Here is a 72,089-nt window from a genome sequence, read left to right as displayed (position 1 = left end):
GTGATCGAGCGCGTTCGAACGCGATCGACAAGATTGCACTAGGATTAGGGTTACTTATTATTATTAGGGCTTTTGGCTAGCCTCTATAAATGTATAGATGGCAGCCAAAATCATTATGCAATTAGATTATTGATTTCTGGCCACCTATCTTCTCTCTATTCTCTCTCCCTCCTCCCTCTTCACCAACCTTCCACCTCAATCGTTGGCATGGTCTCTCCTAACTTCTAATCTCCCTTGTCTATCGAGTCATCCCTCTTCTTTGGGATCTCAACCACTTCTTCCCCTTCGTCTATATCCCTTAACCACATCCATCCTCCATCTTTATCTCCATAATCATCCATAACCATAACTTCCACTCCACGCGTCACCACCACCATCACTCGCGTTATTTTATGTTTTCGTCCCAGTTGTAGTTTAAAATATGCGTAGGGCATAAATTCAAAATTTGTAGATCAGGGAGTTACAAATCTAATCCACTTAGTTTCATAATTTTCTGACTACAGGAGAATATTTGACGAATATTTTCCCACGAATGCACGGACTGATTCCTATAATAAATCCAGATCTTGAAGAAATCGTTCCGTAGCCGACCTTTTGGTACCGTAACCCATCAATCAACAAAATAAACCTATTAACATATGAATGTCTAAGTCCACAACAACCATACTAGACAACTACATAATCTAGTAGGGTTTTCATAGGCCACGACAAACCATCAAGATACAATTAAAATCACTAATACATTATAATCTAACCAGTATTATTTACAAATTATCATTTATACAATGGAGTACAAATATAACAAATAATGATACAACTCAATTTCTATACAAATTATCGTCTATACTATCTCGCACCTATAACTCACCTCATCATTCTGGAAATATTTTCTCATGATACCTCAAGTTGCTATTACGCACCACATATTTAACGGGATTAGAAAACAAAAATAAAGAGAATCATGAGCAAAAGGCTCAGTGAATAAACCTTACCCCGAATCAGTGATGCCAAATAAGGAGTAAATCATGTATTGGATAATATGAATCAGAAAGAGTATTATGTCATGATTGAGTATATGAATGTGCCCTCAATAATACATAAATGAAATATAGATAACATGTCATAATTGATAAAAGTATATAATCTTCGACAATAAATAAACAGATCACCATATCATATTATTATCATCACTCTCTCTCAAATATGACACATGATGCATGCCCACTATGACCATGCTATCGTATCAAATGCAACCATATATGATGTATATTAACCACTCGATAATCAGGTAATCCAATGATAATGAAATCATATGCAGTTCTCAACATCTTAGTCATCAATGTCATCTCTATACGTTATCATACTAGATCACTGTGCACAGTCAATACCTAATACCCGATCTCAATATCATGCCCGAAGGCTCAGATACTCTGCCACCTGCAAGGAGTATCTCAAATATAACCATACCCTGCCACCCGCTAGGGTATCAACATCCATCCAAACCGGGCACCCTTCTAGCTAATAGAAACCTCGTGAAGATAACTCGCCACATATGCCCTAACGAATGGTATGTGTCTGAATGTCTGCTGCACACACAAACTAACGACCATAGACGTAAGGCCAACAGGATTGCGACTATGTCGAGCAATCAATCATCTCCAAGCATATCCTAACCCTCGCGCCAACTCAGGTATCCTCACACTTTCTATCAACTATCCTACCAATCGTATTTCATATTTTCCTTCTAAATGACAGATCATATCTAGTACGATAAAAAGCCTATGCATAACAGGAATTTAAGTAGAACGGTATAGTCATATCTAATCATCTCTATTTATCATCATCATACTCATATCCAAGATCAGCCTAGTTACATGCATGATAAAATATGCTCGACTGTAATCATCTCTAAATAAAATCATATAATTATGCTGGAGGTCAAACCATGTATATACATAAATATATAATATATCCTAATTTGAGAAAGACATCTAGTGGATAAGACTACTCACCTCAGATCAAAAGACCTAACACATACATCCCTACGTCCATCACTCATCATTAATAAAGTCCATGGGGTCTCACATAAAGGGTTCGTGATCTAAAAATATTTAAGTAATATGATGTTAGTCGTGTATCACATTTAGAATTCATTAGTGTAAAATATAATAAATTATTAGATTTTATTAAATAACTAATGTGGGCATCATCTTCAATTTAACCAAAATAGAATTACTTGAGTCCAATTTTGGTCTAATTGTTGATTTTTAATTCAAATAATCAATTAAATTAGTCAATTGATAGATATGGTAACCTATATACGGAGGATGTCCACAGTGAATTATTACCTAAATTGGGTTACTCAATTTAGGTAAGACTTAATCAATTAGGATCCCATTAAGAAATAAATTCCTATTAGAATCTCAATTGATAGTTATGTAAGCTTATATGTGGGGGATGTTCACATTGATTTATTACCTAAATTGGGTTAGTTAATTTAGATAAGATGATCAATTAGAGTCCTATTAGGAAATAAGTTCCTATTAGAATTAGCTAAAATTAAAGTTGTTAACCTATTTAAGGGTTATTGCATCAGAAACAAGGATAAGTTGGAATAAGAATTATTTAAAATCTCTAATTTTCTCTCTTGCGTTCTTCTCTCTCTCTCTCTTTCTTTCTCTCTCCCTTTCTCCTAGTCTATCTTAAAATTCTTCTCTAATCTCTTCTACTTCCTCTCTAAACCTCTCTTTTTCTTTAATCTCTACTTTTTCGTTGGTTACTGCTGCTGTCCAGAAGATTCCAATAGTGAAAGAGAATTTTTGGGTGCTCGGACGTGAAGAGGACTTGGTTTCAAAGTAAACGCACTACTATTCCATTTATTGGTAAATCGAAACTCTAAAGTCTTTCCTTACATCATATTTTAGGGCTTTCTACTATCAATATGCCTATTTGAGAGTTGAGGAAGCTACTGCCTTATATGAGTGGTTTTCTCTCCTTCCATCTAGTAGTGATCCTTTTAATCAATTAACTTCTTATCAGTTATTGCTTACTATATTTTACTTTAGTTACTTGTTTGGGTCGATTGTTCTCCAAAACATTGCATTCATACTAGATTTGCATCAACTGGTATCAAAGCAAGTTTTCTTTTTCTTGGGTCTTGCATATAGATATAGTTCAGCATCTTTTTTTAAAAAAAAATGTTCTTTATCTGTCTAGCTTATTTTGGAATCCCGTCAAATTCTACAACTACAACAAAGAATGGATCAAATTTTACAACACTTAAGTAACATCCAAGTCAATCCACAACCAGAGAATATTCCTAGAGTATCTAGACAAGGCAACACTTCTATCCAAGATATAGGAAGTGATGATGATAGGAATTATTATGCACATCACATGAGACATAGGTCTGTTGATAGGTGGGATCAGGGAATTAAGATTGACGTTAGCAAATTTGAAGGGCGATTATTACGTGATGAATTTTTGGATTGGATCGACCATATAGACCAACTTTTTGAATGGAAAGAAATCCCAAAAGACAAAAAAGTAAAATTTGTTAGCCTCAAATTGAAAGGTCATGCATTAATTTGGTGGAAACAAATCCAAAATGATCGAATCAAAAAAGGAAAAGATAAAATCAATTCCTGGACCCATATGAAAGAAAAGTTTAAGGGGAAGTTTTTGCCTATTGATTATAGACAAACACTTTTTCAAGAACTTCAAAATTTGCGACAAGGATCCAAAACTGTACAAAAATACACTGAAGAATTTTATTCTTTACTTGCACGAAATGAACTACAAGAAAGTGAAGAGCAAAAGGTTGCCCGTTACACTAATGGGTTGCGACCTAAAATCCAACATGAATTAACCATGTGTGATACCTTACACATTGACATAGCCTATAGCAAGCCACAAAGGCTGAAGCTTAACTTAGAACACAAGGGTTTCGTAGAATTGATTTAGATAAAGGCACCACTAGGATGCAAGTTGTTGGGAAGGAACCACCAAATTAACACAAACAGTCCTTCCTCAGTCTAATTCTAATGTATTTGCTAAGAGTAAAGGTATATTAGGATCTACACCCTTAACTTGTTTCAAATGTAGGCAATCTGGTCATCATTCATCTAATGGTCCTCTAAAAAGTTCACACACCAATCTAATTTGATTGAACAAGAAGATGAGTTAACTAATGATGAAGGTCAAAATGAACATGAGAATGAATTAGAAGATAACATATCTAAAGATGAAGCAATTGGTGATACTGAAGGCCAATTACTTGTCATGCATCATGTAATGCTAACGCCAAGGGCTCCACATGAGGATGCGTGGCTCAGGCGAAGTCTCTTTCGCACTACTTGCACATCGAATGAAAAATTATGTTCAATCATAATAGACAGTGGAAGTACAAAAAATTTTGTTGCTCAGGAAATGGTTGATAAGCTTAATCTGAAAACTAATAAGTTACATAAACCTTATAAGATTGCTTGGTTTAAAGGTGGGGGTGAAGTTCCTGTTACAACTAGATGCCTAATTAAATTTTCAATTGGTAAATCATATAAGAATAAAGTTTGGTGTGACGTAGTACCTATGGATGTATGTCATGTCTTGTTAGGTCGACCTTGGCAATATGATAAAAAGATAATGCATAATGGGGAGAAAAATACATACACTTTTATTAAGGACAATGTACAAGTAACTTTACATCCACAAAGGAATGCACCATATCCTAGGAAACAAGAGACAAAAAGCCATGTAAGCCTTGACAATAAATCCATGATGATTCTTAAAAAGAATAAATTCCAGCATGACATGATTGAATCACCTGTAGTGTATGCTTTGATGAGTAAAGAGATCAAAGAAACATCTGACATCCCTCTTAAAATCCAACCACTACTCTCTGAATTTTCAGATCTCACACCTGATGAACTTCCTAATGGCCTACCCCCATTAAGTGAAATTCAACACCGCATAGACTTAATTCGTGGAGCTAGTCTCACTACCGAATGAGTCCTTTTGAACATGAAGAGTTGTATAGGCAAGTTAGTGATCTTTTAAAGAAAGGGTACATTAAGGAAAGTTTGAGTCCTGTACCCACACTTTTGACACCAAAGAAAGATGGCTCTTGGAGAATGTGTGTTGATAGTTGTGCTATCAACAAAATTACAATAAAATATAGGTTTCCGATCCCTAGACTTGATGATATGTTGGACATGTTGAGTGGTGCAAAAGTCTTCTCTAAAATAGACCTTAGGAGTGGGTATCATCAAATACGAGTACATCTTGGAGAAGAATGGAAAACTGCTTTTAAGACTAAAGAAGGATTATATGAATGGCTTGTCATGCCCTTTGGATTGTCAAATGCTCCAAGCACATTTATGTGTACCATGAATCATGTTCTTCGTCCATTCATTGGTAAATTCGTTGTGGTGTATTTTGATGACATTCTTATATATAGTATTTGTCCTGAAACACATTTAAACCATCTTAGGAAAGTGCTTGAAACATTGCGTGAACATCAATTGTATATCAACCTTAAGAAATGTACCTTCCTAACTGATAGTTTGATTTTTCTTGGCTATATTGTGTCAGTTGAAGGAATAAAAGTTGATCCTGATAAAGTAGAAGCCATAAAGAGTTGGCCAACACCTAGGACGATTAGTGACATACAAAGTTTTCATGGGCTTGCTTCATTCTATTGATGATTCATTCGCAATTTCAGTTCTATAATAGCTCCAATTACTAATTGTCTCAAGGCAGGAAAGTTTCAATGGAATGCAGTAGCCGAGGAAAGTTTTGAACTTGTGAAGAATAAGATGATTAGTGCTCCTTTGCTAGCTCTTCCTAATTTTGATAAAGTATTTGAGGTTGATTGTGATGCTTCTCACATAGGTATTGGTGCAGTCCTTAGTCAAGAGGGACGTCTTGTCGCATACTTCAGTGAAAAACTAAATGATACATGTTCTCGTTACTCTACATATGACCTAGAGTTTTATGCAATTGTTCAGGCATTGAAACATTGGAGACATTATCTGATTCAAAGAGAATTTATTCTAAATTCAGACCATGAAGCATTACACTACTTAAATTCACAAAAAAATCTTAGTACGCGACATGCTAAGTAGTCATCATTTTTACAAGAATATACTTTTCATCTGAGACATAAAGCCGGAGTGAGCAATCGAGTAGCTGATGCCTTGAGTAGGAGATCAAATTTACTGGTTACTATGTCAATACAAGTTGTAGGCATTGAATCAATTAAAGGTCAGTATAGTGACGATCCATACTTTGGACCTATCCTACAGTCATGCCAAGAAAATGGTATTGATTCAACATCAGATTTTCTACTGCATGAAGGATATTTATTTCGTGGGACATAACTATGTATTCCTGTTGGTTCTCTAAGAGAAAGTTTAATTCACGATTTGCATAGTGGTGGGCTAGGTGGACATTTTGGTCAGCATAAAACCCTTTCTTTAGCACAAGAGCGATATTTCTGGCCTAAAATGCGTAGTGATGTTGAGAGGTATGTGAAAAACTGTCGTATATGTAACACCCCCGCCTGGCACGGGCACGTGCACGCACACGCGCCCACACGGCACGCGCGGCGCACGCGACAGGTCAGGCGGGGCCCGTCACGCACAGATACACTCCTGTGCACATACGTTCATGACATCATCAAATAACACCTGCTAACATATCCATGATCACATAATCCATCACCAAATAAATCATACTCTTAACCAAATAAACCTGTTAACATATGAATATCAAAGTCCACAATAATATACACTAGACCGCTACATAATCTGGCAGGACCCACACAGGCCACAACAAACCATCAAGATACAACTAAAATAACTAATACAAGGGTACACTATGATTCGACCTATATTATACAAATCATTGTCTAATACAAAAGAGTACAAATATCAAATATTGGTACAACTCGATTTCTATATAAACTATCATCTATACCATCTCGTATCTATAGCTCACCTCATCTTCGCTCTAAAATATCTTCTCAAGTCGCTATCACGTACCACATATCTGAGGGAGGTTAGAAAAGAAATAAAGAGAGTCATAAGCAAAAGGCTCAGTGAATAGACCTTACCCCGAATCAGTGATGCCAAACAGAGAGTAAATCATGTACTGGATAATATGAATCAGAAAGAGTATCATGTCATGAATGAGTATATGAATATATCCTCAATAATATATGAATGAAAAGTAGATAACACGTCATAACTGATAAAAGTATATAATCCTCGACCATGAGTAAACAAATCTCCATGTCATCTATCATCATAACTCTCTCTCAAATATGACACATGATGCATGCCGATCATGACTATGCTATGATATCAAATGCAACCATATATGATGCATATTGACCACTCGATAATCAGGTAACCGAATGATAATGAAATCATATGCATTTCTCAACATCACGATCATCACCGACATCTCGGTATAATATCATCATACTAGACCACTGTGCACAGTCAACACCCGGTACCCGGTCTCAACATCATGCCCAAAGGCTCCGAGCATACTCTGCCATCCGCAAGGAGTATCTCAAATATAACCATACCCTGCCATCCGCTAAGGGTATCAACATCCATCCAGACCGGGCACCCCACATAGTTGATAGAAACCTCGTGAGGATAACTCGCCACATATGCCCTGGCGAACGGCATGTGTCCGATTGTCTGTGCGCACAGACTCAACTGACCTCGGACATGGGTCACGAGATATCGCATATCAGCGACCATAATCATCAATCCAGGCACCCCTAACCCTGGCGCCTACTCGGGTATCCCCACGCTTTCTATCAACTATCCTATCAATCATATTTCATGCTTTCTTTTTAAATGACAAATCATATGCATATATCCAGTACAATAACGAGTCAATGCATAATAGGAATTTAGGTGGAACAGAAATCAAGAGAAAAATGCTGCAATGTAGTCTCCAACCATGTATCTAACACATGCATACTCTCGCTAGTCTATCACATGCACACTCATACTAGAAATCATCTCGACATAAAATCATAACAGCATAATCATCTCCAATCATCTCTATATATCACCAATGTACTCATATCCCAGATCAGTCTAATCAAATGCATGATAAAATATATGCTCGACTGAAATCATCTCTATATAAAGTCATATAATCATGTTGGAGACCAAAACATGCATGTACATAATATATAATAAATCCTAATTTGAGAAAGGGATCTAAGGGATAAGACTACTCACCGTCTGATCAGAAGATACAAACCACGCATCTCTCACGTCCGTCAGGTAACCGAGTGACACTCATCGCTAGCAAAGTCCACAGGGTCTCAAATAAGGGGTTCGGGATCGTCTGAAAATGTTTAAGTAACATAAAGTTAGTTGTTTTTCCCATTATAATCCGTTCGAGTAAAATATGATGATTTATTAGATTTTAGAATTTCTACTTATTTTTATAATTGGCTAGATTTTTATTATAAATAAAATATAAATATAGATAAAAACCTAATTATAATTAAATTATATCTTGATTAATTAGGGACTATGTAGCCATTATCTTCTTTGTTACAAAATAATAATATATAATAAATTAATAGAATTACTTAAAAAATGTATATCATAAGAATATTAGAATATAAATCTAATAATTATAATTTACAAATTTATCTATTAATCTAATATACATATGAGTAAGTAAATAAATAAATATAAGTATTACCTATATTTATGCCTAATTAATCATTAATTATAAAAATTATCATTAATAAAATTACATTGAAGGATATATAATATTATTAAAATAGTTAACGTCTAAATAATCTATTTGCATTAATTAAGAAGCAAAATACTTAAATAAATAACATAAATAAACTAATTAATTAATAATTTAATTACAACTGCCATCAGTGCTGGGCTCGGCCCAGCACTGTTTGCTACAGTGCTGGGCCGAGCCCAACACTGTGCAAAAAGAGAAAAGAGGAGCTGAGGAAGAAGGAGAAAAAGAAAGAAAGAAATAAAGCAAGAAAGAAGAGAGAAGAAGAAGAAGAAGAAGAAGAGAAGAGGAAGAGAAGAAAGAGAGGAGGTGAGGGAGGAGGTTGCGGACCCGGGCCGGCGGGGAGGGCACCGGCCGCTGCTGGCCAGCCAGCGACCGGCCTCTCGCCGGTGGCTCGGCTCCGACGAGCCCACCCTCGGGCAAGAAAGAGAGAGAGAGAGAGAGAGAGAGAGAGAGAGAGAGGGAGAGGGAGAGAGGGAGAGAGAGGAGCTCACCGGCGCTCGAGGAGGTGGCGACGGTGACGACCGGCCTCGGCGAGAGAGAGAGAGAGAGATAGAGAGAGAGCATCCAGAGAGAGAGAGAGAGAGAGAGAGAGAGATTTAAAGAGAGAGAGGGAAGGCGGTGGGAGGTTGGCGGTGGCTGCGGCGGCGCTGGGGCCCGCCGCTGCCAGATGGCCACAGCCGGTTGGCTGCGGTGACGCGAGGGGGGGGTGCGTGGCACCTCCCCCACGCAGCCCCACTGCATGGGCACGAGGCCGGTCACACTGTGGCCGGCCACGTCGTGCCCATGCAAAATTAAATTTTTTTTTTTTTGGTTGGGTTGTTACAGTATATGTCAATCTTTTAAGGGTCATACACAGAACACCGAATTATACACCCCTTTACCTATTCCTACTATGCCTTGGGAAGATATTACCATGGATTTCATACTAGGGTTACCTTGCACTGCACGTAAAGTTGGTTCAGTCCTTGTAGTTGTTGACAGATTCACTAAAATGGCGCACATTTCATTGCATGTCAAAATTCATCTGATGTATCTCATATAGCAAATTTGTTTTTCAAAGAAGCAGTTCGTCTACATGGTTTTCCAAAATCATTTACTTCAGTAGGGATACAAAAATTTTGAGTCAATTTTGGAGAACTTTATGGTCTAAACTAGGCACTAAATTACAATATAGTAGTGCATATCATCCTCAAACAGATGGTCAAACTAAAGTAGTTAATCGATCATTGGGTAACCTATTGAGGTGTTTAGCTAGAGAGAAACCCTCTCAATGGGATCTAGTTCTTTCTCAAGTTGAATTTGTTTACAATAATTCCATTAATAGATCCATTGGAAAATCACCCTTTGAGAGCATATATGGCCATCCTATTTTCCACTACCTTGATAGAACCCCAAAACCATATAATAGAAGAAATAGTGCTGATGCTGAAACCTATGTTCAAAGAATTCACCAAGTGCACCAAGAGATTCTTGAAAAGCTGTAGGTATCTACAAACAAATATAAGGAAGCAGCAAACCAACACCGCAGGGAGAAAGATTTTGCCGTAGGTGACTTTGTGATGGTGTACCTTAGAAAAGAAAGATTTCCAGTTGGGATGCACAACAAGCTAAGTAGGAGAAAGTTTGGCCCTTTTCGTATTTTGCAGAAGTTGGAAAGTAATGCTTATTTGTTAGAACTTCCACCTAAGATGTCTACTTTGCCGATCTTCAATGTTGCTGATTTGTTCACATATCATGAAGGCCCAATGCAACCGACAGATGTTAGCTCACTACATTTTGAGCAGTCGACAGATACTGACCAGATTAACAATATACTTGATGTGCGTGAGACCAAAACACGACGGAGTACACATCGACGATATCTGGTTCGATGGCGAGATCACTCCATTTCTAACGCTAGCTGGATCGAAGAAGATGAATTACGAAGACTACGAGAAGATCTATACCAGAAATATATGGAGGCTATCTCGTCGGAGTCGAGTTTTTCCCACCCATAGGGAATTGATGTGGGCATCATCTTTAATTTGACCAAAATAGAATTACTTGAGTCCAATTTTGGTTTAATTGTTGTTTTTTAATTCAAATAATCAATTGAACTAGTCAATTGATAGATAAGGTAGCCTATATGAGGGGAATATCCGCATTGAGTTATTACCTAAATTGGGTTAGTCAATTTAGGTAAGACTTAATCAATTAGGATCATATTAGGAAATAAATTCCTATTAGAATCTCAATTGATAGTTATGGTAAGCTTATATGTGGGGGATGTTCACATTGATTTATTTCCTAAATTGGGTTAGTTAATTTAGATAAAATAATCAATTAGAGTCCTATTAGGAAATAAGTTCCTACTAGAATCAGCTAGAATCAAAATTGTTAACCTATTTAAGGGTTATTGCATTAGAAACAAGGACAAGTTAGAATAAGAATTATTTGAAATCTCTCATTTTCTCTCTTGCGTTCTTCTTCTTCTTTTTCTTCTTCTTCTTCTCTCTCTCTCTCTCTCTCTCCTACTCTATCTTAAAATTCTTCTCCAATCTCTTATACTTCCTTTCTAAACCTCTCTTCTTCTTCAATCTCTACTTTTTCGTTGGTTACTACTGCTGTCCAGAAGATTCCAGTAGTGAAAGAGAATCTTTGGGTGCCCGGACATGAAGAGGAGGACTTGATTTCAAAGTAAACGCACTACTATTTCATTTATTGGTAAATCGAAACTCTAAAGTCTTTCCTTACATCATATTTTAAGCCTTTCTACTATCAAAGTACCTATTTGAGAGTTGAGGAAGCTACTACCTTATCTGAGTGGTTTTCTCTCCTTCCATCTAGTAGTGATCATTTTAATCAATTAACTTTTTATCAGTTATTGCTTAATATATACTTGTTTGGGTCGATTGTTCTCCAAAATATTGCATTCATACTAGATTTGCATCAATAACTCGATATACATATATATATATATAATTATGATAACCTTATTCTAATTATATATTATGTATATAACAAATAATTTCTTTAAGCATAAAGAATCAGATATACAATAATATAATTAAAAATACATGTAAATACAATAACTAAGTATAATACAATTATTTTGTAATGACTACTCTTACTTAACTAGTCACTAGTTATACATAAAATAATTATTATCCATTTATATCAAAATAATTATCATAGCTTAGTATTTCATTTTATATAAAATAGTATATAATAATAAAATGCTAAAATAGTTATATACAATATAAACATGAAAATTAGATTATTATCAATATATCTATATATATTAATCTAATAACGATGTAAAGCTATAGCTATATATATATACAGATACTAATTATTATAATTAATCAATTATTGTACTAATTATACTTAGCTAATAACTATGTTAAGGAGTATATATACATATATATAATTTAATAATAATTACTTATCTAATTCCTCTACTTTACACTAATAAAGTAAACCATTAAGGAAAAAAATTTTAAAAAAAGAGCTCTCTACAATAGTGTTGGGCCAAGTCCAGCACTACGAGTGCTATAGAGCCAGGCTTGGCCCAACACTATAGTTAGCAAAGCGAGGAAAACGAGTAGAGGAGGAAAGGAAGTAACGTCGGATCTGAGCCGGCAAGGAGTGTACCAGTCGCTACTGGCCAACCAGCGGCCGGTCTCTCACCAACGGCTCAGCTCTAGCAAGTCCGTGCCCAAGTGAGAGAATAAGAGAGAGAGAGAGAGAGAGAGACACACACACAGAGAGAGATGGAGAGAAAGGGAGAGAAGAGAAATAAGGGGATGAGGGAGAATCGGTCGCTTCTTGGCGACGGGTCGGGTGGTCGAAGGCGACAGTAGTAGGGAGAAAGAGAGAGGGAGAGAAATAGAGAGAAACAGAGAAAAAGAGAGGGAGAGTAAGAAGAAAGAAGAGGAAGGAGGCTCACCGGCGTCGGTAGCACTGCGATGGAAGCGACAGCGATGGTCCGAAGTGGCTGGCATCGACATACCAAGATGGGGAAGCTTAAGAGAGAGAGCATTTGAGAGAAAGAGAGATACATACATACATACATACATACATACATACATACATAGAGGCGGTGGCAGAAATGGGCAGCAACGGTGGGGGCCCTACCTCGGCCAGCTGGCCACAGCCGGTTGGCTGCGGCAATGGCAGTTGGGGCGCATGGCACCCTCAACGCAAGCTGCTCATGCAACTTGCATGGGCACAAGGCCAGCCACGTCATGCCCAAAAAAATTTTAATTAATTTTTTTTACGGCAGGTTGTTACATATGTGACCACCACGTGCGTTGTGTCTCAGGGCATGCACATGGAGGACACTTGCGCTCCTTTTCTTTTTCCTTCCCTCTCTTTTCTTCTCTCCCTCTCCTTCCTTTCTTTTTTGTCTTTTCTTTCCTTCTCCCTACCATGGCTCGTTTTTCATCGTTCTTCTTCCCGCCACGTCGAAGCACCGCCAAAGCTCGATGACCTTGTAAACCACACTAGGAGTGAGTACTTGTTTTACCTTTTTTATTTAATTGCATTTTAATAGTTTGTAGAATCTCTCCACTCTGTTTTGCTTCAGCCTTCCTCGAGGTGTTCGCCGGCCTGCAAATCCATGTCGTTGACATGCAGTCCGGGGAACTTCACCTCATGAAGCTCTCTCAATTGTGGCCATTTGTGGACTCTCCTAGCCTCTTGGAAAGGCCATAATTGTTAGCCTTTTCTTCAGTGGATCCGAGGAGGTTTTCGATTGCCATCATCATCGTCTCATTCCTCAGTTGACCGAATGCGTTCCTCTTCGCAAGGAGTCTCTATGGGTGCCCGCATTTGGGCCCTTGTGGCCGGAGCTGTCAGGCGGCCCCTCGCCATGGCCAAGAGGAAGGTGTCGATGGGATCGGTTGAGATTGCCTACGGTCAAGATCGCTAGCAACTCCCCCACCCCCATCAACTAGGTCCTTGCCCATATATAGGTGGTCTTTAGCTTCCCCGCTAGCTGGGTTGACACCGTGGGTCTCTTCCTCCACTAGCGAGGCATCAATCGGCTTGATGGCCCTAGCTGCTAGCGGCAGTGACCACCGGCAACCAACTTTCCTTCCTTCCTTCTTCCAGTCAAGGTGAGGAAGGAGGGAGGGGTGAAGTGTCTCGGGCTTGGGGTGCAGGCCAGCCCAAGTGTCGAGTTGCCATGCAGCCCAACCCAAATTGGTGGTGGGTTGAGCCAACCCAAATGGCTTTATTGGGTAGTGTGGGCTTCAAGCCCGACCTTGGGGGGTTAATATTGTGGCTTTGAAGCCTTAGGCCCATTCTTAGTGAATTTGTGTTGGACTGTTCGGGCTTTGAGCTAGCCTAAGTAGAATAATGACTCTCTAATTTATTTAAAATTTTTTGATCTTTTTATTTAATTGTCACTATCAAACTTGAGCCTTAATAATAATAATTATTGATAGAGAGTGGTTTTATTTGTAACGATAAGTACTATAAACCATTATTAATAAATGATGCAACGGTATAAGAGTACCACTACTATTTAATTTTAATAGTTTAATTTAATAGGGAATTAACTCTAATTGGAGTTTATCATGGCTGAGTATAATGTTGGGTTAAATCAATTTTCTCACATGTTACGATCACGATTCGGGGCATTTGTAAAACATATTGAATCCAATGGTCGGCTCTTGGGATATGGTGGATGAGTGGCTAGATGGAAGATGATTATAAAGGAATAGGGATGAATAGTAGAGATAGAATGGCTATGGATGGTAGATAGAATCTGATGGAATGGAATAAGGTAGATATGAAAGGATAATTAAAAAAATCTAGAAAATAATTCGAAATAGATGAAGATTGAGATCTGATTTGGATCTCAATATAGTCGTACCTTCTAGGCTGATTTATCGATGATCCGACCGTTGGATACTTATCAGATTGGGACTAAAGATAGATCTCTGAGTCATCTTTCTAGAATGGAGTCATGGGTTCTCGGGCAATACGTGGATTTCCAAATTTCAAGGTTTTACCGAATACTACATTAGATCTGAACAAATCTGGAGGTGGATATTTCGAGATAAATTTGGATCGATCTAACAGTCCAAGAGATCTAATATTCTAATATGTTATTTCCTTGGAAGGCAGGGATCCAACGCAATCCAAATCAGGTCGATCAGATGAGTAAATCAAGATTTATTATATAATGTTGACCGAACGTTAGATGGTTACAAGATGGACGTGAAGGTAGAACCTAAGGATCGACGGTTGCGAGATGAACATGAAAGTGGAATTGAAGGATCGACGGGATGGAGGTCGTCAATAGATGGTGGAAGGCCTATGGGCGTGGGGAAGACCTTACGATGTGGAGGAGGTGAATGAGATGGTGTGGGCTAGATCGGGATGCTACGCAAGGCAAAAAAAGATGAGGGAGGAAGGAGGAGGCTCCTAGGGTCGAGAGGGAATGACTAGTCGAATACTGGGGAGAGGGACATAACCACGATAAGTCAAATCCTAGATTGATACAAGGAGAGAAGTGGGCTCAAGCTAGAAGTTTCATAGTAATTCATCCATGATGCCTACAAGTGAAGACCAACCCTCCTATTTATAGGAGAGAGATATAAGTGGGTTTAGTCTATTATCCAATGTGAGACTAAACTAAAGCAAATGCAATAAGTATATAAGCAAATAGAGTGGATAATTGTATTGAGCCCAACCCGGTACCCTTTGAGTGGACCAATTTGGCCTATGGCCCATCCTCCAGATCGACCTAGCTCAGCCCGAATCATAACATCACAGGAGTTGATGGTCCGAGTATATTTGTATTAATTAATCCTATCAGAGAATTAATATAGATCGGTGTAGAGAAATGGTGGTAAGAAAATTGCCTTATTTAATGAAACTAATTACTTAAATGTTGGCTATATTGTTTACTGTAAATTGATATAATGATATGAATGATAATTTGAGGTAAATTATTTTAATTATATTTAATAATGCATCAGGTCTTAGTACAGCTATGTCAGTTCTACCTGACTAATTAAATAGAAAAATTCTTAAATAGACCTACTTGAGCCTATATCGAACGTCAATAGGGTTATTTAATTAAGCAGTAGTAGGTACATGTGCTTATGCTTTTTATTATTTTTCTTATCAAGGTGGACTCCATACTCTATGCGGATGATCTCGTGGCATAGTTGCAGCTAATATTAGGAAAGCGGCGTTAGGCAAGTGAAACTTCTATAATCTAAAAATAGTGTAGAGAATGAATAACTTATATTATGATATTATCACATTCATATCATGCATGTGCATACACTTTTCTTACTGTTATTAGTGCACATTGTACATGTTAATTTTATTTTGATGTTCGGTAAGATTTCGCACATCATGATTTCTACGTATAGCTATTGGGCATGAACATGTGTTAGCACGTAAAACATGATAATAATTTGTGTTTGTTAGTATTTGACCTGTGGTTCTATTTCTTGTGTTAATTTCTAGTTTTCCTTGGAAAATAAAGTTTCTAGTAGATGCATTCACAAAATCAAAGACCACTCAAACTGCGTTTGAACTCCTGGGTGCATTTGCAAATACAAAGACTGCTCAAAGTGTGTTCAAACGCCTCTCGAGTACGTTCAAACACACTCGATAAGAGTGCTTGTTTAGGACGAGATTATTAGGTTGTTTTTGCTAGCTTAGCCACCAATACATAATGTGGATGGCAGCCTCATTAGGGATTATGAATGAAATTATCAAGTTATCCTTTCTTCTCTCCTCTAGACTGAAAACTTATCCCCTCTCACTCAAGTCCTAATTGTGCACCATCGACACCGGTTACCCCTAGCCTCCCTCTTCAATTGAACTCTCCCTCCTCGTTTGAACACCGACTCACATCTCCCTCCTCTTCCTTCACCCTACAACCCTTGGACAATCCCTATCATATCCCACATCCATTCATCTCCACCATTACCACCGTATTTTAACCTTCTACTGAGATTCCACCATATTTAATCCCTAGCAATGATCTGAATATGCAAAAGGCATAAATGTCAAAAACTTAGTAAGGAAGTTATGAATCAAATCCAACCAGTTTCATAATTTTCAGACAATAGTACAATATCTGACGAATATTCTCCTCGGACTACGCAGTCTGTCTTCTTGCACCCGAGGTTGATATAGGCTGAGTTTGGTTCATATTATTTCTAGTACCAGAGAGCTGGTTGAACCTTGACCACCCATGGCTACAACAAGATCCAGGGCCAGAAGAAGGGAAGAAGAAGACCACGTGGAAGAAACTCCTAGATCGAGAGGCAAGACTATTTGTTGGAGGGACTTAAAAGGTTAAACCCGGAGCACTGTACCCGATGAACGATCCCAAATCGTTAATGAGACCCTATCAATATGCCTCCACAACATGAGGGGTTGCTGCCCAACCCTAGGGAGCATCATCCAGAGACCAAGAGGCATCAAGAATATCACAGTCCAAAGGTGGTAGGGTTGAATCATCAACCAGCACCACTTAGACGCCACCAAAGGGACGAACTAGTGGATTGGACAAACTCCGATCATGACGACTTCCTACACAATGCTCTTGACCGGAGGAGACCCTTCTACAGACATGAGTAACACCCTTGACCCATTAGGGGGTGTTTGGGCTTGGACCCAAACCAAGAGAATGTCATTTGAGGCTTGGACTGCACACATGGAATTCCTAAAATTCAAAAGCGACGACCCCACTAAGTGGATATACGGCTGAAAGGTACTTCACTTGGCAAGGTACCCCTGAGAACCAGAAGATTCTACTAGCCTTGATTCATCTGGAGGAATCGGCCCTTCGCTGGTTTAGATCAGCAAATACACAACACGAGGTAAACAGGTGGGAAAATTTTAGCACTAAAATTTATCGACATTTTAGTACCTCCGAATATGAGGATTATCATGCCTTGCTGACGAAAACCGTTCAAAAGACGATGGTGGATGCTTTTAGAGATGAGTCAAAAGGATAAGTGGCAAGTTTGTTCCTCCTTGGTTAGACAGACCTACAACTGAAATCCACCTTCATTACTAGACTGTGGCGTGACATCCGAGCAGATATGGGGGCATTGCATCTGACCACACTGAAGCAAGCTATCAAGGATGCTCTCTTGATGGAAGAGAAATATATGGAGTTGTGGCGGATAGCAAGGAGTTCATGGACTAGTAGAGATGGACGGACAACAGCATACCCAATGGCGAGCAACTGGACCACAGCTGGGTCATCGGGGTTCAAGGGCACCTCTTCGGGTATCAAATGATATGAAAGGTGTTGTCAAGACTCCTAGGAGAGCCCTAACACCTGCCCAGATTGAGGAAAGAAAGGCGAAAGGATTATGTTTCAAGTGTGACGAGAAATTTGTCCTGGGGCATCGATGTGCAAAACTGACGGGTACCATTATGTTGATTGACGGACTCAAAGGTGCTAAAGAGGATCTGTACTTAGATGGACCAGAGCATGATGCCACTAGTGAAGAGAGTCTAGAGGACGTCGAGGAGGAGATAGAGGTCGAGGGCATGAAGGCGAAGATCTCATTCCATGCCTATTATGGCGCCACCGCATCGAAGACACTACGGATGGACAAAATCATCAAGAAAGCCATTATGCGCATCCTAATTGACACCGGGAGCATGCACAACTTCTTAGATGAGCATTTGGTCCAAAAGCTAGGCTTAGTGACTGACCCTATTGTGGGAATCGAGGTGGCCATTGGAGATGTAACGAAGCTCAAAGAGGAAGGTGTGCACAGCGGAGTCCAATTGCGAGTGCAAGGCCAGATGTTCACATTGGATTTCTACCCTATTGAATTGCAAGGAGCAGACGTTGTTCTTGGAACTCAATGGCTGCAAAGTTTAGAACCCATAACGTTTGACTTCAATGAGCTTTGGCTCACGTTCAAGTCCAATGGGTGAAGGCGCTCAAAGGCATTCGACCCACTACCAGCGCTAGTTTTAAGAACCGCAATAATTCATGACTCACTTTATTTTATCTTTTAACCCCTCACTTGATATGAGGCACCTGATAGTAATTTGCGATATCATGAAGAGACAATTTAGAAAAAAAAAATGAGGTGAGCTAGATGTTAGTATATAAGCTAGTTTATTTAGAAACTGAGTTGTACTGATATATATTTTTATATTACATTATATTAGACCGTATTTTGTATGATAGGAAATGATGTACAAGTTTGATAGCATCATTATATTATTTGTATTTATTGTATCTTGATGGTTTATTATGGCCTATGTGGGTCCTACTGGATTATGTAGTCGTCTAGTATAGTTATTGTGAATTTAGATATGTATATGTTAGTATGTTTAACTTGGTAATGACATGATTTATTTTGTGATTATATGCGTAGGAATATATTTGTGTGTGACGGCCCTACCCATCCTGTCGCGTGCGCCGTGCATGCCATGTGGGCACATGATCGAGCACCTACCCGTGTCGAGTGGGGGCATTATAGCCCCTCTTCCCCCTTTTCTCTTCTTCTTCCTTTCTCTCCCTCTTCTTGTCCTTCATCTTCTCCTTCTTCGAATTTTTTCTCCTCGGTTTGCTCCTTCTCGACTACAATAGCCCTAGGCTTAGCCCAGCACTATAGCAAGGAGGGCCCAACACCTCCTTGCCCAACACCCTATAGCAAGGAGGTGTTGCGTCAAGCCTAGCACTGTTTAACAGTAGGCTTATATTATCTTTTTAAAATTATTTAATTTATGTTATTAGTTATTTAATTATTGTAGTTAATCTAAAGTACCAATTTCCATGAATTAATTTAATTATACCATGATTAGTAATTAATATAGTTATACCATGATTAGCAAAATACTATGTAATATAATTACTATATTAATCATAGCCAGGTATAATAATTATTGGAGTTATGTAATATACTTATATGCAGGTACTTGCATTAATTTATTTTCATTTTTCTTAATTATCAAAGAGAATAATAGGCATATGGTTGTCTTAAATAGACATTATTATATAATTGTAGTTAATAAATAACAAAACAAGTATAGGAATTAATGGTAATAGGAGGATAATCAAATAGAATATTTAGGATAAATTAATAATATATGATTACAATAAGAAATTATCTTTTAGTCGGGTTAATTTTAGTTAGTGAAAAGACTAACATTATATGTTATAAATAATTTCAAATTCTGATCCCCCTAGTCAAAATCACATGGACCTTCCTAACAAGGACTGATTGTTGTTGTAGCAAATGTGAAAGAGTGATTGTTTAGTAATTACAGTTACAGTGAGTAATCTTACCTCTTAGACGTCTTTATCAAATTAGGATATATTATATAATTATCTATACGCATTCTACTTTGGCCTCCAGCATGATTATATGATCATATATAAAGATGATTACGATTGAGCATATTTTATTATTTATTTGGTTAGACTGATCTTAGATATGAATATGTTGATAATATATAGAGATAATTAGAGGTAAATAGATTATGTGTACATTATGTCGAGTTAATATATAGCATGAGTATGCATGTAATAGATATATAATTAGAGACTGCATTGTATTATATTTCTTTTGACTCCTCTTTCACCTAAATTTCTAAGTTGCATAACTTGTTATAGTACTAGATATATGCATATGATATATTATTTAGAAGGAAATACATAAATCTCATTGCAAATAGAGTTGATAGAAAAAACATGAGAGTACTCGAATTGGCGTCAAGGTTAGGGGTGCTTAATTATTATGGTTGCTAATATGCGATATCTTATGGCATATGTCCGAGGTCAATTGAGTTTGCTGTGCATAGACAATCAGATACCTACTATTTACTAGGGCATACGTAGAGAGAGTTACCCTAATATGATTTCTATTAACTAGTGGGGTAACCAATCTGGATGGATGTTGATATACCCTTAGCATATGACAAGATATGATTATGATTAAGATACCCTTAACGAATAATAAAGTATGCTATAAGCCTATAGCAGGATGATGAAATTGGGTACAGGGTGTTGATAGTGCACGGTGATCTTGTAACGCCACCGCTCGGCATGAATACATGCACGCCCACGCGCCCACACGGTACGTGCGGCGCACGCGACAGGATGGATAGAGCCCATCACGCACAAATATACTCATGTGCACTTATAATCATGACATCATCAAATACTACTTGCTAACATATCCATGCTCATATAATCCAACACCAAATAAATCATATTATCAAACAAATAAACCTATTAACATATGAATATCTAAGTCCACAATAATATACACTAGACCACTACAAAATCTGACAGGACCCACACAGGCCACAACAAACCATCAAGATACAACTAAACAATTAATGCACGAGTACACTATAATCTGACATGTATTATACAAATCACCGTCTAATACAATAAAATATAAATATCAAATAATGATACAACTCAATATCTGATTAAACTATCTCCTATACCATCTCACGTCTATAGCTCACCTTATCATCGCTCTAAAATATCTCCTCAAGATATTTTAAGTCGCTATCACATACTACATATCTAGCAATTATGGTATTTTGATTTCTGTCATTGTACAAATTATCGGGGAAATTCCTCAGATAGAGGTTCATTAGAAAGGGTTCTTAAATGTTACACTAAATCTTCGTGCTATAATAATTAGTTAGAATGATGTCCTTGTAGCTGTAGTATCCTGCAGCATACCCACCTATAGGCAGATCATAGAAATGAAACCATGTTACTGCTGTACAGCTGAATAGATAAGAAATACAATGTGAATCTACCATATTTCAAACATAAAGTATGAACAAATCTGCAAATATTTGATTAAAACTGCAAAGAAATGTTTGTCAAAAAAAAAATGCAAAGAAATCTGCCCTCCGGCAGAGGAGGAATAACTTGTGTCTTTTCCCCAAAATTTCAATCAATATCTGATATGGATAAAGTTTCAACAGGGACATACTTTGTGTGCAGCTCTAAATCTACACTAGCAAATCGTATCTGCAGAAGAAAGTGCATTGATGTTCTTTATTGATCATATGAAACATGATTGAAATAAGCCATTATTAGTAGTTTGTCCTGTAAGACAATAAAGACTGAGCAAAACATTGTCAGAGATAAAAAAAAAAATCATAGGATTCCAGCATTCAAGCCCATCCAGAAACAGAGATTTTATTGTCACAGCGGTCTATGCTTATGTAAACGGTAGTAGGAATAATAAAAGAAGATAAAATATACAAATACAAACATTGTATATCCTCTATTTTTAATATTATTCTTCTTTTTAAGTTCTCTAAAATGATTCGGACATTTCCAACAATTTGGAAATATCTTTTTTCCTGAATGTGAAGATTTATCACTTAACATTATACTGCTTTATTGCATCCAATCATCAAGGCACTGTACATAAATGCAAATAGAAATAAAAGGAAAGAAACAAAAAATGCTACTACATTGTAAGATTAACTCCAAATTTTGTACTGGCAAAAAGAAAGGTATTCTAACAAAATAATTATACAAATAAGCTAAAGAAGTACAAGACCTTACTGACCTGACGAAGACTCAAAGAACCAGCACAAAAAGGTTTTTGCAGCAAGAAGTTTCAGATATATTTCTTCAGGAAGAGATTCATCAGCTTCATAGTGTTTTGCAATTCTCAAAAGAGTATCCCTGACACAGATAAAATTGAATCACTGATAAAAAATATTTCTACATATCTAAGTATTCGATAGTGTATAGAGTCCAATTTGGGTGAGTTATAGGTTGTTTTGGCTCAAGATGTTACACTAGGGTTGCAACATAACAAGACAAAGTCAGATTGGTTATTAGAGAAGGCTTCAAGAACTGACTGAATGCATTTTAGCATAGAAAATGAAGCAGAACCTATTTAGATCAAAACTTCTCTTGAACTACTAATTACCATAGAAAACGAACCACAACCTAGTCCAATCAAAACTTTGCTTGAACTACTGACCTGATTTAGCCCAAGCAAAAAACCATATGCATTACAATGTTCCCTCCTCACCGCAAACTCCAGCGTCCACATCCCCGAAGACAAAGGTATCCATCAGTCGGATACCGTGGCGATAATCTACTCGTCGGGGACCACCGGGCTGGTGAAGGGCGTGGCGCTCTCCCACCGCAACCTGACAGCCAGGTGGTGCCCTTAGCCTCAGAGCCGGTGACAAGGCCGGCGACCGTGCTGATCGTCGCGGTGCCGCTCTTCCATGTTTACGGCTTCGTCTTCTGCCTGAAGTCGATGGCAGGGGGGGGAGACGGTGGTGATCTCGATGGGGGGTTCCGACGCAAGGAGGACGCTGGAGGCGATCTCCCGGTTCTAGGTGACCCACCTCGCCTTGGCCACGCGAGGAGGAGCAGGCGGCTAAGAAGAGCCGCAGTGATGTGAGCTCGCTCGAGGCCGCGAGCTGCGGCGGCGCGCCGATTGGCGATAATGGAGAGGAGAAGAGGAATGAAATTTTTAGAGGGATTTATTTTCTGATCCGGATCCGGATCCAGATCAAGGTACATATGACTAATACTGGCTCCATATAAATTCACATATATTATTTAAAGTATTTATTGATATTTTATAAATGTCGGTAATTCTATAGGGTATTCCAATATTTGTTAATGCCGATAAAAGATAGTGGTGACGTTTTGTAACACCCCCGCCCGGCATGGGCACGTGCACGCCCATGTGCCCACACTGTATGTGCAGCGCACGCGATAAGTCTGGTGAGGCCCGTCACACATAGATACACTACTGTGCCCAAATAATAATGACATCATCAAATAAAACCTGCTAATATATATATGCTCACATAATTCATCACTAAATAAATCATACTATTAACCAAATAAACACTTATTAACATATGAATATCCAAGTCCACAATAATATATACTAGGCCACTATATAATCTAGTAAGGTCCATATAGGCTACGACAAACCATCAAGATGGAACTAAATAACTAATATATAAATGCACCATAATCTGACATATATTCTACAAATCATCGCTGATATAATAAAGTACAAATATAACAAACCACGATACAACTCAATTTCTATACAAATTATCATCTATGCTGTATCGCACATATAGCTCACCTCATCATCCTAAAATATCTTCTCATGATATCTCAAATCGCTATCACGTACCATATATCTAAGGAGTTAGAAAAGAAATAAAGTGAGTCATGAAGAAAAAGCTCAATAAATAGGCCTTACCCCAAATTAGTGATGTCAAACAGAGAGTAAATCATGTATTAGATATGAATTACATGGGAGTATCATGTGATGAATGAGTATATGAATGTATCATCAATAATATATAAATAAAATATATATATCATGTCATAACGATCAAAGTATATAATTCTCGATAATGTATAAATAAATCTCTATATCATACTATTATTGTAACTCTTTCAAATATGACATATATGATGAATACTGACTATGATCATACTATGATATTAAATGCAACCACATATGATGTATATTGACTACTCAATGACGTGGCCACAGGTAACCGAGTAAATTAATCATGTTTTAAGTTTGCGTATGTCCTATTCATACATAATATTAGATCCTCCTTCCTAACCATGTGCAAATTTATATATTGTGGAAAATATGTTTTCTATTTTAGTTAAGACTTATATACGTAATGGCAGGTACTATGACTTTATTTGCACACACCGTTAGGATTTTATTTGACCCTAGGGCCACCCATTCCTTTATTTCTACATCCTTCCTGGAAAATGCGGATGTGGCACTAGGACCTCTTATGGAGCCCTTAGTCATAGCCACCCCACTTGGATACTTCTTGGAAGTCCGCCATGTTTATCGTTCTTGCACCTTGACTTTTGGCGAGTGGGACTTTAGGGCGGACCTCCTACCCCTTGAGATGCAGGACTTTGACCTAATCTTGGGAATGGATTGGTTAGCCGCCTACCATGCCAGTATTAACTACTACAGCAAGGAGGTCATCTTGCAGCTTAATGATGGCATTGAGTGTCGATTGTGTAAGGATCGACAGGTGAACCGTTCATAGTTGGTGGCGATCATATCTATCGAGTCAGTTGGGACCCAAACCCTGACTGACTTACCAGTGGTGCAGGAGTTCCCAGATGTTTTTCCTAAGGACATTCTAGGGCTTCCCCCAGACAGAGGAGTTGAGTTCATCATTGACCTGATTCCGGGGGCGGGACCAGTCTCCAAGGCATCTTACCGTATGGCTTCAAAGAAGATGGAAGAACTGAGAGAGCAGATTGATGACCTGCTAAGTATGGGACTCATCCGACCTAGCTCATCCCCTTGGGGCGCTCCAGTCTTGTTAGTAAAGAAGAAGGATGGTACACTCTGCCTTTGCATTAATTATCGGCAACTGAACCAGCTGACTGTGAAGAACAAGTATCCATTGCCTCGCATTGAGGACTTGTTTGATCAATTGCGTGGAGCGCGCATCTTTTCGAAGATTGATCTGAGATTTAGGTATCATTAATTGAGGATTAGGGAAGCGGATGTCCCAAAAATCGCTTTTCGTACCCGGTACGGGTTGTATGAGTTCCTGGTTATGCCTTTCGGCTTGACCAATGCACCAGCTATCTTCATGGACTTGATGAACTGAGTCTTTCGCCCTTTCTTGGATCGGTTCATGGTGGTATTCATTGATGATATCTTGATTTACTCTGCCTCAGAATTGGAGCATGAAGAGCATCTTCGGTTGGTACTACAGGTGCTAAGGAGAGAAAAGTTATTTGCTAAGTTCTCCAAGTGTGAATTTTGGCTGGAGGAAGTGGTGTTCCTTGGGCATGTGGTCTCGGGAGAAGGCATCCGGGTTGATCAATCCAAGATCACCGCTGTTCTCAATTGGAGGCAACCGAGTACCGTCTCTAAGGTCCATAGTTTCTTGGGTTTGGCCGGGTATTACCGGCGTTTTGTGGGAGGATTTTCGAAAATTGCCAGTCCCCTCACTAGGCTAACTCGAAAGGATCAGTGTTTTGAATGGACAACTGATTGTGAGGAGAGCTTCCAAGAGCTGAAGAGGAGACTTACATCTGCACCTGTCCTTGTAGTTCCTCGTAGTGGAGGAGGCTACCAGGTCTACTATGATGCTTCATAGTCGGGCTTAGGCTGTGTCCTCATGCAGGAGGGCGGAGTTGTCGCTCATGCATCCAGGCAGCTCAAGAACCATGAGCGGAACTACCCTACCCACGACTTGGAGCTAGCAGCGGTAGTGTTCGCCCTGAAGATTTGGAGGCATTATCTTTACGGGGAGAACTGCGAGATCTTCACTGACCATAAGAGTTTGAAGTACCTGTTCACCCAGAGGGAGTTGAACATGAGACAACGCAGGTGGCTTGAGCTGGTGAATGATTATGACTGCACCATTAACTACCACCCTAAGAAGGCAAATGTGGTGGCTGATGCCTTGAGCAGGAAGTCGATGGGGGACTTGGCTAGTTTGATTACTCAGCAGCAGGACATCCTACGAGATCTACAGAAGATGGACGCGCACATCATAGCCAAAGATGTGGGTGCTGGACTGCTGGCCCAGTTAACGGTGAGGCCGACTCTAGTGGAGAGGATCAGAGTTGCACAAGCAGAAGACCCCCATTTACTATAAGTCCTCTGGCAAGTTCGAGACTCAAGTAAAAAGGGTTTTTGCCTCGATGCATTGGAAACCCTGAAGTTTGGAGATAGATTCTGTGTACCTGACATGGGCGGACTCCGTCGGGAGATTTTAGAGAAAGCTCACCAGACATCTTATAGAGTAAACCCTAGGGAGACGAAGATGTACCATGATGTTCGTAGATACTTCTGGTGGCCGGGATTGAAGAAGAGCATTGCATAGTTTGTAACTCGATGCTAGATTTGTCAGCAGGTCAAAATTGAACATCAGAGGCCGGCTGGGACACTCAGGCCATTACCTATTCCTGAGTGGAAGTGGGAGCATATCACTATGGACTTTGTAGTGGGTCTGCCGAAGACCTTGAAGAAAAAGGACTCTATATGGGTGATTGTGGATCGATTGACCAAGTCAGCTCACTTCCTCCTAGTCAATACCACTGATTCTATGGATCATCGAGCCACTTTATTCCGGGATGAGATCTTTGCTCGCCATGGGGCACCAGTTTCTATAACTTCTGACCGTGACCTCAGGTTCACCTCTAGGCTGTGGCATCATTTTGCTAAGTCACTGGGTACCAAATTGCAATTCAGCACTTGAGGACAAGGTTGCGGAAGCGTGGTGGATTGATACGATTCGGATTTCACCGATGTCGTCTTGAGCATGGATTCACTTTAGGAGTGTTTTTGTTTCTTGTTTCAATATTTAATTTCTATGAAAATAAGTTTTCTATAAGTCGCGTTCGAACGCGGGTGGAGTGAGTTCAAACATGGTTGTGAACATGGGTGAAGAGTGTGCACTGTGCATTCGAACGCGTCGTTCGAACGCACTGTGAACGCCTGCATAGTGTTCGCAAATCCAGAGAAGTGGAAAATAGGCGCGTTTGATCGCACGTTCGAACACCTGCATCGTGTTCGCAAATCTAGAGAAGAGCGAACTCAGTGCGTTCGAACGCGATTGGGCGCGTATGTACACGGTCAGCGAAAATTATATTGTTTAGGGTTAATTTTGAGTTATTGGTTAGCCTCTAAAAGGATGTGAGTGGCAACCAGAGGTCATTATTGATTATTGAGAATTGAGTTTTGCCTTGCCTCCTTCGTCTTCTTCGTTTCCATTCTCTCAATCCTTGGCGACGCCGCTTTTAACCTCCCTCGACCGTCCAATCACCCTAGTCTCTTATGGGTGGCCCTCTCCTCTCCCTTCTTCCAATCTATCCAACACTTGCCCTGACCCTTCCATCAACCATAACCGTTCCACCACCACTTTTCACCAGTGCCACCCCATTAACACTGGTCCACCTTCAACCACCATCACCTAGGATCACGTGCCTCCATCGACGGATCCAAAACAGACCACCCTAACCTTTGCCCACTAATTGAATGATATCTTGAGATCCCCACATCCGATTTGCCTGAAACTAGATTTGTTGGAAAGACTTTTTATGGGGCTACAACATACCAAAGTTTCACATCGATCTGATGCTAGCATATTTCGTGATCTTATTTTAAAGTTCTGTGTCAAATCTAGTTCAGATCAGAAAATTGGAAGAGATCGAACCTTAGCCTAAGGGGAGATCGTATCATGCAATCGTACTGATAGGTGACCTTGCATCTGATGTGAATCCAGAAGTTAGCACATCGCTACTTCGGTCCATTTCAGGTGATAGAGCGTATCGGTCCGATTGCATATCGCTTGGAGCTGCCTGAGGGGTCGAGAGTAAATTCAGTCTTCCATATTTTATTGTTAAGGGAGCGGATTGGAGATCACCAGGTTGTTGGACCAGTTCTACCAGAGCCACTGCAGGAGACAGAGATTGTGGAGCCAGCTCATGTACTTGTGAGGCGCCGATGACGTCATGGTACTAGATTGGAGATGGAGGTCCTAGTCGAGTGGCTTGGCAAACCATCCGACGAGACGACATGGAAGCTGGAGACAGACATCTTGGAGCGTTTCCTCAACTTTGCACCTTGAGGACAAGGTGGGAGAAGCATGGTGGCTGATACACCTTGTTAGAGTATTTTCTTATTACAGTAGTTGTTTATTTTCAAAAAATATAAAGTTTCTGTAGGCCGCATTAGAACGCGGTAGGAGGCACATTCAGACCCCCTTGCGAACGCCCACATCAGTTCACATCGATAGAGAACGCAAAATGTGCTTTCAAATGTGGTCAGCCGTGTTTGAACGCCCACGTGCGAACGCCTACATTTGTTCGCATCCATAGAAAATGTATTTTGTGCGTTCAAACGCGGGCATCCCCGTTCGAATGCGATCGACGAGAGTCCACTATTATTAGAGTTAATAATTATTATTTTAGCTTGTTGGTTAGCCTTTTGAAAGGTGTGGATGACAACCAAAATCATTATGATGAATGAAACTTGATTTCTATCCTCTCTCTAGTCTCTCTACGCTAATCTCCCTCCTCCCTCTTCACCAACTAGCCACATCTACCGTTGGCAAGGTCTTATCTATTTTCTAATCTCCCTCGTCTATTGAGTCCTCCCTCCTCCTTGGGATCTTGGCCACTTCTCCCCCTTCATCCTTATCCCTTAAACTACATCAACCATCCACCCTCTTCTCCATTATCATCTCTAACCCTATCATCATCTACACCCGTCTCCACCACCATCACCCCCACTCTTTTGTATTTTCGCCCTAGTTGCAGTCCGAATCTACGAAGGGCATAAATACAAAAATCATAGATCAAGAAGTTATGGATCGATCAACCTTGGTTTTGTAATCTATCGGCCTACCACCACTATCCCACACTTAGAAGTTCGTGCCTCCATCCACGGATCCACAAAATCAGGTCAAAATTTTATCCCGCAAGTCTGTCTATCCCGAACCCTGACCATTGATCTGATGGTGACTTCCAATCTAGCCATTCAAAACTCGAGATATTAGATTCGTTGGAAAGCTTTTTACCAAAGTTACAACATACCCAAATTTTACATTTCAATGAGTAGATCATCTAGAGTGTCACTAGAAAGTTCAGTCCTAATTTCTATCTAGAATCAGTTGCGGATTAGAACAAGTCACTTCGAGGGAAGATCATATCACACTACTTCTAGACTATAGAGAATTCACTTGCTTGATTAATAACTAGCTTTATCTACATCACGGAATCATTCTCGCATGGGTTTGAATCTATCTTGATAATAAAAGTAATAAAAATATAAGCACAAACTTATTTGATACTAAATAATCCTGTGGACAACTGCTATAGGTTTGGGTAAGTTTACCTAATAATTCTTACATTTATTACTTTGGCAGACTTCTTGCAGCAATAATAATAGTTTGACATGTTATTAAGAGTAATTAATATAATTATCACCAAATTATCGTTCTATTAATTATTGCCAATTTAAAGCATACTTAATATGATTACCACACTCCAATTAGAACTAATTTTTTATTAGGAGCAATCAGTAAAGGTACTCTAATACCAGTCTATTTATTAATATCAATTTATAACAAATATTATGAACAATAGAGCTACCCTCTAAAGATAATTAATATTTTGTGGTACAAGTTGACAAGGATAATTAAATAACATGACTAAAATAAATTAAAGAACCACAATCTAGTTGGGCCAACCTAAGGCCCAAAGCAATGGGCTAGGTTACAACTAACCCAGAAACTACAACATCTCGCAACAATATTGGTCCAAAAGCTTAGCTCAACCAAGCTCACCCCACTTTGGTTGGGCCACACCCAATCCACGACTAACATGGGCTAGGCCACAACCCAACCCACTACCACCTTAGGTTGGACCACACCCAACCCAAGTCCACAATCTCTTATCCCCTTTCCCTCAACCAAAGATAGCAAGAGAAGGAGGAGGTGACTATCGATAGACACCCCAACGATAGCCGAGGTCGACAAGCTGGACAACAACAACAAGCTAGGGAAGAGCACACAACTTGTGGACCTAGCTGGAGATGGAGTAGAGAGCCTATCTCGACGGGAAAGATCCCGACGACAAAGTGAAGAGAAACTAGAGAAATCCCGAGGCAGATGGCTAAAGAACCAAGCCAAATAAATGGGGAGGTTGAGGGTAGTGCGGAAAGCCAAGAATTGGCCGGCTAGAGTGGCCTATGTGATACGATCTCCCTTTTAAGTGAAGGCTCTGATACCAGCTTGATATGATCTCCCCTTTTGGGCTAAGGCTCTGATACCAGCTTGATACGATCTCGCCTATGGCTATAAAGCTCTGATACCAAAATTGATACGATCTCGCCTCTGGCTATGGAGCTCTGATACCAGCTTGATATGATCTCCCCTTAGGCTAAGGTTCGATCTCTTCCAATTTCCTGATCTGGACTAGATTTGGCATGAAACTTTGAAATATGATCCCGAAATATGTCACCGTCGGATCGACGTGAAAATTTGATATGTTGTAGCCCCAGAAAAGAGCTTTCCAAAAAATCTAGGTTTAGTGAATCGGATGTAGGGATCTCTAGATATCATCCGATTAGTAGATGAAGGTCAGGTGGTCTATTTTGGATCCGTGGATGGAGGCACGTGATCCTAGGTAATGGTGGTTGAAGGTGGACCGGCGTTAATGGGGTGGCACCGGTGAAAAGTGGTGGTGGAAGGGTTATGGTTGATAGGAGGGTTAGGGCAAGTGTTGAATAGATTGGAAGAAGGGGGAGGAGATGGCCACCCCTAAGGGACTAGGGTGATTGGTTGGTCGAGGGAGGTTAGAAGTGGCGTCACCGGGGATTGAGAGAATGAGAGGGAAAAAGACGAAGGAGGCAAGGCAAAACTCAATCTCAATAATCAATAATGACTTTGGTTGCCATCCACATCCTTTTAGAGGCTAACCAACAACTCAAATTAACCCTAATAATACAATTTTCACCGACCGCGTTCGAACGCACCCAACCGCGTTCGAACGCACCTGACCGCGTTCGAACGCACCGAGTTCGATCCTCTGGATTTGCGAACACGATGCAGGTGTTTGAACGCACGATCGAACGCGCCTGTCGATATTTGCGAACGCGATGCAGGCGTTCACAGTGCGTTCGAACGCACCGCATTAGAACGCACAGTGCATTCTCTTCACCCACGTTCACAACCCTGTTCACAAACCGCGTTCGAACTCACTCCACCCGCGTTTGAACGCGACTTACAGAAAACTTATTTTAATGGAAATTAAACACTCAAACATGAAATAAAAATACTCCTAAAGTGAATCCATGCTCGAGACGACATCGGTGAAGTCCGAATCGTATCAATCCACCACGCTTCTGTAACCTTGTCCTCAAGGTTTGAAGTTTGTGAAGCGATCTTTGAACTCTAACTCAAGTTCCTCCATGGTATGATCTTCTGCATTGGTTCCCCACATATCTAAAAATAGATGAAATATTGGTGCTGAAGAAGAGGTAAGCTCACTTGTGTCCGGTTGGCGCGAAAGGGCATCAGCCGCTCGATTCTCGATCCCCTTTTTGTAGACTAATTCGTAGTCATACCCAAGGAATTTCGTGGCCCACCGTTGTTGGGCTGTTGCTAAGTGCATCTTGAGCCATCTCAAGGTTTCATCTCTATCAGCAAGTTCCAAGTCAAGCTCGGTCCTATCCTCTGCCGCAAGTCTATCGTAAGCACGCAAGACAGGGAGAGTGCGACCATAAACCGCCTCAAAGGGGGTCATCCTCAATTGAGCTTGGATACTTGTACTCCTATTGGCCCATGGTGGAATTCGAGTCTGTCTACATTGTGTCCACTTGGTCTCGGGTGGTCGAACCAATTGACTCAATGTTAGTTCGGTAATAGAAATCTGGTGCATCCAATTGCGCTCGGGAGGTCAAGTTAGATGTAGTTGGTGGATCCAAATTATTTCCTCCAAGTGACTCGAGTTAAGTTCAACCAGCTGAACTGACTGTTGGTTGTGCTCATAATCATTCTACCCACTCCATGGATTAGGATCCAAGTCAAATGTATCTTGGTATAAGCAAACTCGTCTTAAGTCAAATAGAGGGTTTCTGATCATGTCCCTCATTTGACTTAACTGAGTCCTGAAGTCCAGAGATGGCTCATGCTCGACTTGACCCCTTTGGCTCTTAGGTCCAACCCAGCTCATGTCCAGCAATTCCACCTGGTCAAGCCCAACAATGAAGCCTTCTTGAAATTCCAACAACTTAGGGTCTTCAAAAAAATTTGAAATCCCTAATACTTTTCCCATAATTCCATCTCCATCAGCCATTGCCATAGGAGTTGCCTTAGTACGTGGCAGCCATGGTTGAGTAGTGATCACCTCCGACAATTGCTCTGGTAGGGTTCTCGGCGGTGTGGTGGCGGTCGACGACGAAGGAAGGCCAAAATTGGCCCAAAAAATAAAATCTTCAGGTCCTTCTTCTCTGTCCCGTTGCAACCATGGCAAGGAGCTTTCAGTCATCTGGAATACTAAAATAGTTGCTAGTGAGGTTCCTCTTAGGGTGCCGGTGATTAACTCCTGTGGAAGGCTAAGGTTGACAAAAACAAAATCTTTATCTCTTCCTTCTTCATTTTGTCACAGCCATGGCAGGGAACTTTCGGCCGTCTGGGTGAGAAAAGCAGCAACCCCCAAGGTCTTTACGAGGCTATCACAGGCTGGTGCTGCTATGGTTGGAAGATTGTGGCCTTCTCCTTCGAGTTGTCGCTCGGCAGAAAGCTGCAACGTTATCGCCAGTGATGGCGCTGTCGCGATCGACTGTCGATTGATCGAGGAGAATGGTGGAAGGTCACTAGAGGCCATACATGATTTCTTCCTAGTTGCTGACTCGCTGTGGTTGCAAATGAAGGTGGTGTAAGGCGGCCCAAGTGCTGAAACTTGTGGCTCTATATCATCTCCCTCACCACTGATGAGAATTCCAGATGAGGGATATCCAGCGGCCATGCGTGGTCTTCCTCCATTCAATAGTGGTTCGCATGGTTGTTGACTCATTAAAGAACTCTGTTTTGACATCGAAAGAATCTTTCCCACCATCGGGCTCGCCGAAGGAAATTACTGCCTTGAAGCTGGACTCTTCGCCGTTTCTACAGGGATAGGGAAAGGAACAACTAGCCTTTCACGGTTTGTCGGCGAGGTCTCCGATGCATAGGAAGATTTGGAGGTTCCAAGGGTTACTACAATGGTTGAGGATCCCATTGTAACCGACAGTAGTTCGTTGCGGTTGACCATGGGTCGAGGTGTAGAAGCTCGATCTTGCTGGATAACCGAACTCTCCCTAACTTTTGTGATGAACGGGGAAGTTTTGGAGGATGTTGGGTATGCTGTGGAGGGTTTCCCATGCTGCCTTGCGATTGCCCTGCTTGTTGAAGAAGGTTTCGGCCACGCCCGTATTTTCCGCATCATCTCCATCATCATTTGATTATTGATGGCCATCTATTTGGAAAGAGACCCCAACACGGCTTGAACAATAGGTTCTTCCGTATTCTGATTTGATCGAGCAGTTCCGCGGGTGGAAGTCCCTGCAACCGTTTCCCCCTCCTCTATTAGGAGAATCTCTTCTTCTTCATCTCGCCGTGCAGCCATGAATTTGATGGTCGTCATAGGAAGCGCTTGTCCTAGGAATGGTGACTCTGATACTAGATTGATACGTTTTTCCTTTTAGGTGAAGGCTCTGATACCAGCTTGATACGATCTCCCCTTTTGGGCTAAAGCTCTGATACCAGTAATGACCGTAACTCCAAAAATAAATAAAGAGGAATCTTCTTTTTACTTGCTTGAGTCTTGTAAAACTTGGCATGGTAGATTAGGACATGTTAATTATAGTACATTTCGTAGATTAATTAATCTTAATATGTTGCCTAATTTCCAAATTGATTTAAATAAAAAATGTGAAATATGTGTTGAAGCCAAATTGGCTAAGACTTCGTTTCATTCCATTAAACGAAGTACAAAACCTCTAGAACTTATACATACCGATGTATGTGATTTGAAATTTATTCAAACTAGAGGTGAAAAAAATATTTTATTACTTTTATTGACGATTACACAAGATACTATTATGTATATTTGCTAAGAAGCAAAGATGAGGCATTAGAAATGTTTATACATTTCAAAATTGAGGTTGAGAACCAACTTAGTAGAAGGATTAAAATGCTAAGAAGTGATAGAGGTGGTGAATATGAGTCACCATTTGTACAAATATGTGCAGAAAATGGAATAATTCATCAAACAACAGCTCCTTGCGCTTCACAGCAAAATGGTATTGCTGAACGTAAGAATAGAACTCTGAAAGAGATGATGAATGCCATACTAATAAGTTCTAATTTACCCTAGAATTTGCGGGGGGAAGCTTTGCTTTCTGCAAATCACATTCTCAACCGGTTACCCCATAAGAAATTGGATAAAACACCTTATGAGTTATGGAAAGGGCAAGAACTTAGCTATAAATTATTAAGAGTGTGGAGGTGCCTAGCAAAAGTTGCAATTCCAGTTCATAAAAGAACAAAAATTGGACCTAAAACTATTGATTGTATATTCATTGATTATGCTCATAATAGTAGTGCATATTAATTCCTGGTTCACAAATCAGATAATTCTGAGGTATATGAGAATACAATTATTGAGTCTAGGAATGCATCATTTTTTGAGAATATATTTCCATATAAATCTACATCAGAAGTAAGTTCTCTCAAAAGAACTTATGAAAATAAGCAAGACCAAGAGTCTATGCAAGAAGGAAATGATAATGAATCTAGACGAAGTAAGAGGGTAAGGACTTCTACGTCTTTTGGTCCTGATTTTCTAACATATTTGTTAGAAAAAGAACATCGAAGTTATAAGAAAGCAATGTCTACTCCTGCAGCTCCTTTATGGAAAGAAGCCATTGATAGTGAAGTTGAATCCATTTTGCAAAATCATACTTGGGAATTAGTGGATCTTCCACCAGGGTTACAAATGGATATTCAAAAGGAAGATGAAAGCAGATGGTTCAATTGACAAATACAATGCGAGATTTGTAGTCAAAGGATATAGACAGACAGAGAGAATAGATTACTTTGATACATATTCACCTATAACAAGAATAACGTCTATCCAATTAATAATTGCTCTTGTAGCATTATATAATCTGGAAATACATTAGATGGATGTAAAAACTGCATTCTTGAATAGTGAATTAAATGAAGAAATCTATATGGAACAACCCGAAGGATTTGTAGCTCTAGGACAAGAGAGAAAGGTGTGCAAATTAGTTAAGTCTCTTTATGGGCTTAAACAAGCACCTAAACAATGGCATGAAAATTCTGACTTAGTTCTGATGTCAAATGGTTTTCACATTAATGAATGTGATAAATGCGTTTATGTGAAATGCACTTCAGATAATTATGTCATTGTATGTCTATATGTGGATGACATGATAATAACTAGTAACAATATTAATGTTATTAAAGCTACCAAGAACATGTTGGCTAACAAGTTCGATATGAAAGATATGGGAGTTGCAGATGTGATTCTTGGTATAAAGATCACTAAGGTAATTGAAGGGTATGTTATATCTCAATCATATTATATTGAGAAATTACTCGATAAATTTGATAAGGATAATAGCAATATAGCCATAACACTTGTGGATGTGAATCTTCATCTCATAAAGAATACAGATGAATGTATATTTCAGTTAGAATATTCTAGGATAATAGGCAGTTTGATGTACGTCATGAATTGCACTCGTCCGGATATTGCGTACTCCGAGAGTAAACTGAGTAGATATGCAAGTAATCCAAACAGTGATCACTGGAAGGCGATAGTTAGGGTACTCAGATATTTGAGATACACCACTAACTATGGATTGCACTATTCAAGATATCCAGCAGTACTTGAAGGGTATAGTGATGCAAACTGGATTTCTAATACAAAAGATACCAAATCCATGAGCGGATATGTCTTTACACTTGGAGGTGCATTTATTTCATGGAAATCTTCTAAACAAACATGTATAGCTAGATCTACTATGGAATATGAATTCATAGCATTAGATAAGGTCGGAGAAGAAGCAGAATGGCTCCAAAATTTTTTAGAAGATATTCCTGTGGCCAAAACCTGTGTCCGCAATTTGCATACATTGCGATAGTCAATCGGCTATAGGAAGAGCACAGAGTCAGATGTATAATGGTAAGTCACGACATATACGTCGTAGGCATAATACAGTGTGACAATTGATCTCAAATGGTATAATATCCATTGATTATGTGAAATCAAAAGATAACATCGCGGATCCATTAAGGGTTTAATAAGAGATCAAGTATATTGTTCATCGAGGGGAATGGGTTTGAAGCCTACCACCTAGAGTAACGACACAACGGCAACCCAACATAGTTGACTGGAGATCCCAAGAACTAGATTCAAAGGGACAACCGAGTTGTGGGGGCATTCTTTGAAATCACTAAGGAATTAAATTTTCTACACCTTTCCTATGATGACATAGTGATAAACATGTACTAAGTGTTAGAGTAAGCAATGCTTTTAATGACTCTTATACTTTGGAAATCTAAGTGGAGTATGGCAGGATACTCTTAATAAGAAGTCACCTATGTGAGTGTGAATTGGCCCGTTTCTATGAGATGATTAGGCTAAATCTCTAGAGCACTCAAAGAATTACTAGGCGCGTCCAGGGCCGAAATGTACACAACATATAGAACCGACTGTGTTGAAAAGAGCCGTGTGCGTATTATTGTCTTGATTTATACAAAAGCTGAACAGTTCAAGACATCATGTTCACTGGTTAGCGAATAAATTTGATAATACTTCACTATGGAAGGTTCAAAGCCAAAAGCTACCTATCCTGATGTAGTAACTTTTCATTGTACTCTTGATCAAGTCTGCATTTCATATGCATTTTCAGCCAATTCATTCATGTGGGGGATTGTTGGTAATTTCATGTATTTGACATAAATTTTTATTAACTTTGAGCTAAGTTTTAAGTGGGGCTCACACATTATTAATGATGGTTTAATGGTGGAATTAATTTAGCCCAAATAATACTTTATTGTCATATATTCACTTAGTCAAATCCATGAAGAGAAGTGAATGAAAATTGGTTCTAAATTGGGAGGCAATGGAAAAATAAAGAAAAGTGAGTTTAATACCATATTGGATATTTGAGAAATGTTAGTATGGTATATAAATAACAAACTTCTTATGGCCTTTGGGCCCCAAAAGGGGTATTTATTTTGTGGGTAAAGATTACTATGTAACTTAACTCACACGCGTGCGCCGTCCGGCCCAGGTCGGCTTGGTTCGGTTCGCACGCACGGGTCAAGTCCAATTTTAATTTTTTGCCTGATACGGATTCAAATCTGGTTTGGTTCGGACCCGAAATGATGCATCCCTTCACAGTGTAACTGTTAATTGGTTTCAGACCCGAATGGTGCATCAATTCGGGCTGTCAGTCTACATAATTTCATATAGAAATTTAGTTCATGAGTATGCATTTGAGAGAGAGTACAGCATGGTTTAAGTTCAATCAAGGCATTAGAAAGCTGCTTCCTTTCTAGTGCAAGGCAGTCGTTGTATCCTGGGAGACCGACGTCCACTGTTTAAGAAGTAATCGGTGGAGGGCGAATTGGTCTTAAGGAAATAGTGTCAAATACTAGACTTGACTATTTAGAATTTTATATTCTGTAAGTTTATTTAATTTATTTATTTTGATCGGATTTTTTGTAACTCTTTAGAATCAGATTGTTACCGTTAACAATTTATATATAACAGATAAACTGATCAAAAGTTTGACAGTTTTCAACTATTTTCACCATTAGTTTTAGATGGAAAAATAATAATGATTGTACATAGATTACAATTGCAAGGAGGTTATGGGGGTCATGACACAAATAAAAGTTCAAGAGACTTTGGATTTGAACAAAATATAAGAGGTAAACTATATTTTCTGCAAATTAGTAATACATTGTTCTTACAATTTAGTACAGTGATTCGCAAGTATCAAATCAATTATTCAAGGTTTAAGAGGCTAGAATTACGTACTTTCTATGCTCGTCATGGTTTCAAATATTAAATTATATATGAATATGATGGTTGAATGGTGCACGAATTGTCGAGTTACCAGGTAGAGCTCGGATTTGGAGTGTTTGATGAGCTATTTGATGTACAAAAGCTAAAGGTAATTAGCGATATGATTGAGGATTAATGTCTTGCATAATATTTGATGTGCGACTTTTATTTATCACCTCAATTTCATCTCTATGCATAAAAAATGAGGTGGATAATTTGAGTTAACCAGTTGTTAGTTGTTATCTCAACAATATTACTTTAAAAGCTTAAGCTTACAAGTCTAGAACGGTGATTTTGGATTATTTACACTAGATCTTAACACTCTTAGCTCATATTTGAGGTAAATGAGCGACTCGAGTGATCTAGGCCTAGCTCATCTCGGCTCAACTCGATGAGGATTTTTTCTAAAGTCAATTTTAGCTCGAGCTTGAAATAAGCTTGATAAGATTGGCTCTTGTATGCTCGTCTTAGGCTCAAGAAAGTTTTATCAAGCTCGACTCGATAGCTCGATAAAGAAAGACCACACTGTATTCTGAGGGAAGCCGTGGATAAGGTCCTTGTGGATGTTGGAGGAGGCGCCATTGGAAGTAGCGGAGTGGACATAGAAGTGATTGGGCTTGGTAGAGATGGGAACGAAGGCGAAGCTGTTATTTTAAGCAGAGTAGGGTAGGTCTAATTCTTATCAGATTAGGATGCCCCTAAAGGGTCATCTCTTCTAATCCTTATCTTATAAGGATAAAACATTTATCTCTATTATATACTAGATCTAATGATATACTAGATATATTGATCATCTCTCTATCCTAGTTCTTTCTCTCCTTTCAAAGCTACATTTAGGCCACCAAGGGTTAGGGTCTAAATGGGTAAATCAATGTGTCATTCTTATTTGATGTGATATGGTTCGACATCAACTTTGGAGTAAATCATCTACACATCTACTTGATCATAATTTCATGATTGAGTCTTTCTCTATCCATATCAAAAATCCTACTTCCACTGTGAAAAATGTAATAAACGCCATAAGAGATGAGATTTATCACATACTTTAATAAAAATATGAAAAAAAAAACTCAAGCATAGATTTTTACGCGAATTTTTTTCAAACTGGGTAAAAAACTTACAAATCCAACTCGAATCGAAATTAATGATTAAAACCTATAGCAATTAACAAAAAGGCTTACAAATCACTCACCGATCATGACTCAATATGTATCACAACTTTCTTACTAGACCCCGTGATACACTATTTTTCGTGATAGGTTTTCAAATCTTAGTGACCCTTGAGGTTGATTCTTCCATCTCAGTAACTCTCGAGATGTAGTTCTTCTAGATCTAATAAATATGTGTTGAGTTGAGAGCGATTCAATATGAGAAATGATCTCCAATAACCTCCAAACGATGATCTCAAGATAATGATAGCTGACTTTCTAGGGTTATATTTAAACCTCTTTATATACCTCTTAGAGATACAATATAATATCTTTTCAAAAAATTTATAAAATATCTTAGAGATAAGATAAATATCTCTTCAAAAATTCTTCATAAATTTTATTAGAGATAAAGTAAGTATCTCTTAGAAATAAGACAAAAAGATCTCCAAATAAATTTTAGGAGTAATAGATTTTATGAAGATCTGCAATCCCATTTGAACCACATATAGTGTGGATCAACTCTATGAGCCTAATCGACCATGGATCTGTTGGGCCAGTGCATACTTGGTCCAACTAGTGCTCGCCTAAGCACCTTATTCGAGACAGCCTCGATAAGGGCCTAGCTAGCTCCACTTGGTGCAACTGTTTCCCCAATGTGAAAGTGCTTCATCTCTCAACTATTTCTTGTGATCACGACCCCATCCTGCTCAAACACCAATGCTATTGGTGGGATAGGTGAAAGCATTTTCGCATGGAGAACTGATGGGCCATCCTTCATCCCATTCTATAAGGACTCCCAGGAGAGCTCCTATAATAGGCCCCTCTCACACAAGACCTCACTACCCTTACTCACGAAATTAAGAAGTGGTCTTACTAGTAGGTAGGGAATCCCCGTGTTAAGCACAAGGCTGTTGAGGATGAGATTTTAGATCTCTAGTCCCATTCTTAGCTGAATGGACTCAAGACCTTCCTAAGATTAGAATGGAGTTTTGATTACTTCAAACACACCTTCACTAGCTGTAACCCTCCCTCCTTCTCTTCTAAGGCACTTCGGCCCTAAGTTTTGTTCGGTCCCTAGGGTTTGTTGTCAAGATCACAGCTCTCTTGTCGCTCCTCCTATTGAGGAGGAGATCTATAGGTCCTCAATAGCTTGGGCCTGGACCGAACCCTAAGTCTGGATGGTACAAACACGTATTTTCTTGCAAAATCTTTGGCTTAACATGAAGGGTGCTATATGCAACGAGGTGCAAACATTTGCAATTTCGGATCTTCTCGGTTTGAAACCAGCATTCCCATGTTTCTTGCTCCGGCTTGACTTGGGCGGACCGTAACATAACCCTTTGCATCTCATTCATGTACAACTTCTCATTCTCTATAACTATGAAAACAACTTCCTTCTCCGCAACAAATAAACAGAAGAAAGCTAGTTAGTGACCAATTTATGCAAAACATAGCATATAGTCTTTTAGAATTATATGGAAAGTTATTAAGAATAAGATTCATTAGTCATCTAGAATATAACACATAGATGGAAGAATCTCAACATCATTGAGAGCACAAGTCACAAAAACAGATGAAACTAATCAGCTAAAGACTTTCAACATGAACTGATTATGGTGATTTAATTCACTTAAATGTTCTTGTGTTGGTAGTAACCATCAAAGAAAAAAATACTTCCAGATTTGATTCTTTGGATGCAAGTGTTAACATATTCAGAAAAGTCAAACATATATTAGAACGCAAAATTATTAGTCAATGCTAATGTGATATGTTTTTGACATCTTGATTTCTTTTATGACTGTGGCATGCACTATCTGTAAGAATAGCATGTAGTAAGAATAATGCAAGTGAATTCAAAAGAACTATAAATAATTATGAATGAAGAGCCGAGGAATACATCTAATGGTGAACATATATTGAAATCTTAGATCAAAACACTATGTATGGATGATATGAAGTGCCTAAATAAGAATTCTTGAACGGCGAACAACCAGAGTATTCACTACATCAAACAATTTCCATTAATGAAACCATGTAAATCCATCGGATAATCAAAAATACGCATGTCTGATGAAATGGTTGTTGCTATCTGCTTCAATAACGAATCATTGTTATTATACCATTATTTTTTTATAATTTATATTTCTTTTAAAATGACACTTATTAGATATTTCGATAATGGCAGGCTTTTCATGAGTTTAATGCTATGTATAATGCAACGGGCATACAAGAATTGCATCATTGAAGTCTAGCTATACTAATTCTTCATATCACGTGGTAAGATTAATGAGTTATTACTCTTTTTCTATTTTAATTGTACATTTTATAGATTTAGATATCTTTCAATAATTTATTGCTTATTGTTTGTCTAATTGACATATGTTTTATCTTATATCTATGTGTTGATACCTTTTTATTTTTATTTTCTTCATATAGCAAATTGTTGTTCAATTAAATTATGTAAATTTTTAATTTTGATAGGTATTTCCAGTTAAGAAAGCAAAAAGGATCATATAGCATCAAACGAGGTAAATCTATAAATATTAGTGTTTAAGTTCTTGATTTTATTTATACCATTTATGTGTAATAATAATATAAATAATATATAGGGTGGTGAAGAAGTTGTTTTAATATCAATTAGAAGACCTTATCAGACGATGACATATGGAGTGGTCCCTCAACATTAGTTGGAGGGGAGAGACTAGAATAATAATTTTGGGAAGTTTATATTGAAGTAATTGTCGCACCAAATGAGCCCTTAGTAAGATACCATATCATTATGAGGTCAATTGGAGATGCCATTGCAAAGACAATGATAGCTTGGCCTTCTTACTTATAAAATTTTATATATTAACTATAAGTTTATTATACAATTTTTTTTACTTAATCTATGAATTTTATTTTATTTTTTCAGGTCAAACCATGATGAAGGTGAAATACAATATCGATACCTCAAATTTTGAATGTGTTAGATGTTTTATTTTTATATGAAAGGTTTTAGAATATCTAATAACAACTTTATTTTGGTATGACCACATTTGGATGGTTGTTGATGTGTCTATACTCCATAGAAACTTATATTTTTTTTCAAAAGTCAATATGTATATTTTGTGAACTTATTGTTTGTAGGGTTGTCTTTGTTATATATATAATTTTGTTGATATGTAGTAGAAAATAATACTTTGTTTGATTGCACTATATCAAATGATATTTGAATTTAGTACAATTATAGTGTCAAAAATTTTAAAAAAATAATAAAATTAAGTAATTAGTTTTAGCAGCATTTTCGCAAATACTGCTCTTGTAAAAGCCAAACAAGACCTCCACCAACATTTTAGCAAAAGAGTTATTGGCACTTAGAGAAATACCACTAATTATTATTTTATCAGCGATTGATCAAATGCCACAAATTATTTCTACACTAGTATTTACAAAATACCAATATATATTTACCGGTAATTGCTGAATCACTAAATATTATGGCATTTATCGGTATTTTTGCTAATTGTCAGCAAAACCTTGATTGGCAATCGAAAGTGCCACTTAAAGCCCCATAAATTCTGCTATTTATAACTTGTGCTATATATTATATGCCGCTGAATATGACAAAAATATCGGTGTTGTTCAACACCGACATGACTTTAAGAAAAATTTTATAAAACACCAGTGTTGAGCTTTGGTGGATATATGACCACTTTTAATGTATTTTATGACTGTTGGTATAACCTATTTTACTTTGTATTGTGTATAAATGAGGATGAATAGTTTATCTCAAAAGAGAATGAAATTGAATTAAAGAGATTAGTAAAATTGATTCTCTTATGACTAATTATCTTATTATTATAATGAGATAATTAAAATATATACGCATGTTCTCATCTCAATACAAAAGGAAAAGAGAAGAAATTTAACTCTAGTATGATAATTTATTTTTATGTTTTATATATACACAAAAGTCTTTTAGTCTCAACTAAAGCACATAAGGCCAAATTGTATAGGGAAGTTTTATATTACATGGTTTATACACTTTGCAAATTATAGTGTAAGAATGTGAAAATTCATATCTTTAAATCATATACAACTTTTGAGGGCAAGTTTTTATAGAGAATGTTAAATAATTAAATTTGGTTTATATCAGTGTTTCAACTTGTTTGATCTTTAGTGCACCACATTTCTATTTCATAAGTTATATCTTTTATCTGTAGTGCAAAATAGTAGGACTAACTAGAATCTTTATATCCTAAAATATTATTACTTATTATGATAAATATTAATATGTAAAGTAAGATCGAAAAGAGAATATTGAAAATGTAGTACATATTGTCTCTATGCATATGAGTGTAGATATATTTAGTAAATAACAATACATGTGTATGTAAAATACTAATAGATAATTTAGAATGATTTAATGTAAATTATAAGGTTATGTTTATCATTAAGAAATATATTATATCAGAAGGTCTTAGTAGAAAATTCTACAATTTGATATTACTCTTACTATGGAAAAAGATTTTATGAGAAACTTAATTACTTACATAAGATTAAAAATAAAATTTTAAAGATAAGCTGAATATAAAGTTTTAGTCTTTGTTATTATATAGTATGTTCACATTAATAATATGATGATCGAATATGACGATCAGTTTGGTGGAGTTTAAGGACAGTCCTAAAACTTTAGATCGATAATAGGATGTATTTCCTAGTAAAATGCTGAAAAATCTACCTTACAATTAATTGATGCTCTATCAACTACAAATGCAAAATATATAGCAGTGACAGAGCCTATAAATGAGGCTATTTGGTTTATTGGTTTGACCGATGATTTGGGTGTTTACTAGGAGTAGATGGAGGTGCATTGTGATAGTCAAAAGTGCAATTTGTTTGGCAAAGAACTAAGCTCATCATGCTAGGACGAAGTACATGGACGTCCAATTTCACTTTTTGAGGGAAATTTTAGAGGAATATGATATTTCTCTTTATAAGATTAGGACTGCAGATATATTGACAAAAATGGTGACAAAGATCAAGTTCCAATAGTGTTTGGACTTGATTAGTATCATATTTGATTGATTGCTTGGATTTGGCATTTTAGGATGCAAATTTGTATGCCATGCATTTTTTTTGGAGTTTCTTCAATCTCTTTGTAGTAGTAAAAATAAATTTTGGTTGAAGTCTTGGAATTTTCACAAAGGTGGAGAATTGTTGGTTTTTTGGCTCAATTCTATGGAGTTCGATAGGGGCGTTTGAATGCTTGGAAATCAATCGCATTTATAGAGACTTGCAAAAGGGCATTCAAACTCATTTGGGCAGCTGTTCGAGTGCCTCATGGAATTTTTCTTTCGTAAGTCACTCCTATAAATACCATTAAGATGGGTTTAGGGTATACTAATCAAGGAGCTTTTGGAAGAGAATGCACCTATTATATTTGGAGGAGATTGGAGGCTTAAAAATAATTATATTTTACATCTCTACTAATGGATTGAAGATTTGTATCGCCCGTGGATGTAGACATATTGAAGATTTGTGGTTTGCATATTTGAAATTCTTGTCTGTGATTATCTTGGATGCTTATTGCTCTCTACTTCTAATATTGTAATTGAGTTTTTCTCAAATTAGTGTTACTATTAGCCTTGTTAATATTTAGTTAATACCATCCATTACTATTCTACTTGTTCTTGTGTTGGGTTAGGGATTGCTTCGGCTTCCCTACCTATTGATTAATCAATAGAAGTCAATTATAAAGCAAATTCTATAACTTGCAATATAGTTATGGTGCAAGATGAGTGATTAAAAAAATGTGATAAATGGATATTAAATCTATGATACATAATATCTCCATCAAGAAAGCAAAGATTAATTAAGAGTACTAGGATTAAAGTTAAATCTTTGTTTAAAGAGAGTTGGAAGTTTTCATGTTTTGTACATCTACGGCTGAATCATAAATTGTCATGATATATTTAGTTATTATATATGGAAGGTTATTTGATGCATCAGGAGAACACTCGTATTAATTAAATGAGCAGGAATAAGTAATATATGAATTTTAACTAGAAGTAAACGTTTTAGTACTAACATCGTGACTATAGAAAGATATTGTGTAAGTATTATTATACACAATAACCTTCATGGTTCAATGTTGGTCGTCTCACTTTTCTGATGGGGAGACCAGAGTTCGTCGCTTTCAAAAATTACTATTTAGCCTCAAGCAAAAATCTCGAAATTGGCTCTCAGAATTATCTTCTGTCTTATTTGTTTTTTGAGCACGTAATGATCTTTCTTTTATCAACAAGTTCAAGACCTTTCTTTATCAAATATTCAAGCTTAGGGTAATCCTATCATTTTGGAAAATTATTAGGCCGTTGTGCAAGGAGAAATTTAAATTGGGTTTGCATGCAAAAGGGAAAATGTTTTTTGATATGATTTGCGGTTAGAAATATTAAAGAGGCATATTTCCTTAAAAAGAGGACGATTTTCTAAATCAAAAATCATATATTCCAAAAAGAATAGCTTAATCTCATCCCAACTTTACTTCATCTGAGACGAATAAAGTCCAATTAAGCTTGAGACAAAATTTCTACCGATTATCAAAGATACAATTGATTAGATAAATATTTTGTCAAGAAAACGACAAAAAGAAAAGAAACATATAGACAATAAACAAACGTATCACAGGTAAAGATGGGGTCTCTGTCCTCCATTCTTCTTCACTAGATTGAATACTGTTAGAAGCGCCGCCCCCAATTCCTGAAGATTAAAAGAGACTTGATCCTTTCATCTTCCCAGGTAACGTTGTTCCACCATACCCTTTCTCCTCTGATCACGGCGAGTGGGCTCTTGTTATCTACACCCACTGGAATTTTCTTCAGTTTCAAGCAGTTCTTCACTTCGAGATTCTTGATAGATGGCAACACTCCTCCACAAACACTAGTCAGCTCCGGCAATTCCCACAGGCGCACCGTCTGTAACCTTGGTAGGGCATCTTTTCCCAAGATCGAGTTGTCAAACACGCACTGCAGATTATCACAGAACTTGATCTGTAGCGTTTCGAGTTCTTGAAGACGCAGAGTTGGAGGAAAGAGGCAGGTGAGGTTTGGACAGCAATCCAGATGCAAGTGTCTGAGGCAACTCAGGTTCGACAGTCTCTCCATCGCCCCACCACAGAAAGACGTCAATTTTTCTAGATTGGAGATCCATAGGTTCTGCAAGCTACCCATTGCAGCAATGAGCTCTATCTCGTTCCCACTGAAAACATTCTCCATTCTGTTACATCTATCTATCCAGCACTCCCTCATTGGTCTCATCTCCTGGAGATTCAAATCTGACAGTCGGGTTAGAAACGCAAGGTTCTTCAAAGATATGACTTCAGCGCGAGCAAGGATTCCCTCAACTCCGGCAGGATAACTATCTGAACTGTGAATCTCCAAGAAGCGACTATGACTGGTAGAGTGAGAGAAATGCTTTGTCTTCAAGTACGTATCTCTGAACACATATTGCATGCTGTGCACTAGAATATCGAGGTCCATGCTTTCTTCCTCTAAGGGGCATATGAAGAAATGGAACTTCTGAAGGCCATTTTTCCACAGTGGAGAATCTTTATTCAAGGATTTGAAAAAGCTGGCATTACTCACGGATATGCGTGCTGTTGCATCATTCTCATCTTGGTTAAATGTGAAGCTAGATGAAGCCCGTTGGTCCCAGGTCAATCCAACCTGTATCCATTGCATGGCCTCCCAATTAATTGCTTCATCGTTGTTACCTAATTGCAAATTTTGAAAAGCACCCGCTGTGTTAATTCCATAGGCGAAGTTGGCGAAAGTCGTATTGGATAGATCAAGAATCTTGAGTTTGGGAGGTACATGTAGACGCCAGTCTGACTTCAGGGATCGACATCCGTTTAGTAAAAGGCGACGCAAGTCACGAAGTCCATTGGTAGATGGTAAATACTCAATGGAAGTGCCAGACAAGTCGAGGGTTTTAAGCATCTTCAGAAGGTCGAATGATCCAGATTCTATCTTCTTAAGGGAAGCTGAGCTTGAGGCGTCGAGGATCTCAAGCTTGACTAGCGGCCTGATATGCCGGACCTCCTGTAAGCAATCACAACATTTGAGAATCAACAACCGTAGACGAACCAAATTGGAGATTGACGATGGCAGCAATCTGATTCGGGTAAATGAGAGGTCGAGCACACTGAGCATTTGCATGTGCTGAAAGTAACTGTCTTGGATAACCTTCAGATAATGGTTTCCCCTGAGAAGCAAGGTCGATATAAAAAGGCATTTGGGACTTCCACAAAGTTCCTTGATTGTGCTCTCCATCAACGATCTTCTGCTACACGAACCCCCTACAGCAATCGACAAGTTATGCAGCTCCAAAGCCACTTCCCCGTGGAGATCATCTCTTGCAGAAAATTCAAACATATGCAATTTGCAGGCAATTCTCATGTCTAATGCCACCTCTCTGACGACATCATGCACCCGGACATGATCGTCATCCTCCCAATACAGCATACCGTGATCTAAGAGCACAAGAAGGATGTCCCGACCCATCTTAGCCTTTTCCATATCATTGCCTCCATCGATTAGGCCATCCATTATCCAGTAGTGGATCAAATCGTTACTGGGGATTCCTATATCCTCAGGAAAGAGCAAGCAAAAGGAGAAACAGTCCCTTACCCTGTCACTGGGGAGCATAGAATAACCAAATCTCACAGCCCGGTACATCCCATGAAACGGACCCGCAGCCACTATCGATATCATAGCGCTCTCCTGCGCCTTCGTCATTGCTGGACCAGATGGCACGTTCCGAAAGGCCCCCGCCAACAAGATGATCGGCAATGGCATCCCGTTGCAACCTTCGACCACAGCCGGCCCAACCTTGGAACTGATGCTTTCCCCGGTCATCTCACGGAACAAGTCCCATGAGTCCTTCCGTCCAAGACTAGTTGGTGTGATAACTATATCCGGCTCCATTACATTCAATGATCTACTAGTTCTCGTTGTTGCAACGACCTTTGAAGCATTCAATCTATTACGGCGCGGAACTCCCATGCGGTCCAACACACCGTCCTCTTTAAACCAAGCATTATCAAGCACCAAAAAGAAATTTCGCCCTTCCAGACTTTCACTGATCTTTGCCCTCATGCTTTCTTCGCTGAGGTCAGCTCCGACGGCAATCGATAGGCGTGTGGAAATCTTCTCCATGGCACGTCTGACACTGCAACTGCTAGATAGAGGGATCCAGATATATGTATCAAATAAATGAGATGTCACGGCTGTATTGTATGCCTTCTTCGCAGTCCATGTCTTGCCTGAACCACCAATGCCATATATGACCACCGTACCAACTTCTGGGTTCACTAGTGCTCTCTGGAGTTGTTGGATGGCTTGGAGTTTCTCTCCGGGTAACATGTCCCGATCATGGCCTACTTCGATGTTGTCCATCGCCCTCTGTTATTAGGGAAAAAAAAGGACAAGATTCTAAGGAAGCAAAAGGAGGTTGTTGTAAGTTGTAATGGAATAGTTGCGGGAATAGGAACAAGACGGAGGGTATTCAGGGATCCGAAAGAGATAAGAAGAGGAAAGGAAACAGTGGTGGGAACAATGAGGAGCCTTCCCAGAATTGAAGAGTACCAATCAGAAATAACACTGGAAACAGATTGGAAAATTAAAAATGAGGAACCTTCCAAGAATCGAAGGTATACACGAGGATGTAGATGAATAATTGAATTGCAGATAAATCACTGGATTCATCGAACCCAGGATATAGTCTTGCGAATCAAGCAAGAACCTCAATTAGTCCTTGGGCTGATTTTTTTCATCCACAGGGCCCACAAATGAAATCAATTGAAATCCCTTGGCACTTTGTTGCAAATAAAGCCATCTGATCAAAGGACAGAATTTTCTATATGAGACTTAAGTGCCACCGTCCCATGTGTGCTTTCTCCGTCGTGTTGTCGTCTCTTTCCTTCCTGTTTGTTTCCTGGGCTCTTCTGGGGTCCTGAGTGTCTCCTTCCCATGGATGCATTCCTCTTCTTCTCAGATTGCTTCATCGGCTTCTATTATCTCCCTCTAACCCTCTTTGCCATCTTATTCTCCAGATTTACTTGAAGAGAGCTGACCTAGGAGGAAGAATAAAAGGGAAAGAGAAAACAAATGGCTGTGGAAATTGTACAGTTCCTCATGGGGAAGTTTGTGGATGCTCTTGCAGAGGAGGACAACAAGGCAATTCCTTTTACTCTCCATTTCCAAGAGATAAAGGATGAACTGGAGAAGAAAGTGAGTTCCTCCACATCTCTAGGTACCACTGACTTGCTCCGAGAATCTCTCTACGACCTCAACGACATGCTGCTCGCGTGTCAACTGCTATCCAAGAAGCACAGAGATGGCAATTCTTTGCCTGATAAGTTGTTTCTTTTCAAAACTAAGAAGAGATTACTAACTATCAAACGAAAGATCCGAAGAATAACTGATGCAAGAGTGGAACCAAATCCAGTTAATAGTAGCGGTCCGTTGCGTCGTGACATTGGCAGATGGGAGGCAGCGGAGTTCGATCGTTGGACTTCTCATGCAGTGGAGGGATGCAGGGTCCATGGTCTTGGAGATCATTTGGTGGAGATGGAGAGGATTCTCTTGGAGCAGAACACAAATGGATTGTTCAAAGGCATTGGAATTGTGGGGATGGGCGGAGTTGGAAAAACGGCCTTAGCACAATTGATCTTTAATAGCCAGTTTGTGAGGAGACACTTTTGTCCAAGGCTCTGGGTGTGCATCTCCCAGACGAGCAGCAGCAAAGAGAAGGGTCTAAGAAAAGAGATTGTGGAGAGGATGCTATTGTCCCTTGGGGTTGACGAGGAGGTCATCTCATCAATTTCTAGGAATAAGACGATCGGCGATGACCTCACGGAGTTGATGTTTATCCTCCACCAAGAATTAAAAGGTAAGAAATACCTCATTGTGTTCGACGATCTGTGGAACATTGACGAATGGTATGAGGATTTGGGCCTCGGGCTGCCAAGAGATGACGAGTGGTCTGACCGTCTCGCCTTTGGATTGCCAAAGGGGAGCGGTGGAGGAGTCATCGTCACAAGCAGATTGGAAGAGGTAGTGGTGAACATGGTGGGAAGAGAACACTTGTACCAACTACAACCTACATTAGATAGAGAAAGTTGTTGGGCAATATTCATGGATGCATCCTCGAGAAATGGTCATACGTTTGATGACCCTTCTCTAGGGGCCATGAAGATGGAAATATTGGACTGCTGTAGTGGCCTGCCATTGGCTGCAAAGACTATTGGGGAGATTTTATGTGCTTCTTCCTCGTCGTCGGGTGATTCGAGCTAGCAAATAAGAAAACTTTGACAGTAGCTTGACCTCGTCCAACTTAAGCGAGGAATTTCTTATGGATCATCTTAAGATTTTGCAAATGAATTTTCATTACAGATTGGTGTGTATCTGCTTTCTAGTCTTGGCTTAGCTAATCTAAGTGAACTTGTTCAATAATTTATATGCTTTTCTTTTCTTTTCCTTTTTTTGAAAAAGGTCTATGGACCGAATACATTAAATGCTCATTGTTACATCATGATCCTGAGGCGGATCAAACCATACATTGCAAAGTCTATCACTGAAGCTATATTTGCAAGGTTGTGCGTCGAAAAGTTGTTAACCCTACTAGTGAGAAACCCTAAAGTTAGGGTGAGCTGAGAGGATGCTGATGCAATCCTAGATCAGATTAGAGATCGTCCAATCAACCTTGAGCTGGAGCTTGTTGACTGCTTTGACCATCACACTTGAGTCGTTGAATAACCAGGCCGTCCTATTAGGGCATCTTCTAAGGAACTCTTTAAGCCCCTCTAAGACTACCATGGCTTCACCACACAAATTACTACTATAATGCCGGAGGGAAACACATTTTGCCATGCAGAAAACCTTAGGGTAGCAGCAGAGTAGAAGTCCGAGATCGCCACATGAGTCACCCTTCCACGCTGCATCCACCTAGTAGAGAAGGTTCCTACTATTACACATATCAATGCACCTACCAAGTCAAGAGTGCGTAGCTAAAAAGTTTTAGCTTTGCATTATCTTTTGACGTAAGAGGTTGAGTCACTACCATGGCAGTGATGGAAGCCACATCTTCTGAGAGGGCAAAGGTGTTCCTGAATATTAAATTATTTTTGATTTTCCAAATGGCCTAAAGAATAGTGAGAAGAAGCGCCATGTTCTTCATGGAAAGGCTGGCACTTGAATCCATAATCCATCCATGCAGGGTCTGAGAAGCCTGGCTGAGGTGGAGACCCAGCACCTTGAACGACTCTACCCTAGCATATTTGCACTTTAGGAATAGATGGTCCATCGATTCAAACTCTTTCTTGCAAAACTTATAGACCTTGTCATTAAGAGCTAGAATCCTTCAAGCGAGAACCTCTTTAACTAGAAGAGCCCTTACAATGTAGTGTTATAAGAAGGTTTCAACCCTTGGGATGATCAGATTATTCTTCCATATAAGTTTCTAGAGCGATTTGCCTGCAGGGTTTGAAGTTGAAGCAGTCCAGCAGCCAGTAGAGATGATTTTGAATGCTGGCTTTGTTGAGAAGTCCCCTAGTGGACAACATCCAAATTAGCCTATCTAGCGGGGGTGGAACCTCTATCCCTACATAAGTGTTAAGGATGGTATTTGCAACTTCGTTGGAGAAGATACTAGTAATTAGCGGGACATCCCATTGGCCTTCTTTGATGAGATCCTTAACATGAGTTATCCCCATAGGTAGAGTAAGGTTTGATAGATCATGCATTGGGATCTAGTTGTCATTTGTGATGTGAATATCTGCCCTATCGCTAACCAGCCATCTTGAGTTGCACCAGAGAGAGCTGTGCACCTAGATAATAGAGTGCCAAGTCTACGATGCTCCCTAGTAAGGAGTAGCATCCTAAAAGCTATTGTGAGAGAAGTACCTCGCTTTCATAATTATAGATTAGATGCTATTCTTGTCCTGAATTAGTCTCCATGCTAGTTTGAGCACCAGAATTTGATTAACCAATTCCAACTATCTAATTCCAAGCCCACCATTGTTAGTAAGCCTGCAAATGACATCCCAACTTCTTAGATAGATGTCTCTTAGGCTCTTTGAACCCCCACCAGAAGTTCCTCACCAGAGAGGTGAGTGGCTTGATGATGGTTTGGCCATGAAATATATAGGTATTGAACTCGAAGTTGATTTAATGAGAACTAGTCTTCCGGCATGAGATAGACATCTAGCTTTCCGACCCGAGAGCTTGCTCTGAAACTTCTCCTTGATAAAATTTAGGATAGCAACTCTTGACCTAGTGCTGATGAGCGAGTTGCCCAAATATAAATCACCTATCTCAAGCTGCCTTACTTGCAGTCTTTCCATAACCTCCTTGTAGTTAGTACTTTTAATGCCTTTACTGAAGAGGATAGTAGATTTGTTGAAATTTAAAGCTTGACCTGAGTAGGAGCAGTATTTGTCTATAATTCTTTTGAGATGTGAGGCTTCACTTGAATTTGCTTTTCTAAGGAGTAATAGGTCATCAGCAAACATCAAATGGGTGAGAGGAGGAGTTGCTCTAGAGATTCTTATGCTAGCCAAGGTTTTGCTTGTTATCCCATCTTCCAACATGAAGGAGGGGACATTTGAGTCGAGAATAAATAAGGTGAGAGAGGGCAGCCTTGGCGTAGCCCCCTATGTTCCCTGAAAGCAATGTCACTATGCATTTGTATATATATATATATATACTTTGTTAGCTAGCTTGACTAGTAAATGTTAAGCAGATAGTAGATGAATTTGGAGGAGACTATCTTATGATTCCCTGAAGTTTGCGAGTTTATATATATGCATTAAAGCCCGCAACTGGACTTATATACTTGTAAGACTGCTTACAAGCACATAAGCCCATAAATTAGTAATTTAAAGAAAATTATTAATATTATTTTATTATTTTAATTTGTATTAAATTTTATAAATCACACCTTATATTTTACCTATTTTATGATTCACACTCTATATTTGAGAATTTTGAAACCAGATCCCTCATTTTTCTCTATATTTCTCATTTAACACCCTATATTAATTTGTACGGTACCAACAAAGTAATATTCTATTATTATATATACTATCTCAGTTTCTTCATTCTATCCTTCTCTCTTATTTCTTATTTTCCCCGTCAGCTTTACCACCTCATCATGCCTAAACTAGAGGTTTTAATCCCCAAATCAGAGTTGGACAAAATACTTGGCTCACTCCATCTTCTTCGGTGAACCCTTCCGTCGAAGCAAGGATAGGTAGAAGAGGAGGGGGGGTGGTGGTGGTGCAGTGGTGGCAGTGGTGATGATGGGAGGAGGTGGTTAGGGGAAGATGGTAATGGAGATGGCATAGATGGTTGATGATGGTGGTAATGAATATGTAGATTGATACTTTAGAGGTGAAGAGGGGAGAAGTAGACTGGCATTATTGGACTAGGGGGATCGATGGACAAGGAAGATTAGAAGCAGGATGAGATCGTCTCAATACGACAGGCGGCGGCAGTGGACGAAGAGGGAGGAGGGAGATTGAGGCCAACAACCAAGTTGAGAGGGGAGATAGTAGGGGCAAGGGCAAAAGCCAATTAATTCTTCATGCATGCCTAAGATACGACCCATAAGGCCCATAGGGATTAAATCAAAAGAGTTATAAACAAACTTAAAAGCTAAAATAGTCTTCCTTATTCTTCTCAAATTATTTCTTCATTCCATCATAGATAGATTCTAAATCCAAGAAAACTTTGAATATGAAAGTTCTAGGTCATGACGTCACTAATCTTATCAAATTAGTTTCATATTATTTGGACGTCTAATGAATATTCTTTTAATATTTTCTCAAAACTACATAGAACTAGCTTTAGCTAATTAAACAAATCTTAACCTACTAGGACTCTAACTAAATTATATATGCAGATAAGATAAATAGACTCGATCTATCGAGCCTAATATCCTCTTGATGTGATCTGATCTAATCCGGTTCACATTACTTATCCTCACTCTCTCCCTTCTCCTCTATTGTTTGACCATCACCAAGCTTGGCCGACCAAGTTGCCTACCTCCTTATCCAATCGCCCCTCCTTGATCCTCAGGAATGGTCCACCTTCTTCATCCTCCTTTCTTCCCTAAACTATTCCCTACAGCCCTACACCACCATCGTCCCTAACATACCACCACCACCTACCCTACTGGTGCCATCCTGTCACCGTTGGCCTACCACCACCATCCCATACTTAGGAGTTCGTGTCTCCATCCATGGATCCCCAAACCCAGTTCGAAACATTATCTCATAGGTCTATTCATCTCAACCTCTAATTAGAGATCCGATAGTATCTCGCAATCTAGCCATCCAAATGTCGAGATATTTGATTTGTTGGAAAGTTGTTTTCTAGAGCTACAACATATTATGTAGATCATCCAAAATATCTCTGAAAAATTTTGCCCTAATTTCTATCCAAAATTGGTTAGTCACTCGAGGAAAGATCGTGTCATTTGGTATCAGAGCGAGGTTGCACCTTGGACCTCCAATAATGGTGGATACAAGGTCCATGGCCATGAGGAGAAGAACTAAAGATAACCCTACCTCGAAGGAGGAACTGCCATGCTATCACCAACCAAAGACACCAAGCAATTTGGGAGGCTACAGTTAGCCTTAGCCAGCTAGAACCGACTGTAGGTGTCCTTGTAGTGGCCCTAAGGCGCACTAATGTGATGCTCGAGATGACGATTTAATGGATAGACAACCTACAAAATGAGCAAACCGAGTTAAAGGCGACTATGTTGAATCGATTAGCTACGTCTACACCTCACCGATGGCTGGAATCGAAGATCCCTCCACCGACCGCTCCTCCACCTATTGTGGCTCGTTCGATCTAGGTTCAGCACCATATCAATGAAGAACTCTTGCTGCCCCTTCCCACTGAGTTTTGACATGTGTCAACGTCTACTCATGAGCTGACTGTAGAGGAACCAAATCGACAAGCCCAAGTGGAGCAGTTTGTGGGTGATGATGATTTGCTAGAGGACCTTGATCCATTTGGAGACAAGTTTGAATGTGTGAGAGGCTACCATAGGTTTGAACCACAACAGCAAAGGTTTCAGACCTAAACAACGAGCTGCTCCAAGTGCTGATGATGGGATTCGGGGTCAAACTATGCATTTTGACTTCCCAAAGTTTAAGGGAGGCGATGCTATGGACTAATAGTTTGATTGCCAAGAGATAGCGGAGGAGATGAAGGTTCAGATGGCAACTTTCCACTTTCAAGAGATGGCGCTCTATTAGTATCGATCCATTATTAACAGCAGTACTTCTGTGAAGGAAGGCATGCAAACCACTATTCGTTCCTTCACACTAGCTTAAGTGGAGGAACGAAGAACTAAAGGCTTGTCCTTCTGATAAGACAAATGATGCACACCTGACAATTGATGTGTCAAATCGATAGGGAATGTTATGCTCATAGATGGCCTTGAGGACATAGAATTTTAGGTTGCTGAGGGGGAGAGAAGGGTTGAGCTTAAGGCGAGGCCCTTGGAGAGTATGTAGGGGAGGACGGCTATGTGGAGATTTCATTGCATGCATACTAGGGAACTACTGCACCGAAGACTTTTCGGGTGAACAAACTGATCAAGAAGTAGTGTACACATCCTAATTAACTCAGAAAGTACACATAACTTCTTGATAAGTGGTTAGTTTAGAGGATCGGATTAGATACGGAGCTAACTACAGGATTTGATATCGTGATCGATGGCGATACTATGCTCTGGGCAAATTGTTTGTGCCGTGAGGTTGGGATTCAGGTGTAAGGCTACCACTTTGAGGTGGACATGCATCCGCTAGGCTTATGGGGGTGTTGATGTGATCCTAGGAACACAGTAGCTATAGAGCCTAGGACCAGTGACATTCGAGTTCAACAGCATATGGATGACGTTTTGATAGAATGATAGGGTGGTACGGCTAGAAGAGGTGAAAGCGTAGGCGAGCTCGATGTTGCACTTGATGGAGAGGTTACCTCAACCCCCTTGGATAGGGGTACACATGTGGAGAAAGACTCGACCGCCAGCAACTCACCCCAATATTACGATGGAGGTGACATAATGGGGGCATGAGTCAAGCTGGATTCAAACCCAATTGGAGTGTTTCCCGACTAATCACCTTATCACCTTCAGGACAAAGTGAGGGAAGCATGTGTGGATTGTTAGAGGATGAACTCAATCCCATTGAGTACGGTGCCTAGAGGTGGTTAATGGTATTTACATCTTTTCTCCAAGCTAGTTATCTATTTGTAATTATCCTTGCATTTGCTTTTAGACCCTACGTTTGGCATAATTGCTATCTAGTCCTTTGATTATATGTATCTTGCTTATGTGGATTAGTTGTTACTTAGATGGATTAGTCAAACTCGAGCTTGTTTAATCCGGCTGACCGAGTCAAGTTGATACATCTTGCTAGAGTCTTTTCTTATTGCATTAGTTGTTTATTTTCAAAAAAAAAATAAAGTTTATGTAGGTTGCTTTCGAACGCGGGAGGGAGCGCGTTCGAACGCCCTTGCGAACGCCTACATCAGTTCGCATCGACAAAGAACGCAAAATGTGTATTCGAACGCGGTCGACCGCGTTTGAACACTTACATGTGAATGCCTGTATCAGTTCGCATCCACAGAGAACGTATTTTGTGCGTTCGAACACGGGCGTCCCCATTCGAACACGATCGATGAGAGTCCACTATTATTAGGATTAATAATTATTATTTTGGCTTGTTGGTTAGCCTCTTAAAAAGTATGGATGGCAACCAAAATCATTATGATGAATGAAACTTGATTTCTATCTTCCTCTATCCTCTCTCTAGTCTCTCTACCCTAATTTCCCTACTCCCTCTTCACCAACCAGCCACCTCTACCATTGGCAAGGTCTTATCTATCTTCTAATCTCCCTCGTCTATCAAGGCCTCTCTCCTCCTTAGGATCTCAGCCACTTCTCCCCCTTTATCCTTATCTCTTAAACTACATCAACCATCCACCCTCATCTCCATTATCATCCCTAACCTTATCATCACCTCCACCCGTCTCCACCACCATCACCCCCACTCTTTCATATTTTAGCCCTAGTTGCAGTCTGAATCTATAAAGGGCATAAATACCAAAAATATAGATCAAGAAGTTATGGATCGATCAACTTTACTTTCATAATTTTCTGACTATGAGAGAATATCTGGTGAATAGTTTCCCTTGGTTGTTCGGACTGCTTTCCTACAACCGATCTAGTTATTGAAGAGGATGTTCTGTACATATCATTGGTATTAGAGCCCGGCGAACCTCGAATCTCCATTAATGGTGGAGATAAGGAAGATGGTATCATCAAGGAGATCAATGGAGGGCACACTGATAAGGGAGGACTCAACTCATGAAAACCCTAATTGAGAGGCCGATTCTCTTGGTGCGGCCACAGTAGGACCGAGTCAACCAACATCCATGGGTCTGAACACGGGCTTGGTGGATCAACTTAGAGGCATGCTCTAAACATTACTACATTGGGTGGACGCAATGCAGAATGATCATAATGCCTTAAGGGAATATGTTATGAACCGATCAGCTTCGTCATATCCTCGACGAAGATCAGTGCCTCAAGAAGGACGAGCAGTGGAACCACACTGAACCGACGCCTCATAGGTCCAGATATGACATGTTAATATTAATAAGCCTCTTTTACCTATTCCTATACAACATCCCCTACCTCCGATACACAACTCGAGACCGGCGGTGGTGCAACCCAAGAGGCGCGTTGCATCGGTGCGCTTCATCGATGAAGAAGATTGACACTTTGATGATGATGTCAATCCTTTCGGAGATGGTGTTGGGCATGTTCGAGGATTTAGAGAAGGAGAGCAACAAGCACACCGGTTCAGACCTGAACCAACGATCTTTCGCAAGCCCGACAGTACTATTCAGGGGAGAACCGTAGGCTTGGACTTTCTAAAATTCCAAGGCGGGGATTCGACAGATTGAGTGTTTCAAGTGGAGTAGTATTTTGATTGTCAAGGGACAGCGAAAGACACAAAAGTGATGATGGCAAGCTTTCACCTCCAAGGAACGGCATTGCATTGGTGTCGATCGGCCATTCGAGGTGGAGGATTTACCGGTTGGGCAAAATTTTGTATGAAGATTACACGCAGATTTGGGACAGCGGTGTATAAAGATTTTGCTGCCATATTAAGCAAGATGGTTCAGACGACAACCGTGTTGGAGTACCAAGCAGAATTTAAAAGAGTTAGTAGTCATTGCCAGCCACATTGACCTTAACTGATATTGATGAGCACATTTATTTTAGGGTTGCGGGAGGAGATTCAGACGGATGTTCGTGCTCTTTGTCCTACCACTATTGAGGAGGCTTTTAAAAAGGCCGTGAGGATGGAGCAAAAGCACAAGGCTCTTAAAATGACAGTGAAGGCAAGTTAGGGCAATCGAGATGGGCGGTTTGCATCGAGAACGCCGGTTGGAAATTCTACGGGTTCAAAGGCAACGGCTGCTAGTATTGGAGCACGACCACCCTTGAGACCCTCTTCCAATGTTAGAGGAGGCACAAGACCCCTCATTCGAACTCTCACACCTGCCCAGGTGGAGGAGCGAAGAGTGAAGGGGTTTTGCTTTCGATGTGATGAACGTTTCACCCCCGGTCATCGGTATTCCAAACTAATCTGGAGTGTGATGCTCATCGATGGTCTCGAGGGGGACGATGAGGTTGATGGTGATGGAGAGTATGTAGAGGAAGTCCATGGGGAGGCCATGGAGGAAGGCGGGAAGGAAGATATTCAAGCTGAGATATCGATGCATGCATATTTGGGTACTTCCGCACCGAGGACATTACAAGTGGATGGACTCATTAGAAAGCATTGTGTGCACATCCTTATCAATTTTGAGAGTACACACAATTTTCTAAACGAGAGGTTGGTGAGGAAGATGGGCTTGGACATTGAACTGACAATGGGGTTTGAGGTCACTATTGGAGACGGCATGAAGCTTCGGGCGGAGAGCTTATGCTGCTGGGTCAGTATATAGGTGCAAGGACACGATATCATTATGGACTTGTATCCATTGGCACTGCGAGGAGCGGACATTGTCCTTGGCACTCAATGGTTGCAGAGCTTGAGACTCGTCACATTTGATTTTCGAAGTATGTGGATGAAATTTCAGCAAGGAAACAAAAAGGTGCGGCTTGGTGGCGTTCGATCCCTACCGATTCTAGTGATGCAGCCAATGGTGGGGCTGCCTTGTGCGAGTGTGAAACACCCAGACCTCCAAATACATGTGGAAACCGCGTGGGTAAATCCCCCCACGCGGTGTATCACATGACCTGTCAGTACAAGGATTTCACAAGGCACACAACAGCACAATTTCACCATAAATAAACTCAATTATAAGAGTCCGGATTCAAGTCCATAGGCCACAACAAGCCTTCCAAATATACATCCAAAATACTAAGTTAAAGTCCAAAAAGATACATCATCATCATCATACCCTCGCAGGGGCTTAATACAACTAACATACGTACTAGAAAGAAAGAAAACGGCTACTCCTCGCTACCCGCACCTGCGTCCTCTAGCTCTGAAATAATACGCCACGAGAGGTGAGCTTACAGCCCAGCGAGTAGGATCCATACAATCTAAAATAATGACATCACAGGTGTATATCCAATGTATGCCTAAATTTACTAACGATAATGACATGCTTATTAAAAATGACTTACCACAATTTACTAAGTCAATGCAGTTGATAAAGATTACCAATCACTATCTTGGAACATGCTAGTTTACCAAACATATTATGATCAGTTCACACAGATATAAAGTTTGAGACAATCTCTTATTCGTACACATCTCAATCATAGGTTTACGTGTTATGCACAGCAATAAAATAGCAGTTCAGTCATCTCATGTCTACCAAAACAATAATCATACTTATCATCGCTCACCGAGCTATTCACCACACAGGGTAAATACTCTTACGAAATAATCATCCATCATCACATACATCGAGGGGGGATATATACACATCTAGCGGTAATGTCACCTACACGTGTATGGCGACACTACATGTGACCGGTTGTCTGTGGCCATCAGACTCAGGACCCCGGTCGTAAGCCCATATCTCACTCTCTCTAAATCATCACCGCCCTCGGCGGGAGAATCGGGAGCCCTCGGCTCATCAACAGACGCCCTAACCCTGCGTCGTCGGGTACCGCTAGAGTTATATCCCCGCCTCACAATCATGTTCTTCTATCATCATAATCTAGTCCTAACTATGCAGTATAACTACCTGAATGCCACACAGGCTTCCCGACCTCAGGTGTAGGCCGCTAATAGTATAGACATATATGATACACTCTGCCCTTAACCCTGGGCTGAATGAGTAGGGGTACTGCCTAGTCAGAATTCGACTACTAATGATAGGTGGAAGTGGTGCAGTGTTTATGCGTGTATAAAGCATGTTATAGTCATCATGATCATTACAGTCCATATTCACAGCAATCATACATCTATGCAACGGTATATCATACAGGACACATGTAAAGCATTATCATACACATTAACATTCTCATGATACTATGATGAACAGGTTATAAATAACTACATATGCAAAAGATATAACAGGGAGTACCGACTGCATGCATTAATACTGACATTTCCTACTGTATCATGTTATTCTAGATTTGTATAACTCTACTCGCCTGGGGGGGGGGTCTCCACGGTAAGGTAAAACTCGTCCGCTAGTCCGGGATCCCAAAATCTTCCTCACGCGGTGTCAATCCTATTAATTCACGTAAGTAAAGTCATTAGCGAACTAATAGAATTAATTATCTTATTAGCACATTTATGTTTGGTACGAGTCAAGGGTATCCTAGGAATCCTATATTATCCCAAAATTAAGGATCGGGCTAATCAAATTAGGTGGAAATGGTAAACAGGGTTATAGGGTCCAAATGGGCTAGGCTAGAGGCAATAGGTAGGCTCAACCCTAACCTAATAGGCAAGGGGCCAAGGTGGGCTGCAATTGGACTGCAGCCCACAAGTTTGGCCAAAGTGGGCTGGGTCCAACCACAGCCCACCAAAGGCTTGGTTGGTGGGCTGCGGTCTGCAGCCCACCCAACCCAAGCCTAGTGGGCTGGGGTCTGGACCGCAGCCCACCAAGGGGCTCGGTGGGCTGCATCTGACCGCAGCCCACCAAGGGCTCGGTGGGCTGCGTCTGACCGCAGCCCACCCAAGGGCTCGGTGGGCTGCGTCTGACCGCAGCCCACCCAAGGGCTCGGTGGGCTGCGTCTGACCGCAGCCCACCCAAGGGCTCGGTGGGCTGCGTCTGACCGCAGCCCACCCAGGGATCAGTGGGCTGCGGTATGACCGCAGCCCACAAAGGGAAGGGGAAGGGCACGGGGGGTTAAACAAACCCCCCTCCCACCCACCTACCCTCCCTCGGTATTCCCCAACCGAGGGAGGAGACGAAGGGGAGGTGGAGAGGCTGATGGGCTGCGGCGGCGCGGCACGAGGCCGGCGGCGCAGCGCGGGGACGGCGACGGCACGGTGCGAGGCCGAGGGGAAGGAGAAAGGGGAGAAAGGAAGGAGGTTTACCGGAGGGGGGAGGGGTCGGCGAGTCGGCGGCTTCGGCGGCTGTCGGCAACCACGAGGGAGAGAGAGAGAAGAAGGGAGGCTGCGGTGAGGGAAGGAAGAGATAAGGGAGATAGGGGGGGAGGGTGGCGTGCACGGCAAGGAAGGGAAGAGAAGAAGAAAGAAAAGAGGGAGGGTGGCAGGGTGGCAGGCCGACGCACGTGCTCGGCACGTGCGTCGGTCAGGGAAATTTTTTTTTTTTTTTTATATAATTTGGGGTGTTACAGAGTGATTGGGCATATCTTCATCAGTTAGAACCAGCAGGAGATGAGCCTCAAATGAGTCTAGGTACTACAATTGATTTGTCTAATTTATTGGATAAATTTAATGGGCTATTTGAGGGGCCAAAGGAGTTGCCACTGAAGCAAACGACAGACCATCGCATAAAGATTATGCTCGGGGTTGCACCGGCGAATGTGAAACCATATCGGTATCCACATGTGCAGAAAGAAGTTATCTCCAAGATGGTGGTCGAGATGTTGGAGCAAGGCCTCATACAATCAAGTCATAGCTCTTACTTATCGCTCGTGTTATTGGTGCGAAAAAAGATGGGTCGTGGCATTTTTATGTCGACTACCGAGCACTAAACGCTATCACCGTCAAGAATCGGTATCCCGTTCCGGCCATAGAGGAGCTGCTGGACAAGCTTGCAGAGGCGACCATATTTAGCAAACTTGGCTTGAGGGCTAGGTATCATCAAATTAGAGTTCACCCGATGGATGTACACAAAATTGTATTTCGAACTCCGAACAGCCATTACGAGTTCTGGGTGATGCCATTTGGCTTCACTAATGCTCCAGTAATTTTTTAAGGCTTTATGAATGATATTTTTTGGCCTCTGTTGCCACGGTATGTCTTGATATTCTTCGATGATATTTTGGTGTACAACAGGACTGAAATGGAGCATTGGCGGCATTTAGAGGATGTGCTGAATTTGTTAAAGCAAAACCAGCTGAAGATTAAGAAATCCAAGTGCCTATGGGGAGTACCACAAGTGGAGTATTTATGCCACATCATAACAACAGGAGTGGCGGCGGATCCTCAAAAGGTGGCGTGCATGACATCTTGGCTGATCCCTACTTTCACCACAGGATTACTGATAGGCTCTGATACCAATTGATAGGGCTCTGATACCAATTTTTTAAGGCTCAGATACCAAATTGATGGGATCTAGAACCAAAAGATCGACTACGAAATAATTCATTAAGATCTGAATTTATTGTAGGAAGTAGTCCGCGCAACCGTGAGAAAATATTTGTTAGATATTCTCTGATAGTTAGAAAATTACGAAATCAATTGGGTTGGATCCATATCTTCCTAATCTACAACTTTTACATTTATGACCTTCACAGATTCAAACTGCAGTAAGGACAAAAATACGGAATAACGTGGATGATGGTGGTGGTGACGGGTGGAGTGGATGTTAGGGTTATGGATGGGTATGAAGATGAGGGTGATTGTAGAAGTGATTAAGGGGAGTAGATGAAGGAAATAAAGTGGTCAAGATCCTAAAGAAGAGGGGTGGCTCAATAGTCGAGGGAGATTAGAAGCGAGGAGAAACATTGCCAACGGTAGAGGTGGAAGGATGGTGAAGAGGGAGGAAGGAGGAGTCTAAAGAGAAGATAGGAGGCAAGAAATTAAGAATCGAATAGCAATATAAAGTTGGGTGCCATCCACATATTTATATAGGCTAGCCAACAAGTCCTAAAACAATATGAAACCCTAACAAACCAACTAAACCAATATTCCTTATCTTCTCCGAATTCCTTTTGGATTAAGCTTTCATTTTGTTATAGATATATTCCGAATCTGGAGAAGTCATGAATATCAAAGTTGTAGATCTATAGGTTATCGACCTTATTCAACTAGTTTGATATTATTTGGATATGTGTTGAATATTCTACAAATATTTTTCCAAAACTGCACAGAGTTAAATTTATCTAATTAGATAAAATCCTAACCAAGTGTATCATGATACGATCTCGCCTTAGGCTAAGGTTCGATCTCTTCCAATTTCGTGATCTAGACTAGATCTAGCACGGAACTTTGAAATAAGATCCCAAAATATGTCACCGTCGGATCGATGTGAAACTTTGGTATGTTATAGCCCCAGTAAAGAGCTTTCCAACAAATCTAGTTTCAGGCAAATGATGGTGGAAGGGTTATGGTTGATGGAAGGATTAGGGCAAGTGTTGGATAGATTGGAAGAAGGGGGAGAAGAGGGCCACCCGTAAGGGACTAGGGTGATTGGCCGGTCGAGGGAGGTTAGAAGCGAAAATTAACCCTATGATACGATTCGGACTTCACCGACGTCGTCTCGAGTTTGGATTGAGTTTTAGGATAAGATTGAGTTTTAGGATAAGATTGAGTTTTAGGATAAGATTGTGTTTTAGGATAAGATTGTGTTTTAGGATAAGATTGAGTTGTTGGTTAGCCTATAAAAGTATGTGTAGGGCAACCAAAATTATTATTGATTATTGAGAATTGAGTTTGCCTTGCCTCCTTCGTGCTCCCGTTCCCTCAATCTCCCCGGCGACGCCGCTTCTAATCTCCCTCGACAGGCCAATCACCCTAGTCCCTTAGGAGTGGCCCTCTTCTCCCCCTTCTTCCAATTTATCCATCGCTATCCCTAACCTTTCCATCATCCATAACCCTTCCACCATCACTTTTACACCGGTGCCACCCCATCAACACCGGCCCTCCACAATCCACCATTACCTAGGATTTCGTGCCTTCATCCACGGAATCCAAAAACAGAGTATCCTGACGTTCGTCCACTAAACGAACGATGGGGATATCGAGATATCGTCCGATTAGTGGACGATGGTTTGAATGGTTTGTTTTGGATCTGTGGATGAAGGCACGTGATCCTAGGTAATGGTGGTTGAAGGTGGACCGGCGTTAATGTGGTGGCACCGGTGAAAAGTGATGGTGGAAGGGTTATGGTTGATGGAAGGATTAGGGCAAGTGTTGGATAGATTGGAAGAAGGGGGAGAAGAGGGCCACCCGTAAGGGACTAGGGTGATTGGCCGGTCGAGGGAGGTTAGAAGCGGCGTCGCCAGGGATTGAGAGAACAAGAGCGAAGAAGACGAAGGAGGCAAGGCAAAACTCAATCTCAATAATCAATAATCCCTCCTCATTTGGTTGCCTTTCCACATCCTTTTATAGGCTAACCAACAACTCAAATTAACCCTAAAAACACAATTTTCGCCGACCGCGTTCGAACTCGCCCGACCGCGTTCGAACGCACCGAGTTCGCTCTTCTGGATTTACGAATGCGATGTAGGCGTTCGAACGCGTCTGTCGGTATTTGCGAATGCGATGCAGGCATTCACAGTGCGTTCGAACGCACAATGCATTCTCTTTATCCACGTTCACAACCCTGTTCACAAACCGCGTTCGAACTCACTCCACCCGCGTTCGAACGCGACTTACAGAAAATTTATTTTAATGGAAATTAAACACTAAAACATGAAACAAAAATACTCCTAAAGTGAATCCATGCTCGAGACGACGTCGGTGAAGTCCGAATCGTATCAATCCACCATGCTTCCGCAACCTTGTCCTCAAGGTTTGAAGTTTGAAAAGCGATCCATGATATGGTAGCCTCGTTAGTAGGTTTGCCCAGCCACTCAATTAGCACTTCAGTCTCTAATCTGGTCCCATGGCGTTTTCTCCTGCGGCCTAATACTTGGACCGGTTCGGTGGGGCCATCCTCCTCCATTAGTTCGGGTAAGGCCGAACCCACCACATGGTTAGTTCCGATCTAGGCCTTCAATGCTGATACATGGAAGACCGAATGTATCCTGGTTCCTTCAGGTAGGTCCAACCGGTAAGCTACTGGACCGATTCGTTGTAGCAGTCGGTACGGACCGTAGTACTTGTAACCCAACTTTTGGTTCAAAATTGGTCTTAATGTGGATTGCCGATACGGTTGAGCTCGAACGAACACCAATTGATCCACCTCAAATTCTCGCTCACGTCGGCCTTTGTCATGAGTTTGCTTTATGCGGTTTTGGGCTGTGGCTAGGTGAGTCTTGAGCTATCTCAATGTTTCATCTCGATCAGCAAGCTCCAAGTCAAGCTCGGTCCTATCCGCCGTCGTGAGTCTATCATAGGCACGCAAGACAGGGGGAGTGCGCCCATAAACCGCCTCAAAGGGGGTCATGCCGATGCCAGAGTGATGAGCAGTATTGTATGACCACTCAGCCCATGGTAGGAATTTGACCCAATCCTTTGGTCAGTCCGCCACAAAGCATCGCAAGTATTGCTCTATTCTGCGATTCACCACTTCGGTTTGGCCATCCGTCTCGGGCTGATAAGCTGAACTCAGGTTGATTTGAGTCCCTTGCAATCTGAAGAACTCGGACTAGAACTCACTAATGAAGATGCGATCCCGGTCTGACACGATCGTCCTAGGCATCCCATGCAAGCGTGCCACTTCCCGAACAAAATTTTCAGCAACCCTTTTTGCTGAAAACGGGTGAGACAATGTTATGAAATGAGGAGTAATACCCCTTCATGACCTGCTATAGGAGTATCATGGAAGTGTGCCATCAATAGTCTCCGTAGCTCTTCGTCCCGGGGTACCTTGATTTGCCCGCACTCTAGTACTAACCCATCGCGCTCCTCGTGCTCGAGGTGGCTTGAGAGGTTCTCTCTCAACTCCTCCATGAGTTGGACCAGCTCACTATCCTCTGCACTGGCTCTTCGCAGATCTGAGAAGAAAGGAAAGGTGGGCACCGAGAAAGAAGCGAGCTCCCTTGCGACCCCTTCATTTGGAAGTTCAAGCAGCGGTTGGCTTCCATCTAACAGCACTCTCTTGTCATTTCTCCAAAACGTCAATGTGAGGCTTGTAAAATCAAATGTCACGGGCCCCAAGCTTCGAAGCCATTGGGTCCCTAAAACAATATCGGCACCTTGCAAGGCCAACAGATAAAGGTCCAATGTGAAAGTTTGGCCTTGCACCTTCAATTCCACACCTCCACAAATAAAATCTGCTCGCAATGTGGTGCCATCTCCGATCATCACATCGAACCCTTCCGTGGGTTCCGACTCAAGCCCAATCTTCTTAAGGAGCCTCTTGTCAATGAAGTTGTGGGTGGACCCGGTGTCAATCAAGATTCTCACTGTGGTTTTCTTGACTACACCGTTCACCCGCAAGGTCTTTGGCACAGCTATCCCAGAATAGGCGTGGAGGGAGATTTCGGCTATCATGTCCTCCACGGGTTGCTCCTCAGCTTCTTCTCCTTGATGTCCAGCCACATTTGCACTTTCAGCTGCAAACTCATCCTCCGCTTCCTCCAATCCATCAATGATCATCACCGATCCCATCGGTTTAGCGCAGCGATGCCCGGATACAAACTTCTCATCACAACGGAAGCATAGGCCCTTGGCTCTTCTTTCTTCTACTTGGGCAGGTGTGAGTGCTCGTCCCGGACCTCTAGGTGCATACTTCACATCTTGGGATGGCTTCAAGGGTGCTCGAGGAGGTACCACTGTAGTAGCAACCCTTGGTACTCCGATAGTATTTCCCGCTGCTATGTTTGATTGAGCTTGATTGCGGCTTCCTTGGCTTATCCAACTCTGCTTCAGGTGTATCTTCATGGCCCTATGTTTGTCTTCCATAAGCATCGCATCTTTGAAGGCCTCCTTTAAGGTTCTAGGGCTTAAAGCCCTCACATCGGCTTGTATGTCACCCCGCAGCCCGAAGATGAAGGTGTTGCGAAGTTGCTGATCCGTCCATGGTGGGTGACATCGGCTACTAATCCTCTCAAATTCTTCTTGGTATGACTCAACCGTGGTCTTTTGCACCGTCTTTGAGAGGAGAGCATCAAAGTCTTCATATCCCGATGCTCCAAATCGCCGTGTGATATTGGCGCAAAATTCAGCCCAAGTTTCGATAGCCTCAATGGCATTGGCTGCTCGAAACCAATGAAGCGCTGCATCCTCAACGTGGAAGCTCGCAAGCGTCACCTTGTATTCTTCCGCCGTACCTTGGTATGCAAAGAATTGCTCTGTCCTATACAACCAATTGATCGGATCACCACCTTTTAACTTGGGGAATTCGAGACGCACGACTTGTCCACAGATGCCATTGTCTCATTCCGGATCATGTCCAGGTCCTTGTCTAACCGGGGGAGGATGCACCACGAAGGGTTGATGATCCCTCCTTCGGTTTTGATTAACTTGCCGTGGTTCCGGATCGTATTGACCCGCCCACGGATCTTTATCCCTAAGGTGGTCTCCATAGTGGTTCGCCCGTCGGATGGGTTCACCTGCAACTGGATCTGGTGTAACTATCCTTGCTTGCCTCTGCCCATAGGGTGGTGGTAGCAGCGGCTCTTATGGTTGCAAAGGCTGAACCGGTGGCGATGGGTTCAAGGGGGTGGACTCGCGTCGTGGGGTCGATGGTGCTTTCCCGTTCGCCATTGCTTCTCTTGTCACCCGTAGTTCCCGCATCATCTCCATCATCATCTGGTTGTTGATGGCCATTTGCTCGGAAAGAGATTGAAAAAAAAATAAATCTTTGGTACCGTCGAGGAGAGTGATTAGAGTTTACCTTTGGTACCGTCGAAGATTCACCAGTTTGTATATTCAAGTTCTGTTTAGAAGGGTTCATCCACGATTGCTTTGTAAATGCGGTTGATGGCTTCAGGTATTCTTCCTTTTGTATACCTGCAGAAACAAATACAGTTTTATTATTATTTGAATTACCAGTGTATCCAACACCATACCTGTCTTTTCCAGAGATCTGAGCTTTTAGAATTTCGTCAAGTTTGTTCTTCTCTTTCAGAAATGTAACTTCCTTATGCAATCGCTCTAGTTCAATTTCATCAGCCTTCATTTTATTTTTTGCATTATCAAGTTGTTCAGAAAGGTCTTTGACACGTTCAAGCTCCAATTTGTACATCTCTTCAAATTGAATTCTTTCTGGTTCGATTACCTTGAGTCGTTGAAGTAGTCTAAGATTGCTTTTCTTGAGTTTAAACGACTCTAGGTATAAGTCATTATATGCCTTTTGGATTTCAGATTCATCTTCCTCAGCAGGTAACATATCTTGATCATTTGTACTATCAGTATCAACAATAGAGTCAGTATAAAGTAGAGAAGAGGTAAAAGCTACAAAGTTTTCTTCGTCCTTTTCAGAATCATCAATAGATTCATCTGAGTCATCCCAAGTAACTTTCATAGCTTTGCCCTTCCTCTTAAGACGATTAGGGCATTCTTGTACGATGTGTCCAAAACCAGAACATTCAAAACATTGAACTTTATTCTTAAAATTCTTATTTTTCTGTTTGACATTGTTGTTGGTACCACCTGTATTTGAACTCACAGTATTCTTCCTTTTTACAAAGGCTTTGCTTTTCTCAAATTTTTCAGCATTTAACTTGTTTGGCTTCCGAAAGAATTTATTGAACTTTTTGACAAACATGGTCAACATCTCAACATCTAAATCACCTTCATTATCCGATTCCTCTAAATTTTGTTTAACTGTAGATAGGGCCATCCATTTGGACTTCCTTGGTTTTGAAAGACTGGACTCAAATGTTTGTAGATTTCCTACCAATTGTTCAACTTTCATTGAATCGATATCCTTACTTTCCTCAATAGCTGTAACTTTTGCCTGAAACCTTTCTGGAAGGGACCTAAGGATCTTACGGACAATTCTGTTTTCAGGAAGTTTCTCTCCTAGGTTTAAACTAAAGTTGACTATATCACTCAGCTTTGTATAGAACTCATCAAATGTCTCATTCTCCTCCATACATAGGGTTTCAAAACTAGTAGTCAACCTCTGAAGTTTCGAAAGTTTTACAGCCATGGTTCCTTCGTGAGTAGTTTCTAAGATCGTCCAGGCTTCTTTTGCTATCTCACACGTAGAAATTCTTCTAAATTCTTCCGTGGAAACACAACTAAAAATAGCATTTATTGCTTTGCTATTCCAGTCGACTTTGTCATAGTCTGACCTATCCCATGAGTCAATCGGTTTCTCAATAAGTTTTTCATTCACCATGTACATTGGGGGACTCCAACCGTTCACAATGGCCATCCATACTCGCTCATCTATAGATTTCAAATAAGCTCTCATCCTAGCTTTCCAATATCCATAATTTGATCCATCTAGAATAGGAGGTCTAATAGATGATTGTCCATCTCTATGAAAATCCATGCCTATTTGATCTCTCTCAAAGAGTGAGAGAACCTGCTCTGATACCAATTGAAAAAAAAATAAATCCCTAGACACACGTATGTATCTAACCTCTAGGCAATGATATTTCTCGTTCGCTTAAGTAAAAGTCTGAAGAAATATTAAAAACGAAAGTAGAGATGAACGCTAAGATTTTAACGTGGAAAACCCAAACGGGAAAAAAAAAACCACGGATCCAAACTCGGATCAAAACCAATCACTATGACAGTAGCAGTTACAAGACTGACTCACAAAACACCCCGTCGATCCAAACGACTTTGTTTCTCTCAGTCTTGATCGCTAGAATCCACGATTCACTGCTTCTTGTGATTGAAGTCCAATCTCAGTAGCCCTCGAGATTGATCTTTCATCTAGATCACCCTTAAGACGAAAGATTAAATTCTTGTAGATGAGTGGAACCTTGTTGGTAGAAGAACCAATGTAGCTTCAAGAAGTCACCCTCAATAATGTTTCTTCCACTACCCTAGAGTTAGGGTTTCATAATCCTTATATATGATATTCAAGATAGAGCCAAATCCGAGTCTTATCCGTACTCATGATCTTCAAGATAGAGCCAACTCTGAGTCTTATCCGTACTCATGTTCTTCAAGATAGAGCCAAATCCGAATCTTATCCGTACTCATGATCTTCAAGATAGAGCCAAATCTGAATCTTATCCGTACTCATGATCTTCAAGATAGAGCCAAATCTGAATCTTATCCGTACTCATGAAAGTCCAATATTTTTAAACTTTGTTGGTGCGTTCGAACGGGCTCGAGTGCGTTCGAACGCGACAGCTTGAATTCTTCAGGTTGCGATCGAATGCGTCTGTGAACACGGCTCTCTGTCTGTGTGAACGCAGTGCCCGCGTTCGAACGCGTTTGTGAACGCGGCTCTCTGTCTGTGTGAACGCAGATTTCGCGTTCGAACTCGTTTGTGAACGCACCGCGTTCGAACTCGTTTGTGAACGCACCGCGTTCGAACGCGTTTGTGAACGCGGTGTGAACTCAACAACTTTTCTCCAATAACCTTGCAATTCTTCAGACCAGAGATATTCTAGACTTGTGTAAAGCTCATATACATGTAAAAAATACACTTAGAATATTTTGTACACAATTGCCAACAAATAAAAACCTAACAGAGATCCCAACACAACTTGAACGCTAGGTTCTTCCGTATTCTGATTAGATCGGGCGGTTCCACGGGTGGAAGTCCCTGCAATCGTTTCTCCCTCCTCTATTGGGAGAATCTTTCTTCATCATCTCGCCGTGCAGCCATGGATCTGGTTGTCGTCATTGGAAGCGCTTGTCCGAGCAACGGTGGCTCTTATACCAGCTTGATACGATCTCGCCTTAGGCTAAAGTTCGATCTTTTCTAATTTCGTGATCTGGACTAGATCTGGCACGGAGCTTTGAAATAAGATCCCGAAATATGTCACCGTCGGATCGATGTGAAACTTTGATATGTTATAGCCCCAGAAAAGAGCTTTCCAACAAATCTAGTTCAGGTGAATCAGATGTGGGGATCTCGAGATATCGTCCGATTAGTGGACGATGGTCTCGATGGTTTGTTTTGGATCCGTAGATGGAGGCACGTGATCCTAGGTAATGGTGGTTGAAGGTGGACTGATGTTAATGTGGTGGCACCGATGAAAAGTGA

General features: G+C 40.4%; 2 protein-coding genes and 1 long non-coding RNA gene across 4 annotated transcripts; 1 reads left to right on the top strand and 2 right to left on the bottom strand.

Moving 5' to 3' along the window:
- Positions 1-21,138: 21,138 nt before the first annotated feature.
- Positions 21,139-23,299, bottom strand: LOC140762985 (uncharacterized). Its single transcript, XR_012104792.1, has 3 exons — positions 22,758-23,299; positions 22,335-22,453; positions 21,139-21,491 (listed from the first exon to the last, which is right to left on the bottom strand). It is a non-coding gene; the product is annotated as an uncharacterized lncRNA (long non-coding RNA).
- Positions 23,300-46,245: 22,946 nt separating this feature from the next.
- Positions 46,246-51,198, top strand: LOC140762397 (probable disease resistance protein At5g45440). 2 transcript variants are annotated; one of them, XM_073100170.1, is made up of 2 exons: positions 46,246-46,344; positions 49,658-51,198. In XM_073100170.1, exon 2 carries the CDS (start codon positions 49,713-49,715, stop codon positions 50,898-50,900), a length of 1,188 nt encoding a protein of 395 aa, XP_072956271.1. In that variant the 5' UTR covers positions 46,246-46,344; positions 49,658-49,712; the 3' UTR covers positions 50,901-51,198. The 2 variants fall into 2 exon arrangements, with proteins under 2 accessions (XP_072956271.1, XP_072956272.1); XM_073100171.1 differs by lacking the exon at positions 46,246-46,344 and adding an exon at positions 49,050-49,255.
- Positions 46,284-49,001, bottom strand: LOC140762228 (probable disease resistance protein At1g61300). Its single transcript, XM_073099885.1, has one exon. It carries the CDS (start codon positions 48,999-49,001, stop codon positions 46,284-46,286), a length of 2,718 nt encoding a protein of 905 aa, XP_072955986.1.
- Positions 51,199-72,089: the final 20,891 nt, after the last annotated feature.

The sequence above is a fragment of the Typha angustifolia genome, chromosome 7 (assembly GCF_048772165.1).
Source record: "Typha angustifolia cultivar Huaian chromosome 7, ASM4877216v1, whole genome shotgun sequence".
Classification (NCBI taxonomy): domain Eukaryota; kingdom Viridiplantae; phylum Streptophyta; class Magnoliopsida; order Poales; family Typhaceae; genus Typha; species Typha angustifolia.
This window is presented reverse-complemented; position numbering and strand designations above follow the sequence as displayed.

Bases quoted from the DNA above. Each gene is read 5' to 3' on its own strand.
- LOC140762228 (XM_073099885.1), bottom strand. From the start codon at position 49,001: ATGGACAACATCGAAGTAGGCCATGATCGGGACATGTTACCCGGAGAG.
- LOC140762397 (XM_073100170.1), top strand. From the start codon at position 49,713: ATGGCTGTGGAAATTGTACAGTTCCTCATGGGGAAGTTTGTGGATGCT.